This window comes from Panicum virgatum, chromosome 2K, assembly GCF_016808335.1.
Source record: "Panicum virgatum strain AP13 chromosome 2K, P.virgatum_v5, whole genome shotgun sequence".
NCBI lineage: Eukaryota > Viridiplantae > Streptophyta > Magnoliopsida > Poales > Poaceae > Panicum > Panicum virgatum.
This window is the reverse complement of record NC_053137.1, coordinates 52,786,646-52,854,699: the sequence shown is the minus strand read 5'-3', so window position 1 is coordinate 52,854,699 and position 68,054 is coordinate 52,786,646. Positions and strand designations below refer to the sequence as shown.

Genomic DNA, 68,054 nt, shown 5'->3' with positions numbered 1-68,054 from the left:
GAGAAACCAAATAGGACCCTTGTTGTGCACCTGTTGAATTTTCAGGCTTTGTTAACTCAGATCCAAAAAGAAATATAATGCATTATTGTAGGAGTACATGGCACAACCCAAAGGCGAAGGTGACGTGAGAATCCGCATGAGAGCAAGTATAATAGCCGGCTGGGAGTGAGCGACGTCCGACGTGGGAGGAGAAGAGAGAAAGCAGCCGGCAGCTTACAAAACGCCGGCCTCAGCGAGCGGAGACGCGCGGCACGGGCAGTGATTGGCTGAGCAGCCCTTGCAGCAGCAGGGCCCGCTACTGTGTCGATTCGCTACTCCAAACTTTCTAAACTTTTCATTACATTGAAATCACATCGAATCATTAAATATAGCAAATGACTCATGCATGAAGTATTAAATGTATGTAAATAAAAAAACTAATTGCATAGTTTTGATGTACGTTGCGAGACGAATTTTTTGAGCCTAATTAAATCATGGTAGAACAATATTTACCAAAAACAAACAGAAAACATGGGTGATCCTGTCCATACAGCCATCCTTCGTTGACAGTCAGTCAGAACAGAGGCCTGATGCTACCTGCATACAGTTTGCAATGTCACGTCAACAGTGGACCGTGGTACCTGCATATGCGGGTTTTCTTTTTTGTTCTGAAAAAAAGGAAATTCCAGCAGCTAAAACGGACGCCGCTTTGTTCTTTTCTCTAACAAAGGCTTCCTGAAACTGCCTGCTGTTCATTTTCCATGCGCCGTCGATGTCCAGTGTGACAGTAACACGGTGGTTTGCCCAAATTCACAGCATAACAGTCAGAGAGTCCATCGGCACAGCTGTAACCCCTCTAATCACAGCTTATGTTTCTGGCAATTGTTTTTGTCGCGTTCTAGGTAGGACACCGTTCTGATATGATGATCTCATTCTCAATCAGCAAACCCCTGTTTTTTTTATAAAAAAAATCGTCAGTCGCACCCACTGAAAGTTCAGTCGGTCATTCAAAGAACCCGGTAAGAAGAAACATTTTCTTTCGGAAAAGATGTACTCGTGCAGTTCGGCTGGGGTCTGCAGTTGGGCACCCGCAGATTAAGAAAACCGTGGGCGAGATTAGGGCCATGTTTAGTTGTAAAATTTAAAATTTCAAATCTATCACATCGAATGAGAATCTTACATACATAAAGTACTAAATCTAGACGAAACAAAAAACTAATTACATAGTTTGTTTGTAAATTTCGAGACGAATCTAATGAGCCTAATTATGCAATGATTAAACACTAAATTGCTACAGTACCATACTCTAATGACAAATTAATTATGCTCATTAGATTTGTCTTTTACAGACGAATTCTGTAATTAGTTTCGCGATTAGTCTATATTTAATACTTCATATGCGAAAAAAATTCATTTCAAAATTTTTAAAGCGGCAACTAAACAAGGCCTAGATTATTAAGTTTCTTCCAGCCGTCCAGGACTGCCGCAAGCTGGGCAGCAGCTGAGCTGGGACCGACCCGGAATTCCACCGTTTTCCGGTCAAGCCGATGCGGGAAGCGCGTGTGCGCGGCGCGGGCGGATAAGCTCAGCCCGCGCGCGTCGCCGCTGCTGCTGCGTGCGCAGCCGCAGCCTCCCCCGCGACGTCGCCGTCGCTGCGCCCTCGGAGTCGGGGCCGCGGCCTCCGGCCGCCCCAAGCGGCAACTGAACTAGTATAAAATAATCGGGCTACCCTTTTAACCACGAGCGGGGCCGAGGAAGCAACAGAGGGCACAGCTGGGTTCGGCTCGCCGCGGCATCTCCGGCCCGCCCGTGACGCCAGCGACGACGGCATCGCGAGAGCGAGCGAGCGAGCGAGCGATTTTTATTATTGGGGGTCGCCACCATGGTCGCGATGGCCGCAATCTCCCACAAGTCGGGCCGCAGGGGGGTATTCACTGTTCGTCGAGCGAGGCGGACGCGCAAAAAAGTGGCGGTTTGTCCGCTTGCCCGGGAACCCGGCCAGCCGCAGGAGCGGCGAGCCGGGGATCGGGACGGCGGCGACGCAGCCCCGCCGCACGCGGTTCAGGAGCGGGGGGAGCTTCCCGGCGGCTGATGCCAGTGCCAGCTTCGAGATACCGGCAACCGCGGTGACGGTGGATTGTGGGTGATCGCGGCTTCACGTCGCCGTCTGATTTTGATGGGTCGCGACTCGCGAGGCCACCACCACCAGTCGGTGGCCTCGGAGTTGGGGCGGGGTCAAGAAGAAAGACTTCTATCGTGAGTTTTTTGGAAATATTTTTGGTCGGGTTTAGTTACATGTCACATCAACTTTACACAAAAAGATGAATGTCAGCATGGAGTTCTAAATAAAGTCTATTTGTAAAATCTTTTCAGTGATGGTATAATTTTTCGAGACGAATCTAAGGGCGGTAATCAATTGATGATTTGCTACAGTAACTATTCTCTAATCGCGCGGTCAAAGGCCTCATTAGATTCGTCTCGCGATTTACACGGGAGTTGTGAAGATGATTTTATAATTAGACTTTATTTAATACTCTAAATTAACGGTCAAAGGTGAAAAAAAATTCTATAGAATCCTAACCAAACACGGCCTTTATAGAGTTTTAGACCAAACCTGACTTCGCATGGCTAGTTAAACTGCTCTGCAACCAATTTACACCGCAGTTAGCTGATTAAGCATCGTGAATCACAAGAACGACCATCTAAAAGCAGTACTTCTGAACAATTTACACCTAGAAGAGAATGCAACTAACAGCATAATTCCGATTCCTTGTTGAGAAATGTAGATTTTCCTTCAGAGTAAATTCAATCTTGACGGATTGAGGCCAAATATCCAAGCTTTTCTTACATGTACTTGCCACCGACAATCTAGAAGAGCCTCACATTGTGATGACACAGCGAATTTGTTTTCCTTCATCGGCAAACAAGTGTGGCATTATTTCTTCCTTGAAAAAAAAGAAAGAACAAGATGGGGAAGTAGAGTTGCAATTGACCAGTCCAGAAGTAGCCGCGTGACGAGAGACGGGAACCGTTAGCGGAAGCAAAAGTAGTCTTGTGGTCGTACGACAACCCCCCAATAAATAAATAAGAAATATCGAAAAATATCAGGTCGCTCTCGAAGCAACCCCACTGTTGGCTGCCACTGCAAGTTGCGGGCTCGGCCTTACCCTTTCCGAGCTTCCCTTCTCCAGCTGTGTGCTCGCCCACTGGGTTCCCCTTCCCGCGTTTTATCCCCTGCATCGGCGGCCGGCCGGCCACCACCTATAAATACGCGACCGCAAATCCGCCATTCCCATCGCAAAAACCACTCGAGCACAACCGGCAGAGGCACTCCAGAGCTAAGCGTTCGATCGACAGCCGATCCAGAACAAGATGTGTCAGATGAAGATGAAGATGAAGATGAAGATGGAGATGGGCGCCGAGCCGTCGGGCTCGCCCTCGACCTCGGAGCAGGAGCACCACCGGACGGTGTGGACGTCGCCGCCGAAGCGGCCGGCGGGGCGGACCAAGTTCCGGGAGACGCGGCACCCCGTGTTCCGCGGCGTGCGGCGCCGGGGCAACGCCGGGCGGTGGGTGTGCGAGGTGCGCGTGCCGGGCCGCCGCGGCTGCAGGCTCTGGCTCGGCACCTTCGACGCCGCCGATGCCGCGGCGCGCGCGCACGACGCCGCCATGCTCGCCATCGCGGGCCCGGGCGCCTGCCTCAACTTCGCGGACTCGGCGTGGTTGCTCGCGGTCCCGGCCTCGTACGCCAGCCTCCCCGAGGTGCGCCGCGCGGTCGCCGAGGCCGTGGAGGAGTTCCAGCGCCGGGAGGCGCTCCCGGAGGAGGAGGACGCGCGCTCGGCCACGTCGTTGACGCCGTCCTCCCCCGCCAGCGGCGAAGACGAAGCCTCCACCGACGAGGACGGGGAGGAGTCCTCGCCGGCCGCCGAGGACTCGCCGTTCGAACTGGACCTGTTCGGTGGCTTGAGCTCGGACTTGTACTACGCGAGCTTGGCACAGGCGATGCTCATGGAGCCACCGTCCACAGTCGCGGCGTTCTGCGACGAGGGCATGGCCGATGTGCCTCTCTGGAGCTATTAGGACAGAGGCCGCCGCTGGGCTTCAATTTTCCGCCTTTTCTTTCTCTTGGACTATCCGAAGCCAAATTTTGGTATTGTAACGGTTACTACTTCTGGTAATGAGACAGAGCAACTTGGGACAGTAGAATTTGCTAAAACTTGAGTTTAAACTTGCGGTTGACCTATCCGCAGTCTACACCTCGCAAAGCAAATCGTCACTTAGAAATGAAATCAAAATTGACCCAATGATGTTTCTACGAGCACCGGTGAGTTTCAGAACTCACGGGCGATTTTCCTCATGCACGCCATCCAGCTCCCCCTCCCCTTTCCCCCTTTTTTCCCTTCCCCCTTGTCCCTTGTCCCTTGTCCCTTTCCTCTTCTCCCTCCCCCTTTCCTCCTAGATCCCGGGGAGGCCTCCCGGGAAGGAGCAGTGCAGCGGCGGCGGTGGGCAGTCGCAGCGCCGGGGGCGGAGGGGATGCGGCGGCGGGGTGGCGCTGGGGAGGAGGTGGCGCGGCGCCGGAGAGGTGGTGGTGTGGCACCAGTAGTTCGCTTCCGTCCGGGTAACAGTAGAAACAGTATTGGGCTGTCCTGCCTCGCAAAGTTGCAACTTTCGCGATGCCGTGTGCCGCCGCAATGCTCGAAGGAAGGAATGAAGCCATGCATCGCGAGTGTGAGGTAGGCAAACGAGGAAACGTGATGCAGCTGCAAGGCGTGAGCGTGACGAATGCTCCCCGGTCACCCTCTGCGCGTCACCTTTGACATCTGCATTCGCTGGTGTGCACACGAGTCTGAACGAGAAAATTTGACTGCGGCTGTGGGAGGAGGCCGGACGGAGGCTGGTCAGCCGCTGATGCTTTGTTCTAGTTGCTGATTGAATTGCAGCGACGGAATCCTAGTCGGAGGAGTTTCTTTGGTCAGTTCATGAGCGAGATTCAAGTGAGACGCCGCAGTTTGTAAAAAGAAAAAAAAAAGAAAAAGAAAGTGAGAAGCCGACTGGCCTGTCTGCGCAATCGAAACATGGGGAGACCCCCGGTCTTGGTCTTGGCATGCTTCGGCGACAGCCAATCTGAGTATTATTACGTCCGCAATGATGCCGCACACCAACCCAAGGCGTTTGGACTAATTGTGCGTGTAAACGTGCGGTATCGATGCGCTTGGGTTCGTGAAGACCAGCAGATTCCACCGCTCTGGTCGCAGTTTAGAACTCTGGTCCAGCAGAGAAGACAGTGGCCCGATGTACTAATCATGTACTACCGTGCGGAGCGCAGAAAACAGCCTCGGCTTTAGGAGACAAGAAATATCTACTGATCCAGTACTTAGAAAAGTCGTCTCCCACCGAAAGAAACGTTCAAAGAAGGGAATAAAGAAACACACTTGTGCTCAAAGCAACACGGATTGGCGCTACCGCTGACATCCCTGCCCCACTGTGCCTTCCCACTTCTAGCTGGCGCACAACAAGAATGCAAGATCACCGTCCACCGATTAAAAATATCACTAGTGAACTGTGAAGAGATAAGTCCAGACTGCCGCCGGCGCGTGGCGGCTGTTACACGACGTCGCCGTCGCCGCGCGTCGCGGCCGCTCATCGGCGCACCCTCACGACCGCCCCCAAACGACAACCAAAAAGATCTAAAATATCCAGCGAAATCAAGAGGGCACAGCTGGGCTCGCCCCGGCGGCCGTCGCGCGTGCGGGTGTGCGCCCCGGAGATGCTCTTAGACTCTAGATTTTTGGACCATCAGCCTATGACCAGCCCATTTTTCTAAAGCTAAAGTTTTAAAAATTGATGTACGAAAACGTTGTCACCCTTGGCTAAAAGCTGTCAAAAAATGGCACGCTTTGACAAGTTAAGGATCAACTGATGTATTTTACATGCAAATTTGGTGATGATATATGCCTATGTCCCGGAAGGAAAAGTTCTTTTTTTTTCCCGAGATAGCAAATGGTGGTAGCACTAGCGCTGTTTCACTTTGACGATTATGATATTTTTTTCTTCAAAGCAGACTCAGTCTTAAATTCTTACATTTTTTGAAAATACACTTAAATCTTACTATATGAGGACAAACAACAGCTTCCATTGGTTGTGGTTATAACACACACGGGCCTTCTTGATGGTAATCAACAAGACACGAGTTCCATCATCTACCGTTCTCACCCAAAATCAGAATTGCAAACCACGACCACTTCTTTACCAGAGAGAGAGAGTGAGAGAGAGAGGCCAAACTGCCAAGAGTCGTGGGGTACTCTGGTCCAGCTTGCACCGGGTTAGCCGGGGCTAGAGCCTCTCCTATCTGTGACAGATGCATGGAGCCCCCTCCTAAGCTTTTTCTATAAATTTGTAGCCATTGAAGGTTGAAAAAACTAGTTATAGGTATAAGATGAAGTGAATAAACCCCTCCTAATATTTTTTTCAGATTCGCCACTGCAGGTCACTCTCAAGCCTCCCACTGTTGCCTTGCAAGTTGCATTCCCAGCCTTACCCAGATGCTTCCCCACTTCCTCTGCTTTCATTCTCCAGCTGGTGTGCTCGTCCCCAGGAGGACGGGCTCCCTTCCCGCGCTTTGTACTCTGCTCCATCTTCCCACCACCTATAAATATGCGCCAATCCACCATTCGCATCCCAAATCCACCGGAGACACCACTCACTCAGAATCAAGGCGACCGAAGATCTTCGAGCTAAGCAACCGAGAGATGATAAGACGAAGATGTGTCCGATGATCAAGAAGGAGATGAGCGCCGCCGAGTCGAGCCCGCCGTGCAGCTGGGCGTCGACCTCAACCTCGTCGCCGGAGCAGGGGCGCCACCAGACGGTGTGGACGTCGCCGCCCAAGAAGCCTGCGGGGCGGACCAAGTTCCGGGAGACGCGGCACCCCGTGTTCCGCGGCGTCCGTCGCCGCGGCAACGCCGGGCGGTGGGTGTGCGAGGTGCGCGTGCCGGGCCGCCGCGGCTGCAGGCTCTGGCTCGGCACCTTCGACGCCGCCGATGCCGCGGCGCGCGCGCACGACGCCGCCATGCTCGCCATCGCCGGCGCGGGCGCCTGCCTCAACTTCGCCGACTCGGCGTGGCTGCTCGCCGTGCCGGCCTCGTACGCCAGCCTCGCCGAGGTGCGCAGCGCGGTCGCCGAGGCTGTCGAGGTCTTCCAGCGCCGCGAGGCGCTCTCGGTCTCGGAGTCTGAGGACGACGCCGAGTCGTCGTCGGCGCCCTCCTCCCCCGCCAGCGTCGAGCTCGAAGGGGCTTCCACCGACGGGGAGGAGTCGTCGGCGTTCGAACTGGACGTGTTCAACGACATGAGCTGGGACCTGTACTACGCGAGCATGGCGCAGGCGATGCTCATGGAGCCGCCGTCCGCGGTTCCGGCGTTCGGAGAGGATGGCCTCGCCGGCGCCGGCGATGTGCCACTGTGGAGCTACTAGAAGCCGTTGCACTTGGAATTTCACAATTTTGTTTCTCTTGGCTGCCGATGCCAAATTTTGAGACCGTAGTAGTTAGTGGTTGCTAATTCTGGTAGTGAAACAGAGCAAGTTGGGAATAGAAAAACATAGCATTCCGCTGAATTAATCAATAATTGGCTACAATGGTGCTACAATAATCATCCTCAAATCACGTGGTTAAATGTCTCATTAGATTCCTTTCGTGAAATAGCACAGAGTTGTAGAGTTAGTTTTATAAACTGGTAATTAATGCTCAAAATTTCCTAGTACAACTAGTACTAGTACTAGTAATTTAGTTGCTGTCAGTTGGCAGTCTAACGGTTCGTACGAGACTTCTGTATATTTAGTTCTGCTGTCCAAACTTTTCTTTCACATTAAATCAGCACTAATCACCAACCACGGCCAGCCGAACAGAGTGTTGTATCCCCAAATGGTGGAAATGTCTGTGATGGCTTCTTTGGAAAGATGGAGACGGTGCCATGTTTCCGGGCTCAATCCTCTCATGTGGCATCCTAGAGTACTCAAAGTGACAACAAATTTGCCCTGATACGATCCATTTCAGTCTTTTATCTTTAGCTGCTGCTGTGTGGCTCGACCAACAGAGACCAAACCGACCGGCTTACGCTCCCAAGTCCCTGTGCTGTCTAAATTCAAACACGGCAAATGTCAAGTCTTACCTGAAACAAGAGGAGGGGTGAAAACGAATGGCCCTAACAAACAGCTTTCAACTTCCAATGCCTCTTGCTCTTGATCCTCCAAGGCTTTTCAGCACAGCGCCGGAACGCCGTGTCCACGCGCTCCAGAGTCCACGAACGGATCCTAGCCACCAATTTACTCCCTCCGTCCAGTAAAATTTGCAATTGTAGAGTTCAAATTTGTCCAAATTTTTTTTGCAACTATAGCAGTAATAGGTCCTACACAGGCTATCATAACAAGTGGGACCCACACAAGACCATGTGCCCTTCCTCACGCTGGCCACTGCTCTTCCTCACGGATGTCTCTCGAACAAGAAAAAAGAGAGAGACCGCAGACCATTTTTGTATTTTTCCAGAGTGTTCTAGCTAAAACATGTGCCAATGTAGGTACTGACACGTGTAATACCTCCCTCCGAAACCAGCTGCAATGCAAAGTTCTGTGCAATGATTATGAACATGTCAAATCAATTTATAGGAGTATTATGGTAATTTGTCATGTTTCAATGGTATCCTCTTCAGTCCTACAATTGCAAATTTTACTGGACGGAGGGAGTACACCGGAACAGGAATGTGTTTCTATTTTTTTTCCTTAGAGAGAAAAACATGTCACCATCGAGACGTCAAACTGTTAGAGCATCTCTAAGAGCTTTTGTATTTATCTCTATCTACGATTCTTGCACCAAAAGCGAGCTAATGGATAGGGCCTCTTGCACCAAAAGCGGGCTAATGGATAGGGCCACGTCGCCCAGTAGTCTTATAGCCATTAGATCGGATGATCAAACAATCTGGTCCGTCCGATGTGGATTGGTTCGGGTCTGCAACCCGGTATGTCATCTACCCGAGCTGTCACGAAGCTTCTCGGGCCGACGCTCATCCCCATCGCCTCGTCGCCTGCTCCGCCGCCTCCGATCTTTGTTCCCCACCCTCTGCTTGCCGCGCCACCGGAACGGGCTAGAATTGCCGTCACCGGTGAGCTTCCACGCCGCACCGGCATGACGACGAGCTCATGCTGGAGGCTAGCCCTCGGCGCGGCAAGCTCCCAAGCCACCACGTGAGGCGCTGTCATGACAGGTATCTGGCGGCGCGGCCTCGGTGCAGCGGCTCCCGACCAAGGCGTAGGAGCGACCGGCCACAGGTCCCCGCGCGAGCGGCGCTCGCAAGCCACCAGCTCAAGTCCCTTGGCGCAGTACGGCACTGGCGCGGGTCCCTGCCACCAGCAAGCTGGCGAGGCAGCAGAGTCCAGGTGCGGCGGGGTCGAGGCGCAGCGGCGGCTCCCTGGAAGAGGGCGCTCAGCTGCCGCCAGCAGTCTAGCCATAGCCATAAGGGAAGCACGAGATGAGGGCCGGTGGCGACGTCGAACCAGATTTCGGCTTTGAGCTCGAGATGGACGACGCATCGATGCAATGGTGGTAAGAGGAGAGATAGCCGCATAGTGCTGACAGCAAGGCAGCATGCCGCGGGTCCAACATACCGGCGATGTGGCAGGACAAGGCCTCTCCCTCGCCCTCCCGCGAGGGGAAACAGGCCGTCTGACCCCGGTGACGTCGCGTGAGGAGGTTTGTGGACTTTCTCGCTAGGCTCATGGACGTTGTCACGCGAGGAGGCCTGCCACCGAGAGCCCCATCAACACTGCACCGATGTCCGCTGCATAGAGCCCATCGATCACGCGCTCATGCAAGCGCTGCCCGACCGTCAGTTGCTCCAGCCAAGCGCCCCTAGGTTCGTTTCCTTTTTTCGCCATCTATGTTCTAGCAATCGCACCTAGGCACCTAGCTTCTTTCTGTACAATTAGTTGGACGAAAATGAATCATGAAACTGAACTCCAGCTAATTCGGTGACGCATAGGTATAAGATTGGTTACAAATCAGGAGCACTGAACTTTTTGATAGGCTTGCTTAGCTTTGTCAAACTCACTGATTCATAGTATGTGCTCTGATTTTAAATGTTTATCTGATTTGATATTTCCTAAATGTGTAGTAGACTGTAGGAGTTAATTTGTAAGGCCATTTGTGCTCCTCTGAATTAGTGAATTGTTTTACCTTACTGGGCTTATGATATCTTCATTGATCTATAAAAAAGCATTGAGTTCATAGAGCCATTGGAAGATGAAAAGTTGAAAACCCACTTATAGGTCCACAAAGGGAAATTTCCAATAAAGAATCATGTTTATTTACATAGAGATTTACAAGCTCAAAGATGTCCAAGGGTTGAGTTAACAGAAATATATTTTGTACAAGAAATAAGTGTTATTATACTATGTTTTTTTAATCTTTTTTAGTCACCGTTCTAGAGAATTTGGGATATAATTTATATTCATTTTATATAGATAGTATGTTTCTGTTCCTACATACATTACATTTCTTTCGGTTCCTACAGATTTAGGTGTGTGCTTCCCTACATCTCTAAAAATAACTCAGTTCTCGGCTCCCAGCAATCTCTCCTAATTTGCAAGGTTAACATAACAAACTGCACCATTGCTTGTGCTGGTTGATGTGCTACCTGTGTGACCAATTGGTGAAGAGTCACGATTCACACATATATACCGGCTATTAGCGATTGAGGATTCCTTCTGATTGGTCCATGCCCCTGTTGGGTCCAACTCGATTGTTTTCTGCATGTCTACAGTCATTTATTGGATTAGCCTCATTGTCATTGGAATCTTCATGCTTCAGTTATCCATCTACCCAAGATCAGTTTGAGAAATTTTCTAGTTGATTTCTAATTGGCTTATGAGACTCGATGCCCTCAGAGAGTGGCAGGGATCTGAGCCTTCTTCGGTGAAGTAACAATAGAAAGAACTTGCATTTTTGAGATGATAATAGCGTCGTGACAATAGAATGCTAAAATTATACCGTGCAACAGCGGGCTGCAGAACATGACATCTATGTGAAAATAATGAAACAGTTGATTTGACTTCACTAAAATCTACATCAACTACCATACTATAATGCGGGATATGGGCCCCACATGATGAATAACTAAAATTCTAATATAGCTATTATGTAAAACAAAATAGCTAGCGAAAAAGGGATGAAATCCAACAGGTTCTCCAAAATTCAAAAAAGAATGGCTAGTGCTCAGCGTTAGGCAAAGATGTCTAGTGGCACCCCCTATATAGGAAACGAGGATAGAAGACGAGATAAATAGAGTTTCTGTTGGATAGAAATTTTTTATGTTCTTTTTTAAAAAAAATTCACTCAAGATATAAGAGTTCTCCGAGATGCTCTACCATCCGTGTCTATCCTTGGCGGGGCAAGTTGATCCGGCGCCGCGGCGGTTAGCTGGAGGCCTGGAGCACGCTAGCTCCCGCGGCACAGCAACAGCGAGCGGCCAAAGCAGCCCACGCGCTGCTCCCCCCACCCCCCCAAAAGGGAAAAAAATCGGACCCCGGAAGCCGCGAGGGGCGGCGGAAGGCAACGCGAAAACGGCGGCCGCGAGCAATAAAAAACAAGCGCGGGTGGGGCAACCGGCGACGGGCGGCGGGAGGGGAAAAAAATCAGGCCGTACCGTCGCAGCCCAGGCTGATATTCCGCGGCTGGGGGGTGCCTGGGTTGTGGACCCAGCAACCTCACTCGGGGCGGCGGGGCGCCGTCCCCGCGTCGCCGTCACGCCCCCCGTCGGGATCCCGCCCGCACCCGCAGGCCCGGCCGAGGAGGAATCAATTGAAAATCACCGGCTCGGCCGTCGCGTGATGGCGTCGCGCGGAGCGGAGCAGAGCAGCTGGTCCCCCGGAGGCAGCAGCTGGGAGGGGAGGGGAGGGGAGGAAGGCGTGCGGAAATCGGAGACGGCGGCCGCTGGCGGGCTGGATACGGCTGGGGAGACGGCTGTCGCTGGGTTTTTCCCCCCCTTTCCTTTCGTTTTCCTACTAGCCGGGATTCCATTTCCGGGGGCGGGGACGGCTGCCCCGGTATGGACTACGGATTGAGATTCGGCATGTGCGGTTAGCTCTAGGCTCGCTGGATCCAGTATGCTTGGAACTGGTTCGATTATCAGCTTATTTTACTTTGAGAGGTCTTTACCGGACCTCACAATCAGACTTTGCATTGCATGCTCTCAAAGTCACGATGACGCAGAGCTGGTGCTGGAAGAGCGGTCGGTGATCGTCTCGACTTCAAATCCGATTATTATTATCTGAAAGGTTTGCGGATGTTGTCAGCTGTGAGTTGGCACATTCACATTTTCGTTTATTTGACACCGCATATTCTTACTGCAACAGTTTTGATTTTTTTTTCACACACTTGTTAGGCCAGTCTCAATAGTAATTTTTATGGGGATTTTATGATGTTAAATATCATCAATTTTGCTGACATGACAAGAAAAGAGAAGGAATGAGTTTCATGGAACGTGAGGAGAGTTCCGTCACCATGAAACTCATCTACCATAGATATCTAATTCTCAATATATGTAACTGTGCCCATAAAACTCCCACTGTAACTGGTCTTATATACTTGAAAATTCATATTACGTGATTTGTAAAGTGTGATATTTCGAATTCATGAAAAAAATATTTTCCAGAGAAAATGGACAGATGATCAGAATTGCTCCAACAATTTAGGCCTCATTTGATTTTTTAAGTTGCTGTCACATCGAATATTCGGATATCAATTTGAATGTTCAGATGTCAACTTAATATAAACTAATTGCATAAGTTGTAATTAGGGCTCTAGATGAATTTATTAAGTATAATTAATATATAATTAGCGGATGGTTATTGTAGTAATTAGTAGTCAAATTATGGATTAATTAGATTTAATAGATTATCTCGTGATTGAGTCACGATTTATGAAATTAGTTTTGTAATAAGTCTATGTTTAGTATTTTTAATTGATGTGTAAATATACAGTGCGACAAGATTTATGATTTAAACGGAAAAATTAAAGGAGCCCTTATTAAGCAGAAAGCAACTGAAAGATGAGAAAGAGAACCATGCCCATCCCATCAGCCCCTGTCCATCAGTGTCTCTGTGTCTGCTTCGAGAGTGCGCCCACAGTAGGTGCGGGCGGGCCATGCCCTCCACTGCAACACCACTGTCAAGCAGCGAGCCGAGCGGCTCTTTCCGCAGCGCCCCCACACGCCCCATCAGCTGAAACATATTTTTATTTCATATTAGTCCCCGGCCGGTATCTATTGGCACCAGCTGTTTCCTTTGCCGCGGCCAGCCGGGGTTCGCCACCATGGCTTCTCCGCGTGTGAACGCGCCCCGCGATACCTATAAATACAACCCTCACAAATCCACACGCTCCACAAACCACTCCGCTCAAGCAGTCAAGCTCAACGCGGGGCAAGCAAGCAGAAGCAGTCACTCCACTCTCCACAAACCCAGCTCAAGCATCCACCTGAAGAAAACAACAGCAGCAGCAAGGAGCCGCCATGGACATGGGCCGCCTCGAGCACTCGACCTCCTCCTCGTCCTCCACCACCTCGGCGTCCTCGTCCTCGTCGGGCCAGAACAAGGCGTCGCCGCCGTCCTCGCCCTCCCCGCCGGCGCCCAAGAAGCGCCCCGCGGGGCGCACCAAGTTCCGCGAGACGCGCCACCCGGTGTTCCGCGGCGTGCGCCGCCGGGGCGCTGCGGGCCGCTGGGTGTGCGAGGTGCGCGTCCCGGGGAACCGCGGCGTGCGCCTGTGGCTTGGCACCTACGCCGCCGCCGACGCCGCGGCGCGCGCGCACGACGCCGCGATGCTCGCCCTGGGACGCGGCGGGGCCGGCCTCAACTTCCCGGACTCCGCGTGGCGGCTCGCCGTGCCGCCGCCGTCCGCGCTCCCGAGCCTGGACGACGCCCGCCGCGCCGCCCTCGAGGCCGTCGCGGACTTCCAGCGCCGTTCCGGTGCCAATGACAGTGCCGCCGCGGTCGACGAGGCGACCTCGGGCATGTCGGCTCCGCCGCCGGTGCCGGACATTCCCGGGTCGCTGGCTACGTCGCTTGAGCACGTGCCCGCGAAGACTGATGAGACGGCGGCGTTGGACGGCGCCGCGTTCGAGCCCGACTGGTTCGGCGACATGGACCTGGACACGTACTACGCCAGCCTGGCGGAGGGGCTGCTCATGGAGCCGCCGCCGCCCCCGGCCGCCTGGGAACATGGCGACTTCGGCGACGGCGGAGCGGACGTCGCGCTCTGGAGCTACTAGGGAGTTTACAATAAGCTTGACGATCCCCCAACTGATTGTACTGTACTTCTGTAACCAAATTCAAACTTCAACGGTTCAAAGAATTTTGTCTCAAACTTTCCAGCCCTGTTCTTGCCTTCCGGGCACCCGACAACTCGAGGTACTTCCAAGCAGCAGTTTTTAGCCATTAACTGATCGAAAAAAAGGGAACAGGAAAGCAACACATGCCGCAAAAAGAGTCCTTGCTTGAAAGGGCATCCCATCGTCCCTTCATTTGCGAATTGCGACTGTATCTTGTGAATTTGTTTGTTTGTTTGTTTTTTGGAAAAGGAACTTGTGAGTTTGTGATGGTCCAAGAGACACGAGCAACTAGAAGAGGTAGCTTCCACGCGCTGGTGATCCGGGCCCAGGTGACTGATCCAGATTCCAGAAGATGTCTTCAGACCGAGTCCGGTCATGGTCCCTGCTGGCTGAAGCCACTTGCTGAATCTTCTTCTACTTTCTGGCTTCTGCCGTCAAATTCCTTCCAGTTACGCGAGCTGTCGCTTCACTGGTTCGGAAGGGAAGCAGCCGCGATGTTTTCTCGCAACGCGGTGAGGTGACACAAACGAGCACTTCCCTTCTCCCTTGCTGAATCCCTAGGCCAACACCCAAGACGCAAAGCTCTGATATGGGAGCTCACCTCATCACCCGCAAAAGAAAGAAATAAAAAAAGATGGAAGTTCGATCAGGCTCTTGAATCACTATGTTCGGCTGGTTGGTGCTGGTGGCTGGTGCTGATTTTTTGTGAAAGAAAAATATTGCTGTCTAGCTGGCTGGTGCTAGTGGCTGATGCTGATTTTGTATGAGAAAGAAATATTGTTGGCTGGATGCAGCGAAGATGAAGCGAACATAATATTTTCCACCTGATAGAGTTTTTATTTTAGTGTTTTGAATACAGGAAATATCAGGTGGAAAATTTTACTTCAACTGTCTGATCGCTGCATAGGCATACAGCTGACGTGCAGTGCTAGTAAGTGGTAACTGATATGCACGAGAACTAGACACAATCGAACAATCATCGGGTCTCATGCTCCAAGACCAGTGGTGGATCAGGAATGAATTAAAAAGAGTTGATTTTCTTCTCTCTCCTTTCTCTTCACAAATGGAGGCTCCATTGTTTGTGGGGGTTTAGGGGGCTCGAGCCCCCTGATCCACCGCTAGATCCGCTCCTGTTCGAAATCAAAATTGGTGCCCCCTAAAAATAAGTCGGTGATTCAATTTCCCCAAACACATATCGCGCATATCACCTGCAATTTTGTTATATCTTTTGCTCTGCCAACGTTGCTCATGGTGGCTGTGGCTTTGTGGATGGCGACTGAAAGACATTGCTGTTGTAAGGATGGAAACGGATTGGATACGCATAGAAACGGATTCGGATATCTCGGATATCCATCTTCATATAAGTTTCCATCCCTATGCTGATGAGGCCTTGCAGACGTATTCTTTTGCCAATCTAGAACACCGGCTTTGGGTGTTGGCTTCTAGATTGCCAACGCAGACCTTCAAGATCTTCTCTAGTCAAACTCAGCAGAGCTATTGAACCGGAACGTTGTCAACGGACCTTACCGCCCAAGCACGAGCCACCACGAGCAATTTACCCAGGAGATCAGCTTTGAACAGTAAACGCAGACCAGAGTACGCGCCGTGGAGCTGCTAGTGGCCAGTGAGAGAGTGACGCCCCGAGGCAAGAGCAAGAGGCCAGGGCAACCTTGCTGTCGCTGACCGTCAGACCCCACCACCGAGCCGCCGCAGTGGCTGACTTGGACCGCCACGCACGCCGCACCTCAGCGCCACGCTGTCCATTCCCATTTCCAGCTATTCGCTTCTCACTCCCCGCGTCACTGATGACCGCCGGCACCGAGTTGACCAGACCAGTTACCTATATATACTTTCCGGCCTCCTTCCGCTCCCTCCATCCAAGTCCAAGAAGCTCCACTGCTCCACTGATCCCAGCTCGACCAGAGACCACGCTACTGCCAAGCTGCTGATCCTCAGCGAGCCTGCAATGGACACGCCCTCGCCGCCGCCGCCGCCGTCCGCGGAGCACGAGGAGTACAGGACGGTGTGGTCGGCGCCGCCCAAGAAGCCGGCGGGGCGGACCAAGTTCCGGGAGACGCGGCACCCGGTGTTCCGCGGCGTGCGGCGCCGCGGCCAGGCGGGGCGGTGGGTCTGCGAGCTGCGCGTCCCGGGCCGGCGCGGCTCCAGGCTCTGGCTCGGCACCTTCGCCACGCCCGAGCTGGCGGCACGCGCGCACGACGCCGCCGCCATCGCGCTCTCCGGCCGCGCCGCCTGCCTCAACTTCGCCGACTCCGCGTGGCTGCTCCCGCCGCTGATGCCCGCGGCGCTGGCCAGCGCGCGGGAGGTCAGGGACGCGGTCGCTGAGGCCGTCGAGGCGTTCCGGCAGCGGCGGGGCTCGGCATCGGCGTCGGCATCGGCGCCGTCGTCGCCAGCGGTGGAAGCGGCCGACGAGGACGAGGATGGCAGCGGCTCGCCTGGCGCGGCGCCGTCGCCCGACGTCTTGTTCGAGCTCGACGACGTGTTCGGGTTGGGCGGCATGGTTGATGCTGGATCGTACTACGCGAGCTTGGCGCAGGGGCTGCTCCTGGACGCGCCGGCCGCAGCTGGAGCGGGAACGTGGTGGGAGGACGTCGAGCATGGCACCGCTGACATTGCACTGTGGAGCTACTAGCGTAATGCTACCTCCAATAAAAAAAGGGATGACCGTCACACAAGGAGAATTAGCACACAGAAAGCACTGTCCTGCTTGTCTGAAACGTCAAGAGTAGCAGCTTGCTTCTGACAAATTTCGGATGGTTCACAGTGTTGGATTTGTTAGTTTGATCTCGGTCAACCCTTAACCAACGCAATCAGATGGGATATCTATTCCCCAAATCTCGGACTCGGGAAATAAATCTCGAGTCCGGTTTTGCCGTGATCGGGAGGCAAAACTCTAAGCCCATTGGGCTCGGCCCCGGGCCTACAGTGTGACTATAAATAGAGGGTCAACCCTATAGGGTTTTATCCATCCCAAAAACTCTCGTGATTCACACGCAATCCACCCTAACCGATCGCTAAGCACGCTGGAAGGCTCGGAAGCACGAGCACCACGTCCGGGGCAGTGCCGCTGGCGCCCTGAAGGACGCTGCTTCCCCGAGAAATCCCTCAAGGAACAACTACGCTACGTCCCTGACTCCGCTCTCGTCGTCGACCACATCAACACTGCACCGACGACCATGGACGCCACGACCGCCGGTACAGGACTGAATACTCATGTTAATCCGCATTAGTGAAGTCAATGTGATCTACTGTATAGACTAGATGAGATCCTGTTAAGTTCTAAGTTAATGTTTAACTAACATTTGGTATCAGAGCCTAGATCTAGTCTACTTAGATCCATTTCATGGTTCGGTCAGTTAAGAAAAGGGTGATGCCTAGATCTAGTTTTCACGTTTTAGTCAAATTTCATTAAGTCAGTACGGTTAACCATACTAGATCCATAAGTTTTAGTTAGTCAGTAAGTTCCGCAAGCTTAGATCTGTAAGTTCTTTAAATTTTTCCAAGCATTTCATCATGTTTTAGATTAGATCTGCTAAGTTAGGGTTAAGATTAAGCTCAGAAAGGGGAAGTTTGCATGAAACACCGAATCACACACACACGCAAAATCCCGCAAAACCCCATCCCAAACCCTAACCCTAGATCAGTTTAAGCTCAGATTACGATAAGAGGCTTACCTCATGGTCGATGGTCGCGCGTGGCATCAGTTGCCGCCGCGCGTGGTCGCCGGTGAGCCTCCGGAACTGTAGCCCACTCACCGTCCGCCTCGCGCGCGGCGGTGCCAGTTTCGTGGTCACGCTCGCGCAGTCGACCGGCGTATCAGTCGCGCCGCCCTCGCGCATCAGTAGCGCCGCCTCCGTGCCATCAGCACGCCCCTCGCCGGCGCATCAGCAGCTCTGACCGCCGGCCTTGGAGCCCCGGCGGAGCCCCTCGGCGGCCCGCGCGCGAGACGCACACAGTGCCGCAGAGAGGCCCCGCGGAGCACCGGCCATTAGATTCCACAGAAGGAACGCGCGGGGAGGGAGCTGGATCCGAGCCGGATGGCGGACGGCGGCGCCGCTGGCGTCGCCCTAACCCTAGCGCGCGCGGGGGGAAAGGGGAGAAAGTGAGTTAGGGTTTTCCTCCTCCCCGATTTTTCGGCGTTATATACCCCGCCCAAAACATTCTCAGCCGTTAGATCAGAGCCAACAGCTCAGATCAATCTCAGGGGTGAAGGGGGAGGGCGCGCGCCGAACGGCCGAATCGGCGGCCCGTTCGTCCGCTACCGGGCCGCTTTGCAAATGGGCCGCTTAAGCTGTAGCACCTAAGCCATCCGCCCGAGCCGCCGCAATGAGCCGAGCCGAGGCTGCAGCGCTAAGCCGCTAAGCCGCCATTAGTCTGGGCCTCCCCGCTTGCTGGGCCGCGTCCGTGCGTGCGCGCGAATGGGTCGCACTGGGCACGATTGCGCTTTTAGGGTGCGCTGCGCGCTAGCGGGCCGCAGTAGGCCATTTTCTCCTTTGGGCCAAATTTAAGTTTTCTTTTATTCTCAGTTTTCAGTTCATTTTCAGTATTAGGCTCAATTTATTTCTGCATTAATTTCAGTTGAGCTATTGCATGAGTAATTTTAAGTAGTTGGTGTTTAATTCACGTTCATAAGTTTATTTCACCACTATACTTTGAGATGCCTCTAAATAAATGGAACCAACGAGAAGTTTGTTTAGAGTAAACTTGTGATTATTTCTGACCAACGTTGTTTTAATCATGAGTATTAAGATGAATTTCGATTGCTTTCCCCAACGGTGATGCATTTTGAAATTTTATTGCATGCTTTTAATCAGACCAACGTAGGGTTATTATCATGCTTTTATTTGCATTTCATTGTATATGCTTACTAAGTTAAGTTTAATTGATCTTATTTTCAGCTACTAATGTCAATGCTGTGGCCTCCTATCTGAACAACATTGAGCCGCTCAACGGTGCAAACTTTCATGAGTGGAAGGGCAAGGTCATCACATGCTTGGCTTGGAATGATCTTGATGTTGCTCTGAGAGAGGATAAGCCTGTTGCGCCTGCTGCTGGGGCTAGTACAGCTCCAAATGAGAAGTGGGACAGATCTGTTCGCATGGCTCTCATGGTTATGATGCAGACCATCAGTGCTTGCATCAAGGGCGCCATCCCCACTAAGAATGCTCAGGGCGTTGATCTGAATGCTAAGGAGTACCTGGCCAAGATTGAGGAGAATTTTAAGAGCTCATCTAAGACTTATGCTAGTACACTCATCATGAAGTTAGTGGGTTCTCAGTATAATGGACAGTCTGGCATAAGGGAGCACATCCTCAATATGTGCGACATGGCTAACAGGCTTAAGGAAATGCAAATGGAGATCTCTGAGGGTTTTCTTGTGCATTTCATCATGACATCACTGCCTCCACAATATGTTGCCTTTAAGATTAATTACAACACCAACAAGACTGTTTGGTCTATCAGTGAGTTGATCAGCTACTGTGTTGAAGAAGAAGAAAGGCTTAAGACTGAAAAGATGAAGGATGTTGTGAACATGGTTGGCAACCTCAGCATTTCAGGCACTCCTAAGAATCAACATGAGTCAGGTAGCAGCAAGCAAGGCCAAAGGAAGTATAAGAAGACTGGGAACAAGAACTTTGGGCCCAAGAACAACAACAACAAGTTCAAGCGCCATCAGACCAAGGGCGGCAAGATGTTGTGCTCTTTCTGTGACTCGCCCAAGCATCTTCAGAAAGCCTGTCCTGGTTTCAAGGAATGGCTGAAAGAACAAGGTAAGTGTGATGTTGTTTCGTTCATTGATGAGTTATTCTTAGCGGATTTTTCTCCTAATACTTGGTGGATTGACTCAGGTGCCACTGTGCACATCTCTAATTCATTACAGGTATTCCGTACAATCCGAACTATAAGAAAGGGGGAGCGAAGCCTAAGAGTGGCTGATGGGACTCCAGTTGAAGTTGAAGGCGTTGGAAGCTTCCACTTAGAGTTGTCGGACGGCTTCCAGCTTAATTTAGATGATGTCCTTTATGCTCCTAGTTTAAAGAGAAACTTAATTTCTGTTTCAGCATTAGATGATTCGGGTCATATTTGTGAGTTTGGAAACAATCAGTGTGTGATAAAGTTTAATTCAATAAATGTGGGTCTTGCTGTCAGGCAAGGCAAACTTTATATGCTCTCTCTTGATGATGATTCTGTAATGAATGTCAGTAATGTTTCGAATAAGCGTAAGCGATTTAATGAGACATCTTCGAAATTATGGCGTTGTCGTTTAGGCCACATTTCGAGGGGGGAATGGAACGTCTCATTAAAGATGAAATACTTGACAAGTTAGACTTCTCCGATTCAGACCGCTGCATTGACTGCATTAAGGGAAAATACGCTAAGACTATTAAGAAAGGCGCTACTAGAAGTTTGGGCGTGTTAGAATTAATTCACACAGATATCTGTGGTCCGTTCTCAGTGACATCAGTAGATGGCTATGATTCTTTTATAACGTTTACTGATGATTATTCTCGCTATGGACATATCTACCCCATTCGTAAGCGTTCAGATGTGCTAGAAATTTTTAAAGTCTATAAACAAGAAGTTGAGAAACAGCACAACACTTCCATTAAAATTGTAAGATCAGATAGGGGTGGAGAATATTATGGTAAACTTGGACAATATGATCAGATTAAGGGACCATTCGCCAAGTACTTAGAAGAAAACGGCATAAGAGCACAATACTCCATGCCGGGAGAACCACAGAAAAATGGAGTTGCTGAACATCGCAACCGTACGCTAATGGATATGGTACGGAGCATGCTCAGTTATTCTAGCTTGCCTGTGGAGCTGTGGATGGAAGCATTAAAAACAGCAGCTCATATACTTAACCGGGTTCCATCTAAGTTAGTTCCCAAGACGCCATTTGAATTATGGACTGGGAGGAAACCGTCTCTGAATTATTTAAAAGTATGGGGCTGTCCTGCTGAGGCTAAGCTATTTGATCCACATCATAAGAAATTAGATTCTAAGACTGTGAGCTGTCACTTTATTGGTTATCCTGATAAGTCTAAAGGGTATCGATTCTACTGTCCTGGTCGCTCCACTAAGTTCGTTGAGACCAGACAGGCTGAATTCTTAAAGGATTTGGGAATTAATGAAGAATTTCCAAAGAGGGATATTAGTCTCGAAGAACTACGGGTTGAGCTTCCCAATCCAATAGTTCCAGAGCCTATGATGGTATGTCAGTTTGTACCACCAGTTATTCCTCAAATGAGTAGCACAGTGACAGCAACGGGGGAGCAGGCGCCACCTCCTCCAGAGGCTCAGGTGCCACCTCCAGAGGCACAGGCGCCAGTCGCACCAGTAGTGCAGCCTCAACCTGTTCCTCAGCTAGTTGAACAACAACCATTAAGAAGGTCAACTCGGCCAAGGAAACCAGCTCTTCTTGACTATTATGAGACATATTTAAGTGAGGATCTGTATGATGTTGGGAAGATTAACGACCCTGCCACATTCAGAGAGGCAGTTGAAAGTGAGAATTCCACTAAATGGATTGAAGCCATGAAGAGGAACTAAAATCTATGAGTTCTAATCAGGTCTGGGATTTAATAGAAATTCCTGATGGAATCAAAACAGTAGGATGTAAGTGGGTCTACAAAACCAAATGTGATTCCAAAGGGAAGATCGAAAGATTCAAGGCAAGACTCGTAGCTAAAGGGTTTACACAGAAGGAAGGGATTGATTATAACGAAACCTTCTCTCCTGTGTCTACCAAAGATTCATTCAGAGTTGTCATGACACTCGTAGTCCATTTTGATATGGAGTTACATCAGATGGATGTTAAGACTGCGTTCCTAAATGGAGACTTAGATGAGACAATTTATATGGCGCAACCGGAAGGTTTTGTCATTAAAGGTAAAGAACACATGGGATGCAGATTAAAGAAATCCATTTATGGACTTAAGCAAGCGTCCAGACAGTGGAACCTCAAATTCGATGAAGTTATTAAGAAATTCGGATTTGTGGAAAATAATGCAGATAGATGCATCTACATTAAAGCCAAGGGTGGAAAACTAATAATTCTAGTACTGTATGTGGATGACATGCTGTTAGCCTGCAACGATAAGAACATGCTGCATGAGACTAAGAATTTCCTCTCATCTCATTTTGATATGAAGGATCTTGGTGAAGCCTCGTATGTACTTGGCATTGAGATACACCGAGACAGAGCCCAAGGCGTACTAGGGTTATCTCAGAAAGCTTATATTGAGAAAATGCTTAAAAGATATAATCTTGATAAGTGCAACACGTCACCTGTTCCATTGCAGAAGGGCGATAAGCTAAATGGAAGTCAGTGCCCTAAGAATGATTTTGAAAGAAATAAGATGAGTAATATTCCATATGCATCAGCTGCTGGAAGCTTGATGTATGCGCAAGTCTGTACGCGTCCAGACTTGGCTTTTACAGCCGGAGTACTAAGCAGATATCAGTCTAATCCAGGATGGGCTCACTGGGTAGGTGTTAAGAAGGCATTAAGATATTGCCAAGGCACAACACATTACATGTTAACATATAAGAGAACTGATAACCTTGAGGTTGAATGTTACACTGACGCTGACTTTGCTGGTGATGAAGATGACAGGAAGTCTACTTCCGGTTATATTTATACACTAGCAAGGGGAGCGATATCATGGAGAAGTGGTAAGCAAGGTGTAACGGCTGCATCTACAATGCAAGCTGAATTTGTATCATGTTATGATGCCACGGGACAGGCAGTGTGGCTTAAGAACTTTATACCGGCATTAAGACTTGTTGATAGCATCTCGAGACCTATCACAATGTACTGCGACAATCAGTCTGCAGTTTTCTTTTGCGCAAACGATAAACTAAGTGGTGCTTCTAAGCACATAGATCTTATGTATCGTGTCGTGAAAGATAGAAACCGGGACAATACACTTAAGATTCAGCATATAAGTACTAAAGAAAATATTGCGGATCCGCTCACAAAAGGTCTACCACCAATCCCTTTCAGAAGCATGTCCTAGGCATGGGTCTGGTGGGTAGCCTGGATCAAGTCCTGGTTCAGGGCCATTAAATTTCCCCAATTAAGAATAAGAGTTCTGACAAGGTTTCTCGGTGAGACTATGGGTAATGTTGTCCCAGTATGCCGTTGTGCTGCTGATGACGCATTGGTCTGGTACTTACTGACTTACTGAGGAGGAACGTTAGTTTAGTTTAAATTAAGTCAGCGACCGAATAGTCATTAGTTTAAGTTTAAGTTGTTGACCTTCGGTCAAGGGGGAGAATGTTGGATTTGTTAGTTTGACCTCGGTCAACCCTTAACCAACGCAATCAGAGGGGATATCTATTCTCCAAATCTCGGACTCGGGAAACAAATCCCGAGTCCGGTTTTGCCGTGATCGGGAGGCAAAACTCTAAGCCCATTGGGCTCGGCCCCGGGCCTACAGCGTGACTATAAATAGAGGGTCAACCCCATAGGGTTTTATCCATCCCAAAAACTCTCGTGATTCACACGCAATCCACCCTAACCGATCGCTAAGCACGCTGGAAGGCTCGGAAGCACGAGCACCACGTCCGGGGCAGTGCCGCTGGCGCCCTGAAGGACGCCGCTACCCCGAGAAATCCCTCAAGGAACGACTACGCTACGTCCCCGACTCCGCTCTCGTTGTCGACCACATCAACACTGCACCGACGACCATGGACGCCACGGCCGCCGGTACAGGACTGAATACTCATGTTAATCCGCATTAGTGAAGTCAATGTGATCTACTGTATAGACTAGATGAGATCCTGTTAAGTTCTAAGTTAATGTTTAACTAACACACAATTGAGAGAAACAGAGCAACGTCTAGTGAGGGAGCTCTCTGGGCGCATCAGCAGCACTATCCGTTGTAAATTTTTATCCATGCCCTAATCATAAGCAGTAATTTTCAAGTGATTAATCTCTAAGACGAACCGAATTACAGAAACTACAGCTAGAAAGTATCAGTTTCAGTGTAACGCGCCTTTCTCCATCAGTACCTTGACAGCTTCCATAGCGTGGTTGTATCCTCCCCGCTTTTTGCCGACGATCTTACTGAGGGGACCAACAGTAAGGCAGGGAGAGGTGACCCTATTTATACACACAGAGAGATGTATTATTTTGTCATTTTTGCTTCAAGTAAAATTCAGAAGTACAGCTTTCAAAATACAAAATCAAAGTGTAAAGGAAAAAAAGACAGAATCGCTAGGTGCCTCTTTACCGTTATCATAGTTTCCTTAGTGGGTGAAAAGCAGGAATGGCTCGGTGTTGCCCCTGCCATATTCAGCAGGCTTGCTGCCGTGCAGCCGACTCCAGGTGAGGTCCCAGCCCAGGCGAAGCTAGAGAAAATTGGATGTTCTAGGGGTGCATATGCACCCCCTAACATCAACATAGCTTCGCCATTGGTCCCAGCAATCACGACGACGTGTGGGCGCCATAATTCATCCCCTCTTCTTCGCCGGCTGCGGCTGGTGCATCATGAGACGCCCGTCTCTTTCTCTCTCCTCCACATAGATATGAGTTGGTTAGTCACCCATCACAATACTTGCTTTTAGCCACGCTCTCAGGCCTCCACCAAAGAATGGCGACATCGCTTGTACTTGATCTATGTGGAGGAGAGAGGAAGGTAAAAGGCAGCTCGCTAGCTGGAAGAGAAGCGGTAGTGGAGAACACAAACCATTAAAAGTTATAGTACCATCATCTCATATGCAAAACTCTAACAGCTGATTGTCTAAGGCTTGTTTCTATTTTTTTTATAATCATTATAAACTCCATGTCAGCTAGCGAAGTCGACAGCTCCTTTGGACGAGGCCTTAGAACAGGGCCTGATGCCGACGGTTTACAGCAGGTGAAATGCACATGATGACTCGTGGGAAAAGATGATCGCGACCAAACCAATACGATGCGCGTGGGGCACCGGAGGAATAGGGATATTCGCTCACAAGTACGTTCGTGCATGGGGCACCGGAAGAGAAGAGCAGAAACAAGAATCTATTTTTCCTAAAAAAAACTTGTGATGAAAGAGGTTTCTACTTCCTGCTATGTGATTTTGATATCATATTTTTGTCTTGTTTATCCTTAGATTTTTTTCTTGGAGCAGTCTTTAGATTAATGCCAGTTAATTTGATCACCATTTTTAATAAGAAATTATGCTTCTACATTTACAATGAAATATACATGTTGATGCTATGAGCTAATTGCTTGATCCTTTATCATGATGTTGCCCCTCTTTTCCATGAACCTACAAAGGATTGATTATTTATTTTTAATTTACCTTGCCATACCCACATTCTAATGGAAATTTCTACTGCACATTACTTTTCTGATCTTTTATTCATTTAAAGTGGAGATACCATTGAATTATACTTACGTAGTGCGAGAGTTCTTAAATATGATAGAGAATCAGTATTTCCACCATACAAAGAATATATACTGATAAACCAATATTACCAATAATTAATAACAAGTTCCTTACAAAAGGTCGAGGCCAGCTGGCACGGCAACGCCGTGCCCCAAGAGCCAAGATTTTCTAGTACACACTTATTTCGGGCTTCATCATGATTGGTGAGTACACGGCAGATGCAAAGTCATGTCCGATCTCCTCGTAGTTACTCGCAAGCTTTATGGTGTTTATGCAAACCCGCTTAACCTCGTCTCTCTCTCTCTCACGATAACAATCACGCTCTCACGGCTCACCCCAAGCATGCTGTGTTGCAAACACCATAAAAACTAAGCCAAAGACAAGGAGTTGAAGGGTTACTTTCGTAGCCATCATGTGCGAGTGTGGCGTTAGCTACCAGGCCCAAGGTTGTTCCAACTTTTATATATTTTTAGCTCGAAATTGTATAAGATAAAAGACTGTCTCTTCTAGGACTGGCCCTATATTATCTAGAATAAAATTTAAAGTTATTTACCACCCTACTTGCACGAGCGTCATCTGAGTAAGCACCTCATGATTTTCATGTTGCCAGGTCATATCGTAACGAAGGACAAAGGTTGATCGAACAGATTACGATAAGATGACAAAGTCTGTCAGCTGGCATCCTGAAGGCAAAGATCGAGTCTAGCTGCTGCAGGCAACCCTTGGAGGAACGGCAGGTGAATCCAGAAACACTAAAAATATGCAAAACAGCGGGAAAATCTTTATCTACAGGAGACTAGGTTCAAATGAACAAATCTAAACTAAGACCTGTTTCATTTCCTCGGACCAAGATCATGCTTGCTCCCTGTACAAAATGGGCCGCGAAATCTACAGCGGTCAATAGGTTACGGCATTCTCTGGGTCATCTAGAGGCTACAACAGTGGCAGCAAGATTACAATGCTGACCAGAGTCAGGCTAGTCGTCAGTCGAAGTGGAGGCGGCGTCGAGTAGACTTCAGTAGGCCGTTGTTGGGGTCTCTGTCCGAGGCTTTTCTTGATCCTTCCTTAGATGCTTCGCCTTCTCCAACAGGCTTCTTCCCGGATTCGATGCTCAGCCCTTTCTTCGAGTGCCGGTAGAACTCTGTGATGCTAAGCTGGACTCCGCTAGGCCTTGGACCTTTAGGTGTTTCAAACGTGCTACTTGTGCTTGATTTGGATTTTCGTGATCTTGATTTTGCTTCTTTCAGTCTCTGCACCAATTAAGCTCATGTGTTAGCTGCAGTAAGCAACATCATTGCATTTGATGTTTTCTTGAATAGTCAGAATAAATGTAAAATGCTCAGGTATAACCAAACTCAACTAAATACAAATATCACAATTGAGGGCCTAACTTGCAATCCATGTACATGCATTAACCTAAATTAATGTGTGCTTAAATATTACTGGCATCACTACTGACCTACCCAGATGCATCAGAGCTTCAGTAGTAGTGTTATGCCGCAACATAAATCTAAGAGATCCACATTGGTAGAATTTTGGGGGTAAAGCATAAACATCCATGAAATTAAATGCAAAAATGATTTAACTGAGATTTAGGTTTATGTTTTAGGATAAATTTCGACCTCTTCACAAGAAAATTAATGCTAGAACAATAACTCTTAAATTAAAATTATCTGCAAGTGTCATGCATATTTTAAAATTATCATAGCAAAGGAAGCAACCATTGCCCACCTGTTGTTCCTGAAACCTTGTCGTTTCTTTAGGAAATGCTGAACTGACAAGTTGAATATCTTCATCAGTCAATAGAAAGCAGCAGCCATCATCAGTAAGCACTTGTGGAACATCAGGCTCATCTAATAACTCAGAAGACTCACAAACCACTGCATCCTCCTCGTCTTCATCCAACAGCACTACCTCGCTACTCGTTTCCCCCTCTGCTACTGGCTTCTTGCTAGATATACTAGAATTCAAACCCTGAGTATCTCTCTTCCATTTCACCAAGTAATAAGGGTGACCATGCCTTATTTTAATCCGTTGAATTGAATCGAATTCATATTGATCATAAAGAAGCAATGGTGTAGATGGAGATGATGCCACCTCACGTAAATATATGGTTGACAACATAGGAAGCATCCTTTGTCGAATATAAGATGGCTCCCAATTTTGACTATAAGTTAAGAAGTCAACCAAAGCTTCAACATCAGGTTTATTCCAACTTAGCAAAGGAACACCATTTTCTGCAAACAGGACAAAATTTCAATTGAAGTATACCAACAAGGGCTACATGTCACGAACACTGTTAATAAATGAGTTTTGTTATCAATAAATGCTAAGTTCGGAACTTTACCAAAGAAAAAATTACAACACGACAAGCATGTAAACAAGCAGAACTTATTTTTTCAAATATTTTGTGCCATATTTATTTTTCTGTACCTTTATCCAAATTGTCATCGCTTAGATACAATTTAATGATCTCCTCATTCGGGAAATTTGTCTCAGCAGCTATTCTTCTGCAGACCTTGATTTGCCAATTTGCATGTTTTCTTTGTTCCTTTAGATCACGTGCCTAACAGTCATAACAAAGGTACAATTAACATAGTGATTATTTGTCACAAACCATTCAAGGCAAAAGAGCCAGCAAAACATATTAAGGCATCACAAGTAAGAATATTTGGATAATCAAATGAGTACAAAGCCTACCTTTTCACAACTAGGGCATTCACATTTGAATCCAGCTGGTTTTTCCACGCAATTCTCTAAGGCATCCACCAAGCAATAATTGCACCCAACTTTGCTATGTTTTTTCTTACTGCCCGGGTGACCACAATGTGAGCAGTGCGGCGATTTCACAAATGAGCCTTTTGTGGATGATGATGGGAGATCATGAATTTGTGGATTGTCCGATCCTTCTAAGAATGGATACACACCTCTACCAATTTCACGTAACCTGGAGAGGTATAAATGAGATGACTAGCTTGAGGAATGTAGAGATTACTCTGCCAGCAAATATACAAGAACAATGTATGACACATACTTATCCAAAATTTCATCTTCTTCAAATAACTGCACAAACCGAAGTGCAGTCTCAAGACCGAAACCAGGTACCCCATGCAAATCATGGTCGCTACCAATAAGAAGTGTCATGGCTACCATTTGTTTCCTCTTCAATCCAAGGCCAGCCTCAATGTCTGCTATGTTGTAGCACTCAAAAGGTTCCTGCACAAAAGCGGATTGTCATGATACCATGGTCCATGTAAAAGGAAACAAATCTCCTGCGATGGAGAAAAATCTAGAGTAGACTCCTTACCTTACAATTCGATTTGAGGACCTTAATGACAGTCTTAGCTCCAAAGAGGAATGCATCACTGTCTGCAGTGATGCAAGCATCTACATGGCCTTCACTATTCAACTGAGCGCAAAGGGCTTCAGCTTCACCTTTTGCCCATAGAACAGGCATTCCGAGGTATTCAAGCAGTTCCTAAAAATTAAAGAAAAATAACCAAAGTTACTGACAAGGTATATGCTGATGTGAGGCGGCGGCATCTCCATCTAAACCATAACCTATCAGCTTCACCAATACGAATTCCATTCAATCCAACAGATCAACATAAGCATGGTGACACTTATTACTGGTCAAATGTAAGAGTTTTTTTTTGGTAAGATTTCAGATGCAATCTAGCAAGAAGACACAAATGGGGTAACAGGTTGTGGTGTCAGATTAGGAGGCTACAGTCGTTGCTCAATCTCCTGGGCAGTTAAACGAGCCAGATGTACTGCAAGTGAATAGAATCGTAGATTGCACAAAGGAGTACAACAGTACCGAAATTCAGGAACTCACCACGCACTCCTCAACGCATCGCGTGAAGGTAGCATTCCTTTTGACAGGTGCGGCAGCCCCGCTGGACTCCGGCTCTGTGCTCGGCAATGCGGCCAGGTCCATCCCGGAGCCCCTGAAGAAGCGCGCAGCCCTGGCCTGCGACTTGAGCGGCGACGGCTGGCCGTCCACTACGAACACGGGGAATGCGCCCATCTGCAGCAGTTGTAGAGACAAACCCAAGGAAATGGTGAATCCGACTCGCAAGATCAACCCGGATAGTAAAAAAAAAAATCCTTCGTTTCACAAAAAAAAAATTCGGGGAACAAAGCACAGACCGTAATACCCCAGCAAGGTTAAATCTTGGAGGGCAACACGCAGCAACTACAGAATGCAGGATAGCACGAGCGAATAACAGGACGCTATACGCCGGGAGAGATCAAGCGACGGGGGGAAGGAAAAGGAGCCAGAAACAACTAGGGGGGAGCGGGGAACGAGCGAAGGAAGCGGAGGGGGAGGGGAGGGAACCGGCCGAAACGGACCTTTGCGAAGAGGGAGAGAGTGCGGAAGAAGGTGTTCCGGAGGTGCGGCTTCCTCGCCCCCGGCGAGCGCGCCCTGATGGCGGTGCTGTGGGAGACGACCCAGAAGGAGAGGTCGACGGCGACGCGGCGGCCGCGGAGGTACCCCGCGCCCTCGTGCCGCGCGTAGGGCTTCAGGAGGTCCCAGAAGCTGCCCCCCACGCCCATCCCTCTATCTCCCTCTCTCTCCCGCCGGCGTCGGGCTCGGCCGTGGCGGAGGTTGAATTCCCAGGGTGCGGGGAGTCGCGCCTGGCCGCCGGCGCTCGTGCGGGACTCGCAGGGCGGCTGCTACTGGGCCGCCTCGTGCCGTTGGGGTTCTCTGGGTCTCTCCCGTTGACGAGTGGGCCCGTCCTGCCGATGCAGGTGTGCCTCTGGCCGTTTTCTTCCCTCCTCCCTCCCTTCCTTTTTCTTTTTTGCCTTTTCTTTTCGGAGTCAGTATATGGAGCGTTCTTGTGTTCAGATGACGCTTGCAGGCGATAAGATGGAGCGTCGGGTCTGTTCGCTGAAGAACTGCCTTTTTAGTTGGCTAAAATTTTTGGATTTTAATAATGTAGCATTTTTGTTGTTATTTAGTAATTAATATCTAATTATAAACTAATTAAGTTTAACAGATTCATCTCGTCATTTACGGTTAAACTGTGTAATGAGTTATTTTTTTCAATTACATTTAGTGCTCCATGCATATGTCTGAAGATTTCATGCATTTAATGCTTCATGCATATGGCCCCGTTTGGGACCGCGAGCCAAAAAAGCGAGGCGCGCATAAGCGCAACACGGGTCGGAGCTCGCTTTTCGCGATTCTGGGGCCGCACGTTGTAACGGCCGCTTATTCAATGCACGGCGGCCTGGCAACGCGCGTCCGCCGCAGCCCGTTTGGCGGGTTTAATTTGCTTCTTTCGCTCAGAAGCGAAGCAAACGCAGTCCAAACAGAGCCTATGTCGGAACGAACACCCGGTTCCGGTACGTCCTCTTTTTTCCCCTCTAGAACCGGTCCCTTGCTTTCTTGTTCTGACTTCTGCAAATGGGAATAGATAGAGCTGCTGAAAATTGAAATGAATTTCTTGCCAGGTAATGGGCTAATGGCAGCTGCACGCGCGCTAGCTAAAATATTCAGTTCGTGCCAAATCGGATAATCTTGGGGAGCCAGCTGGTAAGCGTTGAATGGACAACCGATCTGGATTTCTCTGTTTTGTTACCTTGGCCAGCAGTCGCTGCATAGCTTGCATGACTTGCGATCCTTTTCCTTGGAGGGAATGGAAGGCTTAAGCTTGCTCCAAACTGAATATACAGACAGCACTGAATAAATAAGTTGCTGACTTTTGTTTTTTTCCTTTTAAAACGCTCTATTCTCTGAAGTCAACTCCAAAGGAATCTGGTGTGTGGATAAGAGACATGGCTATAGTCCTCCACATTCCTATACTATACTCAAATAAAAAAACTAAAGATGCATATATGCAATTCGTTTTACAGCTTCCTGATGGTTGAAATTGCAGGATAAGTTTTGGCAGGCACTATACTTTCACATGTAATGAACAGGCTCTGCTACTAATCCTTAAAGAGCTTGTGAAGTACTATGTTGCCAGTATGAACTTGTTCGGGTTCTACTGATGTTCTTGACGGAAATAAAGTTGAAAAAATGTGCTGCTGAGATCTGTAGACACATCTTGTTTTCTTTTGTTACCAGGAACATATACATCGAAGAATTCAAGACTAGTATGATCGTTCAAGTTTGAAGCGAATATCAATATATAGTATGATGTTTGCATCTGTTGCCCTGTTGGGCATTCCAAGTTCATATTTCTTACAGACCTCCATAAAACAATAGGACAAAAGTCAAACATGGATATGCAAAATATTCTTTTACTTTCTGGGAAATCTGTCATTTTTATGTCCAGCTGTGCATATCGAGATTAATTCCCCATCTTGTTTCAACAAAGAATATGTACAGTTTATTTTTATTTATGGAATAAAATATCTGTGATGTCCAGCTCTGTTTATCAAGATTATTTCTTCTTCTTATTCCAGCAGCGATAATTTCAACCCTGATAAACATCATGCTAATTCAACTTTATGAAGTTCAACGCCCAAAGCAAAGCTATATAAGGCTGTTAGATGTTAGCAGAAGGCCCATCCATTTGACAACCATCCTGGTCTCCAACATTCACCAAGTTTCCAGGTGCTTCTTTCAATGTTATTTTTCGCAAGATATTCTTCTTTCTGTGCCTCATATTGAAAATCATGTAGTTCCGTTCGTGGATGATATTTGATTGGCTGATTCGTTAATATAAGCCGATGGCTCTCACTTTTCATCCTGATGCTTTTTTTGTTGAGGAATTCGATCCTGTCATCCTGATGCTTCATGTGCTTTTCTTTTTTCACGTAGGTCATGCACTAGGAAGAAAAATGGTCAACTTCTCCAAGAAACTGACAACAGATCAAATTCCAGGATGGGAGGAGTATGGACACTTGCCTCATATGTTTTGCCTTTTCCATTTTTTTAAACGTATTTATCACATTAGACCTTACATTGCACTTCACAAAAACTGATTTGCTTTTGTCAGGAGGATGTTCTTCTGTCTGTGCTGTGGTCTAGTTATTTCATGATCCTAAGTGTAAACTGCTTAACTGTCAGCTCTTTATTCTGATGACAATGATGCACTTCATTTCCTATTTGTTAGGCACTACTTCAACTACAAGCTCTTGAAGGATAGAGTAAAAGAATACACAGAGCAGACAAAAGAAGGAAACCACGATCGCAGGCGTGTTTTGAAGGACTTCTCAAAGTTACTTGATGATGAGGTATATCAAAGTCTGTCCAGTAATTGTAAATAGTCATTTCAGTTAATGTATGGAATAAATTGCATGTCCATTTAGGATGATCTGATGGAGTACTTTCCCTTGGCAGATTGAAAAGGTTGTGCTGTTCATGATAGAACAGCAAGGATTGATTGCAGCACGGCTTGAAGATTTAGGGAAGAAAAAGGCAAGACTTCAAGATTTACCACTTCTACAGGAGATATCTGAACTAAGGGAAGACTACAGGGAAGTTGGCCTGGATCTTGTAAAGCTCCTAAGATTCGTCGATATTAATGCCAATGCAGTCCGCAAGATACTGAAGAAATTCGATGAGCGCTTGGGGTATAAATTTACAGATTATTATGTCAGCAGCAGATCAAACCACCCTTATTCTCAGCTTCAGCAGGTTTTCAAGCATGTGGTGAGTAACTTGCCAATATCTGTCTTGTTGATTGCAATGTTATGCAGGTTGAAGTGTTGAACAAATGTTGCATTGCATTCTGAATTACTAGGGTATTGGAGCTGTTGTTGGAGCATTGTCTCGCAACCTTGGCGATCTTGAGGAGCGCGAAGGAAGCTATCTGAATATCTATGACCAGCATCCACTGGCCATTCCAAAGGTATTGGTGCTCCTATTGTCAGCACTCATTGCAACGAGTACTGGTGCAGTTCTTTTTCATCTGGTGTTATCTGCAGGACCCTATTATCGATCTGATAAAGGCCACAGCTGACAAGCTGACGAACTCGACGAACTTCCTGCGGTTCTTGGGGCAGCACGCGCTTATCGCGCAAGGGGACAGCACAGGTTCAGAGGTAGAACACATCGAGGAAGACAAGTACCATTTCATCTCCCTGGTGCTGAACCTGGTGAACACCTTCCTGTACATGGTCAACACCTACATCATCGTCCCGACCGCCGACGACTACGCCACCAGCCTCGGCGCCGCCGCGACGGTGTGCGGCGTCATCATCGGGTCCATGGCGGTGGCGCAGATCTTCTCCTCGGTCTACTTCAGCGCGTGGTCCAACAGGTCGTACTTCAGGCCGCTGCTGTTCAGCAGCGTCGTGCTGCTTCTCGGCAATGTGTTGTACGCGCTGGCCTACGATCTTAACTCCCTGGTAATCCTCCTCGTCGGCAGGCTTCTGTGCGGGTACGTAGATTCAGTGCAAATATTTCTAATCCTTGTTCTGAACTCAGCGTGCCCAGAGACAAACAAGTGACTGGTTTTCATACATTTTAACTGATTTTTTTTTTCAGATTTGGATCTGCGAGAGCTGTGAACAGGAGGTACATCAGCGACTGTGTTCCTCCTAGGATCCGAATGCAGGCTTCTGCGGCATTCGTCAGTGCTAGCGCTCTTGGAATGGCATGCGGTCCTGCGCTTGCCGGCCTGCTTCAGACAAACTTGAAGGTGTCTGTTTTCACCATCAACCAAGCCACCTTGCCTGGCTGGGTGATGGCGTTTGGGTGGTTCGTGTACCTGATCTGGCTGTGGATTTCGTTCAGAGAGCCAGCTCTTGATCCTGGCGTGAAAGATTTCCGTGAGGGTTCCTCTAGCAGCTCCAGTACAGGTAAAGCTCTCACAGAATGAACAATTGAGTGCGTGCTGAATTTTCCTAATCTCTCTGCATTTCTTGGCCATCATTTACTTAAGCACTACCCTTTTTCCACAGGATATTTGGATCAAGAAGAAATGGAGCAGGGCCTTGCGGAGCAACTGATGCCCCCATACGAAGATGACCAGACCAGTCAGGGTGGAAGATTGTCTGCACCGTCCACTCTTAGGCCGGCTTCTTCAGTGGTTTCAGCTTACAGGTTGCTCACGCCGTCAGTGAAGGTTCGGCGCGTGACCATATGCTTGCTTGACATTGCTCTGATTGATCACCAAACATTGTATCATTAATTCGTTTCTCTGCTTGCCTCCTGTTATTCCTGAAGGTCCAGCTGCTGATCTACTTCATGCTGAAATACGCGATGGAGATCCTGCTGTCGGAGTCGAGCGTGGTGACCAGCTAGCACCGTCGCCGTGTTCCTCGCCGCCCTTGGGCTCACCGTCCTGCCCGTCAACGCCATCATCGGCACCTACATCAGCAACATGTTCGAGGACAGGCAGATCCTGGTGGCGTCGGAGGTGGTGCTGCTGGCGGGCGTGCTGCTGAGCTTCCGCGTGGCGGGTACGGCGTACACGGCGGCGCAGTACGTGTGCTCGGCGGCGCTGACGTTCGTGGCGGCGGAGGTGCTGGAGGGCGTGAACCTGTCGCTGCTGTCGCGGGTGATGTCGTCGCGGCTGTCGCGCGGGACGTTCAACGGCGGCCTGCTGTCGACGGAGGCCGGCACGCTGGCGCGGGTGGCGGCGGACGGCACCATCACGCTCGCCGGCGGGCTCCTCGGGCGGGCGGCGCTGCTCAACGCCACGCTGCTGCCGTCCCTGCTCGTCTGCCTGGCCTCCATCGCCGCCACCCTGTCCACCTACAACTCGCTCTTCTACTAGCTATAGCCGGTCGGCTTGGCTTGCCTGGCGTGAGGCCGCGTCGGAACGTGCTTCCAGTGGCGGACTGGTCACGGTTCACGGCCACGGGTGTGTTTGCTAGCGCGTGCGCGCTAGTGTTGTGCATTGAGACTTTGAGTGAGAGAGAGAGAGAGGCGTGACACGTTTGTGAATCAGCTCCGGTGATTTTGTTCGGTTGATCCTTGATGAAACAGCTGTTCCAGCTGCGTTGGTGCACGGTGCACCAAGCCATCTGTTAAGATGTAGGTGTCGTTGCGAATCTTCCGATCCGCGTTCCCTTCCCGACAGCAGATGAGACGTGGAGAAGATGTAGAAGACCCGTCTCCCTTCCCAATCCCGAGCACACAAAGAACACAGAAGAGACAAATGTGGGTGGAACTGATCTCTTATTCCATAATGATAGGTACATGTTCCATTATATAGAGTCAACCCTTTAGGGGCATATTCGGTATAAGCCCATTATTATTCCCAATCCTAGGAATATCTTAACACTCCTCCTTAGGCGAATACCGGGACTAGCATATGCCTCGTTAAAAACTCCTTCCAAAAACCCAATGGAAAAAAATGGAATGGAGAAAAGAGTACATCGTAGCCGCTTAATGTATTACACTTGTTGCCTCATTAAAAACCTCACATGAGAAATTTTTGGAAAACTCATAAAGGAAAAGAATGCAATTAACATCTTCAGGATGTATTATAATCTTCTGGATTATATCTAATAGGATCTTCAGGACCCAAAAGCAATAGCAAATATTCAGGGGCGGACTTCCCCTGAACACTGCAGGTCTTTCAAAAATCTCATTCCAATTCCTCGAACAAATTTTCTAAATGTGGTAGCAGGAAGAGATTTAGTAAACAAATCTGCCATATTGTCACATGACCTAGCTTGCAATATTTTTACCTCACTCTGCTTCTGGAGATCATGAGGATAGAAATATTTAGGACCTATATGCTTTGTTAAGTTATTCTTTACATAACCTGTTTGTATTTGTGTAACACATGCTGCATTATCTTCGTAGATAATAGTGGGAGTATCGGCAATATTAATGCCACACGACTTCTGGATGTGCTTGATCATACGCCGTAGCCAAACACACTCACGTGTGGCTTCATATAGAGCTATAATCTCTGAATGATTTGATGATGTTGCTACCAAGGTCTGTTTAGATGATCACCATGAGATAGCTGTACCACCACAGAGAAACATGAAACCAGTTTGAGATCTGGCATTATGGGGATCTGACAGATATCCAGCATCTGCATAGCCCACCATGGTCAAATCATTTTTCTTCGGAAAAAATAGACCAAGATCAAGAGTACCCTTGAGGTACCTCAATATAGTTTTGACGCCAACCCAATGCCGTCTAGTAGGCGCTGCACTATATCTTGCTAGCAAATTTACCGCAAATGCGATATCAGGTCGTGTGCTGTTCGCAAGGTACATCAATGGCCCAATAGCACTCAAATAGGGAACTTCAGGTCCCAACACATCCTCATTTTCACTCTTTGGTCTAAATGGGTCTTTGTCTATGTTGAGTGATCTCACGACCATGGGAGTGGTCACAGGATGTGCTTTCATCATATTAAATCTCTCAAGAACCTTTTTTGTATAGGTCGACTGGTGTATTAAAATTCCTTCAGGGAGATGCTCGATTTGCAGGCCTAAACAAAATTGAGTTTTACCCATATCTTTCATCTCAAACTCCGTCTTGAGATAGGCACTCGCCTCCTCAATGTCCTCTGTGTGGCCAATGATATTCAGTTCATCGACATAGTCTGAGATGATACAAAATCCATTCTGGGATTTTCTAATGAATACACAGGGACAATCCTTGTTATTTACGTAACCTCTCTTCAGGAGAAATTCACTTAGCCGGTTGTACCACATCCGACCAGACTGTTTCAGCCCATACAGCGCCCTCTGCAACTTAACGCTATACATGTTGCGATTTTTCTTAGGATCCGGAATTTTTAGTCCATCTGGGACTTTCATATATATATATATATATATATATATATATATATATATATATATATATATATATATATATATATATATATATATATATCCGAGTCCAGCGACCCGTATAAATACGCGGTCACAACATCCATCAACTGCATATTTAGATTTAATCCTGCTATCATTGAGATTAAATATCGGAACATTATGCCACTCATTACAGGAGAGTATGTTTCATCATAATCGAAGCCGGGTCTCTGCGTGAACCCTTGTGCTACAAGCCTCGCTTTATATCTCACCACAACATTATTCTCGTCCCTTTTACGAACGAATACCCATTTGTATCCAACAGGGAATACTTGGGGGGGCGTCGGGGCGACAGGCCCGAATACTTGCCTCTTTTTAAGCGAGCGCAATTCTGTCTCTATCGCTTCTTTCCATTTGACCCAATCTGAGCGCTTCCAGCACTCTGCCATGGACTTTGGTTTAGGATCCTCATCAATAACAGCAGCGATTTTAGAGACAAAATTTATGTTGACAACTGTAGTCTTTCTATTATATAAATCTCTCGACTCAACATAGTCTGTGGTAATTTCTTCATTTGCATCATTTTGATTTCCCGTATTATTCGAGTCTGGTTGTTCCGATGCCCTTTGTGCTATCTGTTATATTTGTGCGCACTAGTGCACTAGGCCCTTCGCCTTCAGGGCATGTCACTTCTGGGACTACTGATTGGGAGTGCAATGCTTGTACTCTGGTGTTCTGCTTTTGCGGACGTCTCCGCGGCGCATCAACCGAGTCATCCGGGTTTCTCCCCCTTTTCCTAGGATTGGGGACTCGAGTAGAATCCATGCCCTCCATGGGTATCTCTACTCTCTCCGGTGCATTAGCCGCAGGAATATGCAATTTTGACACTCCTCTTATATCAGTAAAAGCATCTGATAAGTTATTTGCCAATTGTTGCAGGTTTATTATTCTCTGAACTTCAAGTTCAGTATCTTTAGTGCGTGGATCGATGTAATGAAAACCCATGTCATTCCATTCTATTTCTCGGCATTTTTTAGATTTAAGGTACAATCCTCCCCCTAATGCCGGAAAATAATCTTCATCGAAGATACTATCAGCGTACCGAGCCGTAAATAGGACCCCAGTTTCCGGCTCCAAATATTTAATTATGGATAGAGTTTCATAACCAACATAAACTCCCAACTTCCAGTGAGGTCCCATAGATGTACGCTAGGGTGGTGATATCGGCACATATACAGCACAGCCGAATTTTCGCAGATGGAAAATCATTGGTTGCTGTCCACGCGCTAATTGGTGAGGGGAAGCAGAGTGATATGCAAAGGGTCTATATTGGATTAAGGCAGTAGCATGCAGCACTGCATGGTCCCAACAACTGGTGGGGAGGCTGCTATTCAGCAAAAGTGGCCTGGCAATTAATTTAATTGTTTTGATTAGGGACTCGGCAAGCCCATTCTGAATGCTCTACATCAATGCCCAATGCTAAACAATAGTCATTAAATGCTTTTGAGGTGAACTCGCCAGCATTGTCCATCCGAATTGACTTAATGCGATTCTCCGGGAAATTAGCATGCAAACGGATGATTTGAGCAATGAATTTAGGAAAAGCGTGGTTCCGCGTAGACAACAGGCATACGTGGTTCCACTTTGTAGAAGCATCTATAAGAACCATGAAATATCTAAAGGGTCCCGACAAAGGATTTATTGGACCACAGATATCACCTTGAATTCTCTCCAGGAAACCCAATGACTCAGATTTTACTTTTAGGTAAGAAGGTTTTGTGATCAGTTTTCCTTGTGCACAGGCAGTGCACAAAAAAACTTCTGGCTTAGGAAACTGACTCGTTTTAATGCCATGGCCAATAGAGCTATTTATAATTTTTCGCATCATGCCTAATCCAGGGTGACCAAGCCTTTCATGCCAGATCCTAAAGGATTCTGGATTTTTAAATATAGTTGACATCGCAACATATTCTAGAGGGGGATTAATTTTTGTGTAGTACAGTCTAGAGGAGGTGCCAAGTGCTTGCTCTACCACTTTTATTTGGGTGTTTTCAGACTGCATTATATTGAGGTATTCAGTACCTCTTCCACATGCAGTGGTAATATGATAGCCACTACGACGGATGTCTTCAAATATAAGGAGATTACGCTCAGCTCCCGGATATAGGAAAGCTTCATCTATAAAAATCCTAGTATCATTTGGGAGGACCACAACAGCTCGACCGGAGCCAATGATGCGGCCATTGCTTTTGGCAATCGTGAGAACATTTTCAGTTCGTTTCTGTAATGTCTGAAAATATTTCGTATCTCTCAATATTGAGTTTGTGGCAGCGCTATCGACTAGGCAATAATCCTCTTCTTCAGGCTCCATAGGACCAGTACGTCACCTCTCTTGTTCTATTAAAATAATTGATTTAATTCACCCATGCCGTAATGATCAGAGCACTTGGGAATGCATATGTACAGGGGGGGAAATGCATAGAAATAAACAAATCAATGCATATATCGAACAAGATAAGGCCACAAATTTAACCACAACGAACTAAGATATAATATTTAAATGCTAATGTTGGACCAAAGCAAATAATCCAGTTTGCTCAACTGGAGCATTATTACATCACGTCAAAATTCTTCAGGGAATAAATCAAACTGACTAATGAGACCAAATTAAAATAATCTAAGCAAATGACTCATGAGGCAGGGACTACTCCATGTCCCCAAGTCATCGTCGAGGGTGTCCTCTTCATCGAGGTTGTAATCATCGTCGCCGTCCTGGGTAGCTGGAGTGGCATCAGTTGGATCAACATCCATAGCAGCAGAAGTATCATCTATCTTCTGGATAGATTGGGGTAGCACCGCAACGTGCTCTCCAGTCACGGCGTCAACAGGTGCCTGAACAAAATGAGCCTCTGCATTTTGACGCTTCTTCCAATCCTGATACATCTGGATCGGGTGTGGTTCAGTCCTACATTGGCGAGACCAATGGTTCATTGATCCACAACGGAAGCAACCCTTGTTCGGATGCTCACTCATATTTCCATCACCTTTCTGGCCAGCGGCGGATGCACAGGGGGGCTGGGGGGCTCCAGCCCCCCTAAAGCAAATAATCACACTTAAAATACTGTAGCAAAAACATTAAATCACCATTAAATCTTCATATAAATTAACAACTCCATTGATTCAGCCCCCCTTGTCTCCCATCCTACCTCCGCCATTGTTTCTGGCCATTATGGGCCTTACCTTTTCCTTGGCCGCGAGGCTTCTGGCCTCTATTAAATTGCTTCTTAAACTTCCCCTCATTATGTCCTTGCTTCTTGCTGTGCATGCCTTTCTTGTAAAAGGTCTTACTCTTCTTGTGAAAACTTGCATGTGCTTCAGGCAATGCATTTGAGCCAACAGGGCGCATATTAAAATTTTTCATCAAGAGCTCATTTTGAGTCTCGGCAGCAAGGACATTAATAAGTTCAGAATACTTTCTGTACCTATTATTACGGTACTGCTGCTGGAGCACCATGTTTGAAGGGTGGAAGGTCTCGAGAGTCTTCTCAATCATCTCGGCATCTGTGACTCCACAGTTGTAGGCCTCCACAGTCTTGAAGTCGAGGAAGCGCAATTGTGACCAATCACGCCTGGCCTGAGGGAGGACCACTGTCTTTTGCTTGCCAAAACGCTCCTCGAGCGCTAGCCACAGCGTAAGCGAGTCACGCACCTCAAGATACTCCTGCTTGAGGTCTTTGTGGATATGGTGCCTCAGAAAAATAGAAGCCTTGGCAATCTCATGCGCTGGGACTGCAGGTGCACCATCCGCACGTGGAGTGATTGTATGAGTCAACTGCATAGCTGCCAAGTGGAACTGACAGTCCACAACCCAGGTCTGGTAGTTCTTGCCATTCAACATGAGGCAATCAAACTGCCTTGCCGCGACGTCACCCATTGCCTATAAGATCATGTAACATACTTCGGGTAAGTACACATGAATATAGCTTAGATAAATCAGTTTGATATGGTCGGATGTAATTTCCTAGTTTTTACATGCATTCAACGATCATAGCAAGATATATATATACATAAAACAAAGAGACAACCAGCCACAAACATTATGAGTCACTTAAACGCGCTCATCGGGGCACAGATCACATAGGCGCACGAAGTAGATAAACCTTATCGGCAAGCTAGCAATGAGTGCAGGTGTCGGCATACGGTGACACATCTGTGCATGCAAGTAATGTGGTGGCAAGCGCATACGACTTCGGGTAGAACTGTGCTAGGATAAAAAAAATACACCGGCGTATGCATAGGTTCCAATCTATGCAATGGGTTAGCCAGTGCCGCAAACCAGTTTACCAGGAAAAAAAAACTGAGTAACACTAGTCATGGAATCAATCCATGGATTGAAGATCTATACTAGTTTGCTGATCACAAAAGCTAATTAGACATGCTAGCTTGCTAGATACAGGATCATACTAGCAAGGTCGTCGGTGTTCACGCAGGGGCCCAAGAGGCATGCATGTTGGGATGGCCGGCGGCGCCGTGATTATTCATGCCGCCAGCATACGCATGTCATGCGGTGGGTTAGCCGGCGGCTGCCGCATACACGGCTCGTTCCTTGGCATGCAGAAAAAAAAAATGCCGCCAGGAAACAAATACATCTACTGATAGAACAAAGCCATACTAGATTGAATCTAGATTGAAGCAAAAACTGCTTACGAGAACCAGCAGGGTTCTAAACCGTGCTGGATGAAACAAATCTAGGATTAAAGCAAAACGGATCTACACCGAACTATATAGATCAGCAACGAAAACAACCTAGAACTTATGCAGTTCAATGTCTTGCGGTAAACATGAACGCATCTATTAAACATGTAAAAGGCCTACTGGCCACCAGAATTCATTCTACCGAGGAGAATTCGGTGGGGATCATGAACGACATACCTTGAGTGGTAGAGCTGCTCATAACGTGTTAAGATGTAGGTGTCGTTGCGAATCCCCCGATCTGCGTTCCCTTCTCGGCAGCAGATGAGACGTGGAGAAGGTATAGAAGACCTGTCTCCCTTATCAATCCCGAGCACACAAAGAACACAAGAGAGACAAATGTGGGTGGAACTGATCTCTTATTCCATAATGATAGGTACATGTTCCATTATATAGAGTCAACCCTTCAGGAGCATATTCGGTATAAACTCATTATTATCCCCAATCCTAGAGATATCTTAACACCATCAACTGTCTGCACAGATCAGGGGCGCCCAGGTTGCCTGGCTCACGCCGGCGGGGACGAAGGCACGACGCGGCTGGGGCCTGGGGCTGGCTGGCCCGGCGTCGGCATTGGTGCAGTCATGCAATCTACCGTGAATTATTGCGTTTGTACCCCTACTTTGAATCTCAATTGCGATTTTACCCTCCTTTTTCTTTACTTTGCATTTTTGCCCCTACTGTTCCACTGCGAAGCTTCCGTTTACCCCTGTTGTTGACTCCGTTAGTTGCATTGAGAGTTTAAGAGTTTTAAAAAAATAAGAAAACTCTTCGTAATACAGTAAAAAGACCAACATACCCCTTATTTCTTGAATCCCTTGTCTTTCACCGTGTTGTCTATCTATTCATCTGAGCCACCCACGAACCCTAGATCGAGGAGCGGCGGGGCGGCGCCGAGCGCACGCGCAGGAGGCCGCGCCGCGCAGGAGGCCGGGGCGGCGCCGAGCGCACGCGCAGGAGGCCGCGCCGCGCAGGAGGAGGGGCCCGTGGGGGCCACGCGGAGGCCGGCGCCTCGCCTCGCCTCGCCTCGAGCGGACGGCGCGAGCCACGCCGGGGCCTGCGGAGGGCGCGCGCTGCCCAGGAGGCGAGGCCCGCGGGGGCCACGCGGGAGGCCGGCGCCTCGCCTCGCGCAGGACAGGAGGCGAGGCCCGCGGGGGCCACGCGGGAGGCCGGCGGCTCGCCTCGCGCGGAGGGCGCGAGCGGGAGACCCGCGGGGGGCGGCGCTGAGCAGGAGGCGGGGGGCGCGCGGGTGCCACGCGCGAGGGGGCGAAGCACGCGCTGCGGCCATGGATCCAGAGGCCAGGGATGGGGAGTTGGTGCTCAGGTACTATTTTCGATTTTTGACTATCCATCGTACAAATGTGGGATGAAATAATCTTGGGATTTAGACAATTGCGCTAATTTTATTTCAATTGCTCTGATTTGTAGGCCAAATCAGATGAGTTTGAATCTTGTTATTAGGGTTCGATCATTCTTCAGTTTGCCTGATGGGGGACCAAAAACATAGATGCAGGGTAGAACTTTGCCAACTCAAACGATTGACATCCATAACTATAGTTTGCTACACTTGGTTGATTTCATAGCTGAACACTATATGTGGGGTTCGAAACAGCACATTACTTTGTCGCGTGAGTCAGAATGTATGAGACACTTGTGGAAGAACATGAAGAAGAATGGGTATGGTAGTGAGCTTTATGGTAAGAATATGTGGTGTGCTGCCAAGAGCTTCACAATTGATAAGTTCAACTACTTCATGGGCAAGATAGAGGAGAAAGATCCTAGTGCACTTGAGTGGTTGGATGAGCATCATCCATTTGTTTGGAGTAGAAGCAAATTCTATGAAGATTGCAAGATAGATTACATCAACAATAATCTTTCTGAAAGTTTCAATAGTTGGGTGTCAAAAACCAAGGATTTTCAGATTGTTGAGATGCATGACAAGATAAGACAGATGATCATCAAGAAAATGGTTTTGAGGGCCAAAATTGGTAGAAAAATGTCAGGATACATCATCCCAGATATCATCAATGCTCTGAATGCTAAAACCAAGACTATTAAGGACCATGAGGTGTTGATATGTGGGGCTGGAACAGCAGAAGTAACAGTGAACAGATTCAGACATGCAGTTAATTTGGAACAAAGGACATGTACTTGTAGAGCTTGGCAAGTGACTGGAAAGCCCTGCACTCATGCTCTAGCTTTTATTGCTAGGCTTAGCAGGCATGCAAAGATGGATGAATTTATTGATGACTACTTCTCTGTTGATAGGTTTAGGAAGGCATATGCAGGTACTTTCAATCCTATGACATCTAAGGATAGTTGGCCACGTGTTGATTTAGGCTACAAAGTCAAGAAACCTAAATTGAGAAGGAAACCAGGCAGACCAAGAATATCTAGAATGAAGTCATATGATGAGGCTGGCACTAGCAAAAAGAGGAAGCCATGTTCTGAATGTAATGAACTAGGCCACATAGCCAAGCATTGCCAAGGAGGTCTCACTGCAAGTCAAAAGAGGAAGATTTCAGCTTCACAAAATGGATCATCTTCACAAACCTTAGGGTGAGTGGTTGATTTCTAGCTATTTCTATTTTTTCCTACTTTATGTTGTCAAACTGTTAATTGAACATCTTTCTATACTTGTGTGAAGTGCAAGTGCAACAGAAAAAGGGAGAGGGAGTGGAAGAGGAAGGAGAAATCCAAGTTAAACTCAAGTTGAAACAGAAATTGCTGGAGAAGGGAGGGGAAGAGGAAGAGGAAGAGCAAGAGGAAGAGGAAGAGGAAGAGGAAATCCAAGTGAAAATGAAACTGGAACCGAAAATGCTAGAGGAGGAAGGGGAAGAGGAAGAAGGGGAGGAAGAAGGGGAGGATCAGGAGGGCGATTGGCTCAATTGTTAGGAATAGATGAATGATTGTGATGCAGCCACCTCTCATCATGTAATATACCAGTCGCTTTTGTTGGACACCTATGTTGGGATGTGATCTCATGGTGCTTCTCTTTTGGATATGTATGATGGGGGGTTCTGATTTGGTGCTACATCTCTTTTGGATATGTATATATGATGGGATGTTATCTATCTATTATCAACATATATGTATGTGGTTTCAACTTAATTTTGTATGTCATGTTGCTGTCCAAATTTCTGTCAAATACTTGTTCATATTCTTATTGAAATTCTGCTGAAATATAATGAAAACAGGGGTATATTCACAAAGTTCTAAAAAAATAGGGGTATATTTGCAAGGGTAAAATTGTCTTCTTTAACACCGTTAACTGCTGTTCACGAGTAGGGGTAGAATGAGTGTTCATTTGCGAACAGTAAGGGTAAAAATGCAAAGTCAAAAAAATAGGGGTAAAATCGCAATTGGAGTTCAAAACAGGGGTAAAAACACAATTGCCCCCTTTTAACCTTTCCTTCACAATCCATTTAAGGTTAAAAAGGATCCTAGTTCAAAATTGCACTTCAATTTAAATGTGACAAATAATGAATGTTCTCTCGAAACAAAATTAGTAAATGAGAATCTACCGAGGTGAAAAGTGAAAGATGAAAACGTCCAGGAGAGGAAAGGTATTTTCCACCTAGACAATTCCCGTACCACCTCTGCCTCCACGCGCCACCGCCGTCTGCTTCCTCCCCCACTCCTCTCCTCCAGATCTCATCCCCCTCCTCTCGCCCACCTCGATCACCCCCGCGGGTATCGGAGCATGGCGTCAGCGGCGGTGGTGGACGCCGGCGACGCGCCGGAGCCCACGGTGCAGAACCTCCTCGACCAGGACACCCTCAAGTGGGTCTTCGTCGGGGGCAAGGGCGGCGTCGGCAAGACCACCTGCAGCTCCATCCTCTCCGTCCTCCTCGCCTCCGTCCGCCAGTCCGTGCTCGTCATCTCCACCGACCCCGCGCACAACCTCAGCGACGCCTTCCAGCAGCGCTTCACCAAATTCCCCACCCTCGTCCGCGGATTCACCAACCTCTACGCCATGGTAAGCGCCAAAAACAGGAGGAAATTCTTCCGCCTTCTCCCCCCTCCTTACGTTGCCAATCCACACTATTCTCGGTTCTCGCGCGGTCTTCGTGACTTGACTCGATTCCACCCAATTCTGTGGTGTTTGTGAGGATTGGATATGAGCTGGCTGCGTGTCCTGGTGATTGGCTGGGAAAGTTGCTTCACAGAATTTCCGAAGGGGGAGGTTAGTAAGGTTGTATGGAAGAGGACAAGAACTATGCAGATAGAAAAGTCTCATTGAGAAGAGCTAGACATTTATATAGACCAGGCTATACGGACAGGAAAGTTACCAATTCGGGGTTGTGGCATGTGGTTCACAGGTTTGCTGCTCAGCATGGGACCGTGTTTCATTAACCTTCCCAAATGGCCATTAGGCTTCTGCTCGAGAATATGGCCGTCACCATTATTTGTTGCATTGATGATGGAAGTTGAAGATTAGTGGGCTGACTTGTAGAAATGTACTACTTGTAATTTTCTTTTGTATATGCTAAGCAGAGGCTAATAAGAAATTAGGTGATTGGCTTTGGAGAAAAAAAAGAATGCCTATTCTATTTAAATTTGATTTAAAACATGTCCCATTTGGGTAGTAAAAAAATACATGTATGACTAGGCACCAGATTTTAGAACTCCTTTTCTTATTCTTCGTCCATCATGAGCATGATACTGATACTATACCTTTCAATAAGGCGCCTAATCATTTATTTTTAGTGTTTCCACTAATTATAAATAAGTTAAAGCAGTTTTAATTGTTATCATATGTTTTTTAGAAAAAAATTGATATGCTATTTTCATTATTTGACTCTTTATTTGAAAAGATAGCTTGGCTCATTTTTGTAGAACCGGTATGCACGTTCAACAACCTCATTTTAAAAATTTATTTGCAGGAAATTGATCCAAAGGTAGAAAATGATGATTTATCCAATGAAGGAATGGAGGGATTCCTTTCAGAACTGACAAATGCGATTCCAGGAGTAGATGAAGCTATGAGTTTTGCTGAAATGCTAAAGTAAGGTTTTGCTCAATTCCTGTGTTTGTTATTCTTACCAGTTACCATTATGACCAATTCCTTTCATTACAATCAATTTAGTAGTTCAGTTACTACCATTTTTTAATTTCACCTTTTCAATGTCTCTCTGATATATCTAGGGAATTAGATTAATTCATATTCAGAAAAGTGCTTTTAAGTAGTTCAGTTGTTACCTTTTTGTAATTTCACCTTTTCAATGTCCCTCTGATATATCTTGGGAATTAGATTAATTGTTATTCAGGCTTTTAACACTCTATGGGTGCTTTTGTATTTTTTAGATCCTAGCAGCTATTTGAATATGATATTTTCCTACTTACTGCAGATTAGTCCAAACAATGGATTACTCTGTTGTAGTTTTTGATACTGCTCCTACAGGGCATACTTTACGGCTGCTGCAGTTCCCAGCAACCCTAGAAAAGGGTCTTGAGAAAATGATGGAGTTGAAAAACAGATTTGGCGGTCTGTTGAATCAGGTATTCTTCATACATTTCAAGTTACTGGGAAAAATATAATTGAAGGTAACTTGTAGGGCATGTATTTAGATGTCCAGTTTTTGGGTTAATGCTGCTGTAATTTTCTAGGATATCTGTTAATTTATCAATAATTTAACCATTGTTCTACTGACTACAAATTAGAACAAAGAAACAAATTGAGGAAACCTGTGTTCTGATCAATAGAATCCGAAGCACCAAGCTTTCGATGAACTTTGACATCCCAAACTGAATGTTTGTGTTTCATTTTGCAAAAAATTACACCCCCCCCCCCAAAAAAGACACAAAAAAGAGTGACTTGATGACATAGTATTTCTATTCATTGGAGCTGAATGGTAATATGTTTATGATGTAAACCCTCACATGTGCAAAATTTTCTTTGAAGCTACCTAGACGCCAACCGGCTAATATAATCATGGATGCATTTGGCAGGCCAGTCGATTGTTTGGTCTTGGTGATGAAATAAACGAGGATGCAATGCTTGGGAGACTTGAGGGTATGAAGGATGTGATCGAGCAAGTGAACAGGCAATTTAAAGATCCGGTAAGGCTGTGAAGCTTTTGGAGAAGCATATATGTTCCTTTATGAGCTAACCAAAAGGCTATTTAATCTGGGATGTCAAACATTAGTTATGAGTAAAATATAGTGGGAACATGCATGCCAAGTGCCAACACATGGCAGAAGTCATGGAATTCATAATAATGCCCTGGTGCTCTTAAGCTTTGGTCAAATTGTTAATGAAGGGCATGAGTTTGAAACTGGTTCACGATACATGTCCAGAACTCACAGTCAGTATGGTTACTATAGAGATTAGTTTGAAACAGCACACTAGTTTCTTGCTTAAGCCACTCTAGGTTGACTTATTTACTTGATCAATTGAAGTGCACAAGAGCACTAGTGGTTAAAGTCACAAAATTCGCGGCCGATGCCTCGTCCCACGACCTGGGGACGCCGTCCCGATTCGAAGGTCGGGGTCGAACAGGGTCAAGCGCCCCATTCAAGGTTGGGTTGTGTCCCAATTTGAGAGGTGTCACAGCCCCATTGTTGGTGGAGTTCAATTTGGACGAGGAGGTGTCAGTGAATTGGTGTGCCTTTTGTTAGGTTATATGCTGTATGTGTACCATTGCCTAAATGTACTCTTATATATATATTTTACTCTAATATGTTTGTACATATTAACTTCTTCGTTAGTAGCATGTGTATATAGTTTTTGTCTTTACAAAGACGCATCGACCTGGATGAATCAGGGTCATGTTCGACATAATAATTTATTGTTCTATAGAGGTATACCCGCTTCGTACCACTATTTTATGAAGTATCGACCCTCGACCGGGGAACTTTGTGACTCTAGTCATTTGTTTTGATCATTTTTGATTGTCTCCTCAATAAATCTCTACATTATTTAAACATTTGAAGATGATATAACCCCTTCTGACTCCTTTTTTTTCTCAGGACTTGACAACTTTCGTGTGTGTCTGTATCCCTGAATTTCTTTCATTATATGAAACAGAGAGATTGGTGCAAGAATTAGCGAAGTTTGAGATTGATTCACACAATATTATTATCAACCAAGTTATCTTTGATGAAGAACGTAAGTACAAACAATCACCTTATTTGTCAAATTTACTGGCATATGAAGCTTTTTTGGAAATTTAAATATGCCACTGCTAATTTAAATATTCTTCAAGCAAAGATGGCAGTCTGTCTGAAAGACCTAGAGAATTTGTATTTCAAAAAGAAACCTCCTGAACACTGAACTAGACATTTTCAGTCTTTTTGTTGGTTTAATGTACTCACTTTTATTGGTGGCAGCTGTTGAGTCAAAATTGCTAAAAGCACGGATAAAAATGCAACAGAAATATATTGATCAGTTCCATATGTTATATGACGACTTCAACATCACCAAGCTGCCCTTACTTTCAGAAGAGGTAAGTAATCCGGTAGACCACAGTGTCGCTTGTTCTAGTTTACAATGTGTGTAAGTGCTTGAAGATGTGTTTTCCAGGTTTGTGGTGTTCAAGCTTTGCAAAACTTTTCCCGGCACTTCCTTACACCATACAAGTCTGCTCTGAAAAGGGGCACTGTCGAGGAGCTGGAACAGAGAGTATCTATACTGAAATCTGCACTGCAAGAGGCTGAGTCAGAATTAGATAGGGTTAAGAAAGGGAAGCAGGCAGCGTGATCCTTTCTCTTTCACGGGTGAGGTGTGTAAAACCTGACAGAAGCTATGAAGAAAACAGAGTTGGAGAGAGACATCTCAAAATTTTCGTGTCATTACACACTCTTGCTGATTTCACTTCATGTTTCCTCAATCGACATGTTTAGATTTGTAATAGCTTATTTAAAAAAATAGATTTGTAATAGCAATCGGCAGAGAAAGTGTATGATTAGCACGAGATATAGATACATTCTTTTTGCTGGTTATTCAGGCATCTGAGGATCGGTTCCAGAATTCATTCTCCTGGTACTGTTTGATCAAAGGATGTTATTTTCCAAGAAACTCTGGATTTGGCTAGCGCTAGTTTTTCTCAATGCATAATACTGAATTTGCGTTGTGGAGTTTTGGACAAATACTATGGTTTTGGAAAACTAGGAGGTTGGGTACGACAAAACATGTACTTTTAGCAAAAAATTGTAGCTTCGTTCAACTTCAGTATTGCTTAATGCTGTAACCTTGAGTTATGAAAACATCACCGAGACCCCTTTCAGTATTATGGTACAGCCCAACTTTGGCTCCATTTAAACTACAGTTTCTCGATACCATGATTTTTGAAAATTACAACTTCAATAAGTTGTGTATTAGTTACATTTGGCACGCTGGTTTGTCATATCTGGCTGTTTGATTTTGGTGAGTGAAACCTGCTAAGAGTTGAGCTACCTTGTTAGCCGCGGCACAACCACGTCCGCATCACTTGGCCTTGTGCCGGAGCACCAAAGTGTCAGGCGCTCGATACAGAATAATTTCGCAGCCTAACTTACAAGAAGACAAGAACGCTGACCACTTGACCAGTGAAGCAGTGAACCAACAAACTACAGAAACAAGAATATCAAGACTGATTTCACCGGTCAGATAAAAATATTACAAAAACTAGCTGATCTAGGAGAACAGCTGCAGACAACAAATTATTTCAGAAACACACTAGGCTGGAAATTCTAACCATAAGCATATCAGAGTACAGAGCACGATGAGTCTATGAGCAACAAGGCAGGCGAGGCGACCTTAGAGTCCACGGCACGCCACTAGTGGCCATTTGCAAAGCCGTTGCAGCACTTGGCTTTGCCACCCTCTACAGGCTTCTGGTCATAGAACCTCCGGTACATGGAGTCCACATGGGTCAGGTAAAATGTGCCAGGCGGCAGCAGGCTCGTGTCCCTGCTGGTCTCGAAATCCTTTGCACCGTACCGGTGCTCCATCAGCTTCAATGTGTCAATGAACTTCTCGGGCAAGGTCTGTTTGCAGGAAGTAGAAGTACGCCAGCATAGTGTCAAAATAAATACTTAAGGCGCATTGATCTATAAGCAGTGAACAACAAGCATGAATGGAAGGACTTACCTCATGCCTTGACTGAAGCTTCTCTGTGACACCAAGCACTGAAGCAATGTTTGATAAACTGAAGGGATGCTGGCCATTGTTTAGCCTCAACGAAAACATAGTGGATGTCAAGCCACTGCCGTAAGAGAACATCACGATTCTTTGTCCATCCTATAATAAAAGATGTAGCTGATTCTCAGCATCTAAGAATGATGATTACAAAACTATAGATAAAGAATTAAACATACAGGGCTCACCAGACTATCATGCTTGTTATATAGTACAGATGCCAATGCAGCATAAAGGGATGCAGTATACATGTTGCCAATTTGTTTGGGAAGCAGAGTCGATGGCTGAACTTTGATGTCATACAAGTGCTTCGCGACTTGTTGCGAGGCCTGGAAATTTGGCAAAAAAAACTTCATTACATTTTAAATTTATCACATGACAACAATTCTGCATATAATGATAAAAGACCTTTTCCAAGTCGCGACTCTGGTAGCTCTCTTCACCAGTCAGATTAGAAAATGGCTGAAGCTTCTCTTTAGCATCATCATCAATAGAGCTGATAAAAAAGTATAAAAAACAGTCTAGTTCAGGAAAATATCTTGGACTTAAAGTGTCAGATAACAAGAGTAGCCTGTATGTAAAATTTGAAAGTTCTCCAGAATTGATTCCTATGTTTGGCCTAAGAAAAGCTTAAATTGGAACTCTACTGTTCTCAGAAAGGTGGCAAAACCCAAGAAAGAATGCAAACCTGCAGTTGCGCATGAAGTCATTGTAGTAAAGTCGAGCAAAACTCTTCTGCACGAGCTGTAACAAATACAGAAGAGATTAGGAAATCTTCCAAGGCCATGAGACTAGAAACAGCAAAAAAAAAGAACTTTTGGAGCAGTTATTATCTTCATTAAAGCCCTCAGTTAATAAATAAGACCTTGTTGTATGGAGAATGGAACACAAAATATTCTGCATCAGAAATCGAGAATTGTTTCCCCACAATCTTCTCGTATCTAGTTTCAGAAATTATAGTGGGTCAGCAGAAATCTTATACATTGAAAGAAAAATCAGGTTCACATTAAAAATGAAAGGAATAAAGTAGCAGCAGCTCACTTGTTGCAAAATTGTCTGTAGCATGAGTCTAGGGCCATCAAGTAGCATGTTTGGGATAGTTTACCATCAACAACCTGCAATGAATCTGCTGTTATAAGGAAATGCTGAACATGCCATTCGATAGCAGAAAAGAATTCGAATTATGAAGGACATGTGCATGTATATGAAAGTAGATGGTTTAGGGATTGAAAAACTAACCGGATATTCACTTGCGAGATCAGGCTTGTAGAAATCATAGACATGAGCCATGTGAGAAGCTCTATATTTGCTCTCAAATGAAATAGGAGCATTAGGGCCAATGAGCATTGCAATTGCAGCAGCACCCCCAGTTGGACGAGCTGGCCCTTCAGCATAAACCTGAAATTGCAGTAGCACAAGATGACAATTTGTGATTGCATGTTCCAGCAGAAACTAAAAGGAGCAACCAATCACGGTAGGCATGCTTAAAGGGAAGGTTGGATGACGAACCGCGCTGTCTGTGCAAACGACAAGACCATAGCGTCCATCCCAGGAGTTACTTTCAACCCAATTCACGCAATTCAGCAGGGCAGCAGTTCCACCATAACAAGCATTGCTGGAGTCAACTCCTTCAATGTCAGTATTGCCACTTTTCTGCATTTTGTGAACAGAAGCCGACAAAAATTAACTTCTTGGGAAAACAAATTAGCAAGAGACTTTAGGACATTCTTACTAAAAGGTGTGGTTGAGCATATGAATACAGTATTTCTAGATATATGTGGATGCAACTTAGATGATTTTACTGAGTTGGGTGAACAAACCTCAAAAATTTGCATCAGCCAAGTTTTGATGGATTTACTTTTGTCTATAACCGTCTCACTTCCAACCTCCAAGCGACCAATAAGCTTTGGATCAATGTTGTACTTTTTTAGGAGGGAATTGACAACGGTCAAACTGCAAGCGAATAGTCTTTTACTCATTATTCAAACCACAACCGGTAACATATATCTAAAATAGAAGTTGCATACGACAAAGACTACTGATGATCGAGCAACTATATAGAAAACCGTCTCCGTTACAACACAACAAAGACATCAGAGAAGGAATATCTGTGGCAAAGAAATTTGTGACACCAGACCAATAGTCTTGTTCGAGGCTAATAACATAAAAAAAAAAGAATACCTCATTGAGATGACATCCTCCACCTCGCTGCAAAAGGCCATGCAATCTTGCCCAAGGCCGATGGTGTACTTCCCTTTGCTCACGCCGTCATGGGCCTCAAGCGCCTCCTGCATTCAAGGCACCATCTATGAGACTGCTGGATCAAAACATGATGCCCAATTCCTCCTAAACATGCAACTACCCGGATCTTCTCCTGTGCTACTTAAATTTTACATCCCTTCCCCGTTTTCTGCATGGATCTTCCGGGAGCAGACTCTCCAGGTTGTCCGGAGTTGCACAGATGCGAAACAATCCCAACAACCGCATTTCTAACCACTGATTTGACCCGTCACCTGACCGAATCGAGCAGCAGCACTGCACTGAACCCACGAGAGGTTTAAGCTTTCGAGTTCCGACAGCAATCGGCGAGAATTCGACCACCCTCCAGCTAAACACCCCCCGTCGATTCCTATGAAACCCGAAATCCTTCGTCACAAAACCCCCCACACCGCAATGCGGGAAGGCGTCGGCGCCGCGGATCGGAGGCACCACCGCATCGGCTCGTCTCGACCCGCCCGTAGCGACGGAAACGGTAACGCGCGCAGCCGGGGGGAGAAGAATTTCACCTGCTGCACGCAGGTGGGCGGGAAGTAGATGTCCATGGCGAGGATCCCGACATCGTTGCGGCCCGCCATCCCGCGCAGCAGTGAAGCCGAGAGCCGCCGCCCCGATCCCCCCTCGCTCCCTGGACCCGCGCTCGTGCGCTCCGCCCGGACGGAGCGCGCGCCGGCGCGTGGGCTCCTCTGTTCTGCTGCGGCCGGCGGCGGCGGCGGCGGAGGAGGAGTGGAGGACGACGCTGTCCTCGTGGACTCCGGACGGCTCTGGCTTGGCTGCGCGGTGGGGGGGGGGGGGGGGGGGGACGGGATGGGTGGATCTACGGCCTACGGGTATATATTTCTGGATGGTTTTCCTCCCTCGGCGTCAGCGTCAGCGTGGATCGCGTGGCGTGGTGGTGAGTGGTGAGCTCGCGAGCTCGCTCGCCCAGTGCGGCACGTGATGTTGGATCGCGGGGAGATTCCGGCACGGCACGTGAGGGGGGCCGGACACGACAAGCGTCTCGAGGCGTGGCCGCGGGGCCCGCCGGCTCCGGGGCAAGCTGGACTGGAGGGGGCGGGCGGGGATCTGGGGGATCGGACGGCGGGCCGGGATGCCGCGTGGCTGCCGGGCTCTTGACCGGTTTTTTTTTTTTTGAACCAAAGGGCTCTTGACCGGCTGGGCTGGCTCCTCTGGCCCGGTCAGCGCACCGGCCCCCGCGATCGGGAGAGCCCGGTAACGCTAGCGCTCTCTCGCGCGGGCCGGTCGCGTGGGGGTGGGGGGCGCTCTGGTCCCTGCCTGGATGTGCACCACGTGGACATTGTAAGAATCCGATGCCCGCACTCTTCTGATGACGCTCAGCTCCAAATAGCAGCTTGGCTCGGTCGCTCGGATGCACGAGACAAGCAAGCACTGCACGGAGGGCAGTTTACAGCCCTCCTGCACGCATTTTTTCCCCCGGGGGACGCAGGAGGCAAGGTCTCCTCATGAATAAAATTGTATTAATTAAATCAGACACTCAAGCGGATGGATGATTCTAACTAAGATATTTTTGCAACAAGTACAAAAGTATAAAACTTGGCGTTTATGCCGGAGGTATATGTGAATTTCAAGGGACAATGCCACATTGATTAAACGGTTTCAAAATAGCGGAGGTGCAACACAATCAACCTGCCCGACCCCTCCTGGTGGCCTCGTCTCAACAAATACTCGAGGCAGACACAATTGCAGCATAGTATTTATTTCTCATGGTCATGAACTCATGGCGTAAGGTCACAGGGATGGAATTCTACATAACACAGATGACAAACCACACCAAGAGATTATAGTTTTAGTGGCACCGGCGAGGGAGGGGGACGAGAGGTTAAGAGCAGTAGGGGATAGCAGATCAGTAGCAGTAGTCTAGTAGTTTTACTGATTGAGATCGAAACTGCGGTTGTAAGTTGAGGATCATCAGCATCGCCTCCAGCGCGGGGAAGGAACTCTTGGTCCTTCTCCATCTGCTGTTGCATGCGCTCTGTCAGTTTCCTCATCCTCCTCTTGTGTTCCTTCGCGGCCCCGCACGGTTCACAGAGTTCACCCTCGACAGCTTCGTAGTTCACAGAGAGGAGTTTCCACGGCTTGCAGTTCGAGGACTTCCTCTTCATTAGCCTCAGGGAACAGGATGAGTAGTAGATTAGTCTCTGTGGATGACCACGGCCCCAGCAACAAGGGGGGCCTCCCTCCGGCTGGGCGGTCAGCGGGTCCTCGCCATCGGCGGCCACCGCATGTGAAACCCCTGCGATGTCCTCGCTGTCTGCGTCGACTGGAACACACAACTAGGGATGGCAATGGGTACCCGAAACCCGAGTACCCGACGGGTTTTACCCGATAAGAAGGCGGGTATGGAATGATTTTTCTACCCGTGGGTATATTATTGGACAAAATCCTATACCCATTGGGTATGGCGGGTACGGGTGTGGGTTTATACTACCCATACCCGCCTACCCGTGGGTAAGAAATACCCGCAGGAAAAACAAATGAGCCTAAGTATCTAACTCATTTTAGCCCATATGACCTATGAATTTAGCTCAAATCCAATTAAACCCTCCTAGTATATATATTGTTGAACCCTCTCTAACTCATGTTAACCCATATGAGCCATTAACTTGTTGAAATGAAGCTTGTAATGATTTATTTTTCATGTGAATGTCTAATATTTATATGTAATACTCGGGTATGATTTCGGGTGTGGGTTACCCGACGGGTAAAAATTACCCGACGGGTACGGGTATGGAATCATTTTCTTACCCGTATGCGGGTACGGGTAACCCGACGGGTAAAATTTAATCCTAACGGGTACGGGTATGGGTGGCCACTACCCGACGGGTATATACCCGTTGCCATCCCTACACACAACTCGGCGAACTCGTAGGCCTTGCCGTCTATCCACAGCGTTCTTCGTTTGCAGATGTCGATTGTGCGTTACAGGGTGGTCCCACCTATCTAGATATGCCTGTTCTTCAAATCATCCAATCTCTTGTTCTTATTTTAGCAAACGAAAATAAAAACCGAACGTGTCTAGAAGGGTTAATTGGATTCATAATATTACAATTACATGGTTTGTAAAACCTACTACTATTCGCGTTATTCATAATCATATCGTGCATGAGCGGGAGAGAAGATGAGAAAGGAAGAAGACGTGGATATTTATAAAAAAGTCAAATTGACTCAAAAGTGTCTCCACTAATGAAATGGATTGCCATGTGGAAATATAGTTAAATGAATGAGATACAGACTCACTAACTTCATGCCACGACTTCGGTTTGAGGTGGTCCAGCGAGCACGTAGCAGCGATTCAACATATCACTCGTTATGTTGACCACTGCACTATTTTCCCCCATTGATGATGATCACACTGCCGCACCGGATAAAATCTCGTGTATCACATAATAATACTCCTCCCACCGGATAAGATACTCCTCAAACACTTGTTGGGCACAGTGGTGAATCTACAGAAGGGCTACCCCCCCCCCCCCCCCCACACCCACCCAGATCAATGGGTACCCTTCAAAGTTCCTCCTACATTTTTGGGAAGAAAGAACATGTGAGGAAGAAGAAGAGGAAGGACATGAGCCCCTCTTCGTATGTTAGTTGAATTCTCTTCTAGTTGGACAAGTATGAAATACTTTATTAATATTTAAATATATAAAATAATCTGGATACTTTGTTGAAAATTCAACCGATTATGGGAATGTTTTCCTAATAAGAAGAATACAACTAAATGTTTTAAAAAAATATGGCCATGTGAAAATCCTGCGTATTGATCGATTATGGTTTAGAACAGTAATTTGCTCCTCACTGCAAAACACTAACCAAAAGATTTAAAGTTACACACAGGATGATTAGTTTGGTCAAGGTTCCTAGCAGACCAAAGTAGTAGGGAGCACAATTTTGCTATATCATCGCTAGATCTAAGATCCTGTAAATTAGATGTCATGTCCATAAGGAGTGCAACTTATTTGTTTTGGACGTGTCAACAATACTTTCACCAAGATACTTGAAAATTGTAAACCATCGTGGGTAACAGTTTCTCTGTGAGACTAAGAAAGACACACATGGTACTTAGAACCTAGATCAAATCAGCTAGGTAAATTTGACATTCATTTATTGCTAAGCAGTCAACGTGTAAATGTTTATTACTACATGATCATGAGTCAAGCTGCTAATGGTGTAAAATTCAAACCAAGATCGCACCAAACCAATTAGTAGTATGCTCATCGATTAAACCACACCACACCAATCCAGCTGCTTCAAAAACCAAACCAAAACCAGACTGCATTGCGTTTTCAAACCAATTGAACCGCTTACGCCCATGCGTTGCTTAACGAGCGCGAGCGAGCGGCAGCCATGGGCTCTGCGGCCCACCTCGAGGTCTTGAGTCAAGAGTCCCGACCTCCGGTTGTTGCCGCCGCTGAAGCGCGGCCGGCGCCGCAACTCCCGTCCCCGCTCGCAAGCCGTCGATGCGGCAGCGAGTGGCCGACACATGCTGCGCGCTCGCAGGGCGCTCCTCTCCTGTCCGGCGAGTGGGTGGGCAAAGGCGCGGTGCGCAGCGCGAGAAGGCAGCTATATGACAACCGCATGGAGGCTGCACCCATGGAATTTTTTTTTTGAAGGGTGAACGGGGGAGAGGATCCCCACCTGAATTTCATTTATAATGGCCCCAACCGGGCCGGGTAATGTGAAAACATTTTACAGCATTTCGTTTCATCGTGGTTTACATTGAAATGGAAAAAACTTCACACCATCGAGTACCAATGCCCCGGCACCCTTTCGGAGCTCTTGCGCCCCAAAGCGTCGCTTCTGTCTTGCAGGCTTGCAAGGTTCGCAAGGTTCGCTGCAGCGAGATAGGTTCCTGGCGGAAGACATGTCCGTTACGTTATTTCCAAAGCTGCTAGCAGCAAAGGAGGATGAAGGCCCCGAACTGTGCACCCATGGATTGGAGCTAGCATGATTCGGTGCCGCGTGCCGCCGCTGCCTGTGCGCCATGGCTCTGGTCAGGAGGATCAGGAGGTTGAAGATGAAGAATGACCGTAGGATCTTCATCAAATGGCTGAAAATTCGAGTGATGGGTGTGTACATGGATAACTCATTTAAACTCCAATCCGAATGGAACCGATCCCTTATACTAGCTAAACCAAACCAAACCACGCTGCTAAATATATTACCCCATTTGCCACCAAACCAAATAAGACCAAATAGTAAACCCTAAAACCATTAAAACTGGACTGAGCCCAAACCATTAGCAGCTTGATTCATGAGGAAAACAAATTGGGGGCAACAGCTTCCTTCAAACTCAGAGAAACTTGCAGAAGGTATTGAGATACAAGTCAATGTTTATAATCATATTGAGATACATGTCAATGTTTGTAGTCATAAGAACTGCCAGCTGAGCCAATATCTATATTGTTACATAAAACTGCAAGTTCTTGTCAAAGAATCCATATAATAGAAAATTTCTCGTTCACAACAGCATAAATGCCTAATCACCATTATTAACTTGGCACATCAAATCAAATAATGTGATCAAATCCTATAATAAATTACAATTAATGAATCCATGTCTGTCAAATTAGTTCAAATTTTACCAAATTTATATTAAACGGTATTAGCGTTTATATCTTCAAATAAGTTTATTATATAAATAAAAATATATTCTATAACTAATTTAATTTTATTATTTTATACTATAAGTGTTATTACTTTTTTTTACATAATTCTAGTTAAAATTCAAATTATTTAATTTATTTAAAAGTGAGATTTGTCATGGGCCGAATGTGCCCCCTCCCCTGCAAGCTGTGGCCCGTTCCATGGTGGCCCTGTAACCCTATTTGCGGGACCTAAAACGCCTCTCTCCGGAAAGACGGCGCCGCCAAATCCACCCGAAGAATCGCCGGCGAAGAAGGGGAGCCGAAACGGTGCGCGGCTCGACAATCCGATCTCTCATGGAGCCCCGTGCGCCGGGCAGGGGCGAGGAGGACGCGGAGCCTCTCTACCTCGCGGCCGAGGCCGGCGGCAACGGGACGGCGGCGGCCTTCACGGTGGCGGTTGACGCGATGGGGTCGGTCGAGGCGGGCGGGTCCGGCCTGCCGAAGCCGGAGCCCCCCGTGCCTGTGGAGTTCCTGGGCGGCGGGCTCCAACTCGCCAACCCGCACCCCGCGCCGCGGTACCGCGACCGGCACACCAAGGTCGAGGGCCGCGGGCGGCGCATCCGCCTGGCGGCGCCGTGCGCGGCGAGGGTCGCCCGCCTCACGCGCGAACTGCAGCACAAATCCGACGGCGAGACCGTCCGCTGGCTGCTGCAGCAGTCGGAGCCACCATCATCGCCGCCACTGGCACGGGCACGGTCCCCGCGATCGCCATCACGGGCCCCGACGGCGTGCCCCGCCTCCCCGCCGAGCCGGCCTCCGCGGCCGCCGACGTCGAGCAGCAGGAGCCGGACCCCAAGCGCCGTCGCAAGCTCCAGCCGACGCGCGCCGCGGCGGGGCCCTCGGCACCGGCCCCCGCGGCTTACTACCCCGTCGTCGCCGACCCCCTGCTCCAAGCCAACGGCGGCGGTGCGATCTCGATGTCCAGCGGCCTCGCCCCGGCTTCCGCCCCCGCGGTGCCCGCAGGCGCCATCCCTTTCCTCGCCCTGCCGGCGACCGGCCCCGGCGCGATTGGCGACGGCAAGCAGATCATCCCACCGGCGGCCGTGTGGATGGTTCCGCAGCAGGCCGGCGCCGCGGGTGCGGCCAACCAGCCGACTCACTATTGGGCGTTCCCAACCAATCCCGAACTCTTCAACGTCGCCAACTTCCCGCAGCAGGCGGTGTACGGTGCGGAGCAGCTTGCCGGCAACGGGGAGTCACGGGACCAGCAGCCCGGCGGCCACCAACTCGGTGAGGGGGAGGACGAGGAAGAAATAGCCGTGACTGATTCCAGTTCAGAAGAGTAGGAGCCCAACATTTTGGCAAGAGTAAAATGCACAGGGGTCATTAAACTAGTGAGGGTGTGTCAAGTAGATCCACGAACTCCGAAAATGCAGATTCGGCCCCTAATCTATTTAAGTGTGTTACTGGAGGTCCAAAACGCCTTTGACCGGGTCTGACCGCCTACGTGGCCTGCCACGTCGGTTCTCCTCACTCCCAGCCTCCTCTCTCTCCCCCACCCGCCCCCTCCCCTGTTCCGGCCCCTGCTCGCCTCCTCCGCCCCTGCTCCGTCGCGCGTGGGGATGGCTGCCGGGGAGGAGGATGGCCGGCGCGGGGAGGCGCCGAGGCTGCCGTCAAGCATTGCCCCTGCCACCGCCGTCCAGGGCCGCCCCGAGCGCCATTGCCGCTGTCCCAAGCTACCGGCGAGCGCGGCCCCCACCCTCGCCGTCCCGAGCCGCCGTCGAGCACCGCCCCCACCCCGCCACCGCCGTCCCTGGCCGTCCCCGAGCACCGCCCCCGCTGTCTTGGGCCACCAGCGAGCGCCGCCCCGCCCTGTCCCGCCTCCTCCCACGCCCGGATGCCGCTGGACTGCCGCCCCGCCGTCCTCATCCGCGCGCGAGCTCCGTGCCCGGCATAGAGCTGTGGCCATAGCGTCAGCGTCCGCCGCCGCCGACGCACACCGCGCGCACGGCGCCGCCCGCGCGTGAGCACGAGCTCCGCGCGCCCGACGTCGACACCGCTGGAGCAGGGGAAGGGTGAGCCGCCGTCGCCTCCGCACCGCCCGCGGCGCTCCGGCCGCCCGCCCGTGCGCGCACCTCTGTGGCCTGCCTCGCCGCCGCTTGGCCTGCCGCGCGCTCCGCCTGCCGTCGCGCTTGGGCATCGCGTGCTCCGCCCGTCATCGCGCTTGGCCCGCCGAGGCCGCTCCTCTCCGCCGCGCCGCACCGCGGTCGGCCAGCCGCGGCCGCTCCTCTCCGCCGCGCCGCACGGCCGGCGCGGTAGGGAGGCCGGATCTCGCGCGGCCTCCACCGCTGCGCCATGGTCTCCACCGTCGTAGTCGAGCTTGCCGGCATGGAGAAGAGGGAGGGAGGCGATGGGGAGGGAGGAGGGTAGCCGGCCGCCATGGCGCGTTCGCCTCGCGATCGCCGGTCGCCATGGCGCGCGCGCAGGCCGCCGAGCCACAAGGAGGGTCCGCCGTCCGTGCTGGCCGCCCGCTCGCCCGTCGCCGCGTTGCCTCGCTGCCCTGCGCCGGGAGGGGAGCGGAGCCGCCGGGGGGCAGCGGCGGCGCCGCTGGAGGACGGCCGCAGGCCGGAACAGGGGAGGGGCGTGTGGGAGAGAGAGGAGGCTGGGAGTGAGGAGAACCGACGTGGCAGGCCACGTAGGCGGTCAGACCCGGTCAAAGGGGTTTTGGACCTCCAGTGACACACTTAAATAGATTAGGGGGCCGAATCTGTATTTTCGGAGTTCGTGGACCTACTTGACACACCCTCACTAGTTTAAGGACCCCAGTGCATTTTACTCTTTTGGCAAAGTCAACCCTCCAAATTCCAATCCAAAGACTAGTCAAGACTGTCAGAGTCTAACTTTCTTCGCTTTTGTGGTAGAAACTAGTACTAGAAACAAGTATAAGTAGTAGTAAGGGTTTAGTAGGGTTATTGTGATGCAACTTTTGAATTTGCTAATTGCGGGCGCACATTGGAACCTCGTTGCGAGTTGCAAGAACAGAGGAGATGGGAGAATTCCATGGTTGCCATTAGATAAATCCTATGTTACCACCACTTCGTGATTGGAAACCACATGATCTCCTCGATATATTTGGAACAGTTACATACTTGTGTCGTACCTAATTGTAATTTCATAAAACAATATACTTGTCGAGGTGACACCTAAGTTACCACCTCAACTCTAACTAAAATAAGGAGTTTCTTATTCAGAATTTCACCTCTTTGAAAAGTGCACTGGTAGGACAATTTGGGATTTACGTACAGTGGAAGTTACCACGTCTCAATCCTATGTTAGGAGCTTTTGGTTGTGATAACATAAAACTGCCTAATTTCATCTTGACATAAAAATGAGGCTTTTATGAGTTAGATAATCAAATTAGTTCACCGTAAGGTTTCAATAGAGCAGATAATAGTATTTCCTTCCTTCGACGATACGATTAGCACATATGGTATTCATATGAGCATTTTGACCAAGAACTTTGAGATAGTTCTCATAAGCCATTTATAGAGCATCTCCAAGAGATTATGAAAATCACTATGGATAGGTAAAAAAACAAAAAAAAACAGTAAAACTCGTTTCCAACGGATGACCTAAAGTCCTAGCCTCGCTTTCCCATTCTGCATTCCAGAAAAACCGGTCGGCATCTTTGCCGCTGCTCCGCGTTCGCTATCTCTCCTCCCGCGTGGTCCCGCCACCTCTCCTGCGCCACCCGCTGAGTGCGCCGCTACCGCCGCGCCCCCCTGCTCGGTGTCGCCGCAGAGCGCCGCCGCGCTCCCCTGGCTCGCCGACTGTCGTGCCCCCTGCTTGTAGACCGCATGCTCCGGTTCCGAGCTTCACCGGCCGCCGCGCCTCCCTGCTCCCTAGCCCAAGCTTCGTTGGCTGCGAGCTTCGGCGGCCGGCCGCCACGCCTCCCTGCGCGCCAGTTCCAAGCTTTGCCATGTGCCGCGCCTCCCTGCTCGCCGGCCGCGAGCCGGAGTCCGTGGGCGGTGCCACCGCCACTCCGAGTTCCCTCCTCCTCGGGGAGACATAACCTGTGCAATCAAGCTTATGGTGCAATCACCGTGCAATCCAACTAAAAAAAATCTCAAAAAATTCTAAAAAAAATCTTGAATGTGCATCTCAACCTACTTCATCTATATATACAATTTCAGGGTCAAATTCGTCCTCCTCTGGAAGTTACAAAAAAGACAAATTTAGGTTGCATTTGAACTATTACTTTTGTCAGAAAATTTGTCTTTTTTGTAACTTCCAGAGGAGGACGAATTTGACCCTGAAATTGTATATATAGATGAAGTAGGTTGAGATGCACATTCAAGATTTTTTTCAGAATTTTTTGAGATTTTTTTAGTTGGATTGCACGGTGATTGCACCATAAGCTTGATTGCACAGGATATGTCTCCCCTCCTCGGTGCCGCCGCTCCGACCTCCTCCCCGATGCTGCACTGGAGAGGCTCATCGACTGTACTGTCTGCGCGCCCTCTCGTTCGTGCCTGCTCGAGCCCTCTCCCCTCCGTCGCAGCTCGAAGCTCCCTCCCCGCCGTCGCTGCTCTGAGCTCCCTCCCCGCCGCCACTCGGAGCTCCCTCCCCGGCACGCTGCTGGAGAGGCTCGCTGGCTCTCCCGTCTGCGCGCCCTCTCGCCCGTGCCTGCTCATGCCCCGCTGCCACCGGAGCTGCTCGGTAGCCCGCCGGCGTCGAGGAAGTGGGTGGAGAGGAGATGGAGTCACCAATTTTTTGCTAGGCTATTGGATCTCCAGCCCTTTGACTAGCTTTTTTTTAGTTTATCTAATCTTATACTTAGGTTGTGTTTAGTTCTGTTTTCCAAAAGTTTTGGAAACAGAATCTTGGCATTTAGAAGTACTAAATGAAATCTATTTATAAAATTTTTTACATGGATGGGTTCTAAATCGCGAGACGAATCTAACGAGCCTAATTAATTTATCATTAGAGATTATTTACTGTAGCACGACGTTTTCCAATCATGATCTAATTAGGCTTAAAAGATTCGTCTCAAAATTACACCCAGGGGTTATGGAATGGGGTTTGTCAGTTATCCACACTTAAGACTTCTAATTAGTTGTCAAACGTTCGAAATTACTGTAGCGCCGGAAATTTTTTAGAACTTTAAGATGAAATAAATACACCCTAATCATTTAGCTACAAATTTTATCTAATTTTTTGGAGTTGCTCCACCGCATCTAATAAGAGCCCCGCAATGTCGTTTATTAGTTGCCTCGCCCTGTGCATCGTGCGGTATCCTAAATATGGTCGCACCATCCCGGTACGGAGTCGTTTGTTAACACAGCATTAACAAGCGTACTTTATTGCCAAGTAACGGCGGCGCATTAGCGTACTCCCTCCGTTCACTTTTGATAGCTATATTTCATCTTGACACAATGACCAAGGAAAACAACTTTACTTATCATATAATAAATACAACACGGACTTTTTTGTTGGTCCTCCAATACTTTAACTGGAAACTCCTCGTTACCAGTGCTATTTATTGCCACAGCCCATGCCATTAGCAAATATAGCTATCATTTGTGAACATTTGAGTTTTTAAAATATATCTATCAAAAGTGAATGGAGGGAGTACTATGCACACGCATGGTCCGACGGGCTATAAAATCCGTATGGAGATATTATTTTATAGTACAGTTATTAAGATTGAAAATTAGATAATCAAGCCGGCTGAATTTTATGGATACGAGACTCTCTCATCATATGAAAGTCTCTCATTTTCTCTGTTTGTCATATCAACAAAATTAACGATGGACAAATAATTTGATGTTACGAACTCTTCGTAAAACCTCTGTTGAACTGGCCTAAGAAATTGCAGGTCCCATCAGTTTATTGCTGACTTTTTTTGCCTTTATACGCATATCAGTGTTGGATGGAGGGAGCAGGTACGCTGAGAATAGTAGCAGCCTAAGCTTGTTTCGTCCTTTTATCGGTTGTCTATGACACATCCTCTCCGTTTCTCTTATCTATTTCTAGATTTCTACTATCTCCATTTTAAATTGTAGTTTGTTTGATTTTTTTGCCTTAAATTTGGCCACTCATTTTATTTAAAAAATTTGTACACATATTGCTAAATTTAAGTCATTTTTAAAGATCTTGTATTGATAAAGCAACCCACAACAAAAAAAAGTGATATTTTGTATAAATTTTTGAATAAAATAAATGATCAAATTTGGAGTAAAAAAAATCAAATGATCTATAATTTGAAATGGAGGGAGTAGTACCGAGACACTTTATATTTTAGGGATTGTACAAATGACTTCTCTGTGTTTGGTTGTCGCTTAAAATTTTTTCATAAAAAGACGAATGCTTGCATGGAATACTAAACGAAATTTATTTGTAAAATTTATTCACAAATAGTTGCAATTTTGCGAGCTGAATCTAATAAACCTAATTAATCTATGATTTACAACAGTAGTGCTACAGTAGCCTTCCTCTAATCATTCTTTAATCGTACGGTCTAATATTTCATTAACTACAGCAACAGTACCATGGTTGTGGACGTAGTTTTGTAATTAGACTTCATTTAGTACCTTTAATAATTAGATGTCAAAGGGCGAAATTTTTTTTCACGGACAACCAAACACATTGCCACAGCGCCCATGATTTTGTACTTTTGTATGGGCAGCAGGCTGAGTCAGAGCGGCCTCGTTGACCGCGTGAGGACGGAGGCGACTGGCAGCTCCGGCCTTTGGGCCATCGCGCCCTGAGAAACACGCGGCCGTTCGGGCGGTGGCCTGCTGCTGGTCGCGCTGGCCGAGTGGCAGAGAAGATGGGGATTGAAACGGCGCTGCGTGAACGAACGCCGGCTGACGGTCACGCGCTCCCGCCCGCACCTGAACACCTGATGGCGCGCGCGGTCGCGGCGACGTCGTCTCGCATCGGCGCATCGCCGTGGCGCGTCACCGGCGACGGCGAGGGAACAGAAGCGCCGGTCCCGGGCCGCGGGGCGTGCGACGATCGACGACGAAGGGCCGGGGCGCATCTCAGGTGACCGAGGGGCGAGGATCACCATGGGCAAAAAAATGGAGAACTGAGAACCGAACCGAAAAAACCGAGAGCCGGAGCCGAACCGAACCGAAACTGAGAATTTCGGTTCCTAGTTCTCAAGAACCAAAGTGCTCGGTTCGGTTTCGATTTTTTTGCCGGTTAACCGAAGAACCAGACATTCAGCCCATGAAGGTTAACCTGGCCCAAGGCCCATCCAACCAAATGTCCAAATTCCAAAACCCTAAGACCACCAGACCCTTACCCCAAACCAGCCGCCGCCCCCAGTCGGACTGGACGGCGACGCCCACCCGCCCAGCACCGACCCCTCCCCCCAGAGACCCTCCCCGCCCTCCTCGGCCGCCGCCTTGTCCTCCTCGCCGGCGCCGAGGCCCCTCCCCGGCCCCCGCCGCGGCCCCTCCGCGGCTTCAGCCTGTTTTTCACCCACCCCGGCCGGCGGCCGCCGTCGCTGCCCCTCCCGGTCCCCGGCAGGCGGCAATCGCTGCGGCCGCTCCGACGCTCCCCGACCCCTGCCGGCTGCGGGCTCGCGGCCCCGCCCTCCCCGGCGGCCTCCAGCGGCGGTGGTCCTCGATAGTCGAGCGGCAGCGGCGCGGCCGTCCCCGCGACCGCAGGCACGCCACCGCCAGCGGTGCGACCGTCCTCACACCCGCAGGCAAGCCGCCGGCGGCGCGGGGCAGCACCGGTCCCTGGCAAGCCAGAGATTTTTTTCCCTTCTCAATGAAGTTCGGTTCCATCGGTTATAACCGGAACCGAACCAAAAGAACCGAATCCGAAATTTCTTAGTTCTTTGTTCTAAAAAACCCGAACGGTTTCTGTTTTTAAGGAACCGGACTTCTTCAAGAACCGAAGAACCGAACCGATAACCGAACGCCCAGCCTGAGCGAGGACACGGGCTGCCGCGCGCATGTCCCGTCCTGGCGGAGTTGAGGCTCCAGAGACACATGGCGCGTCCGGGGAAGGAGCGCGTCGGTTTTCCTTGGCCGGGGAAGGTTGGGGCTTGTGGGTCTGCTCGGGGTAGGTGTAGGTCTGGATGGGTTTGGAGGTCGGCTCGTGCCGCACTGGAGGTCTGGAGCAGCCAGTACGGTGAGTCGGCACAGGAACTTTAGTCCCACACTAATTATAAAAACGGTGAGGGGCCGAATCAGCTTAAATAGCCGGTCTCTGGGAAGCTAGTAACTCCGGTTCAAATTTTTTGCGCGAAACGAGGACGAAAGTGGAAGAGAGTTATTTAGCAGGTGTGGCTTACTCAACGTGTAGAGTAGATCTTAGTCGTTATCCCGGACCGGGTCGTTACAGGGTATCAGAGCCAAACTCTCGCGGTTTCACGCCACGTACGGGCAGAAGTGTGCGTACATGAGCACGTTGTGTGTGTGGGAACACGGATGTCACCGACATGTGTGGACGGACACACACATGGGCTGCTGGCAGTGGACCCACGGACGTGGCACATGGGATCGTTAGCACTAGACATATGGGACGTGACCGAGAGATGAGATCCTACTCCTTTGTCTCGTATGGGTAAGCTGGTTCGACGAGGACGACGAATCCTAACGGGGGAGATTGTCAGTGGACGCGCGGGTTACTGTAGCGCATGGCTACTGTAGCGCCGCGGCACAGGACCTTTGGTCCCACACTGAAAACGGCGAGGAAGTCGAATCAGCTTAAATAGCCGGTCCCTGAGACGTTACTAACTTCGGTTCGAACCTTTTGCGCGAAGCGAGGATGAAATCGCAAGAGAGTTATTTAGCAGGTGTGGTTTACTCAACGTGTAGAGTAGATCTTAGCCGTTATCCC

General features: G+C 48.2%; 10 protein-coding genes and 2 pseudogenes across 10 annotated transcripts; 9 read left to right on the top strand and 3 right to left on the bottom strand.

Annotated features, from left to right (window-relative positions):
• The first annotated feature begins 3,183 nt into the window (after positions 1–3,183).
• On the top strand, positions 3,184–4,197 carry LOC120684718 (dehydration-responsive element-binding protein 1A-like). Its single transcript, XM_039966611.1, has one exon. It carries the CDS (start codon positions 3,352–3,354, stop codon positions 4,057–4,059), a length of 708 nt encoding a protein of 235 aa, XP_039822545.1. The 5' UTR covers positions 3,184–3,351; the 3' UTR covers positions 4,060–4,197.
• A 2,293-nt stretch (positions 4,198–6,490) lies between these two features.
• On the top strand, positions 6,491–7,791 carry LOC120684708 (dehydration-responsive element-binding protein 1A-like). Its single transcript, XM_039966606.1, has one exon. The coding sequence runs from the start codon at positions 6,743–6,745 to the stop codon at positions 7,448–7,450; it is 708 nt and encodes a 235-aa protein (XP_039822540.1). The 5' UTR covers positions 6,491–6,742; the 3' UTR covers positions 7,451–7,791.
• A 5,606-nt stretch (positions 7,792–13,397) lies between these two features.
• On the top strand, positions 13,398–14,391 carry LOC120684697 (dehydration-responsive element-binding protein 1H-like). Its single transcript, XM_039966597.1, has one exon. It carries the CDS (start codon positions 13,534–13,536, stop codon positions 14,287–14,289), a length of 756 nt encoding a protein of 251 aa, XP_039822531.1. The 5' UTR covers positions 13,398–13,533; the 3' UTR covers positions 14,290–14,391.
• A 1,847-nt stretch (positions 14,392–16,238) lies between these two features.
• LOC120684691 (dehydration-responsive element-binding protein 1B-like) lies at positions 16,239–17,685 on the top strand. Its single transcript, XM_039966590.1, has one exon. It carries the CDS (start codon positions 16,316–16,318, stop codon positions 16,997–16,999), a length of 684 nt encoding a protein of 227 aa, XP_039822524.1. The 5' UTR covers positions 16,239–16,315; the 3' UTR covers positions 17,000–17,685.
• Positions 17,686–19,019: 1,334 nt separating this feature from the next.
• Positions 19,020–20,534, top strand: LOC120684688. Its single transcript, XM_039966576.1, has 2 exons — positions 19,020–20,138; positions 20,249–20,534. Exons 1-2 carry the CDS (start codon positions 19,466–19,468, stop codon positions 20,302–20,304), a joined length of 729 nt encoding a protein of 242 aa, XP_039822510.1. The 5' UTR covers positions 19,020–19,465; the 3' UTR covers positions 20,305–20,534.
• A 5,955-nt stretch (positions 20,535–26,489) lies between these two features.
• On the bottom strand, positions 26,490–30,483 carry LOC120684679 (flap endonuclease GEN-like 1). The gene is made up of 8 exons (XM_039966564.1): positions 30,108–30,483; positions 29,590–29,781; positions 29,059–29,229; positions 28,786–28,967; positions 28,452–28,698; positions 28,185–28,317; positions 27,483–27,988; positions 26,490–27,001 (listed from the first exon to the last, which is right to left on the bottom strand). The coding sequence occupies exons 1-8, from the start codon at positions 30,309–30,311 to the stop codon at positions 26,735–26,737; spliced, it is 1,902 nt and encodes a 633-aa protein (XP_039822498.1). The 5' UTR covers positions 30,312–30,483; the 3' UTR covers positions 26,490–26,734.
• Positions 30,484–32,435: 1,952 nt separating this feature from the next.
• LOC120695445 lies at positions 32,436–35,900 on the top strand (annotated as a pseudogene).
• A 7,129-nt stretch (positions 35,901–43,029) lies between these two features.
• Positions 43,030–43,476, bottom strand: LOC120695443 (atherin-like). Its single transcript, XM_039978691.1, has one exon. It carries the CDS (start codon positions 43,474–43,476, stop codon positions 43,030–43,032), a length of 447 nt encoding a protein of 148 aa, XP_039834625.1.
• Positions 43,477–43,851: 375 nt separating this feature from the next.
• LOC120695442 lies at positions 43,852–44,751 on the top strand. Its single transcript, XM_039978690.1, has one exon. The coding sequence runs from the start codon at positions 43,852–43,854 to the stop codon at positions 44,749–44,751; it is 900 nt and encodes a 299-aa protein (XP_039834624.1).
• A 1,034-nt stretch (positions 44,752–45,785) lies between these two features.
• LOC120684671 (ATPase GET3A-like) lies at positions 45,786–50,208 on the top strand. The gene is made up of 7 exons (XM_039966551.1): positions 45,786–46,167; positions 47,075–47,196; positions 47,540–47,690; positions 48,141–48,251; positions 49,161–49,299; positions 49,521–49,636; positions 49,714–50,208. The coding sequence occupies exons 1-7, from the start codon at positions 45,892–45,894 to the stop codon at positions 49,888–49,890; spliced, it is 1,092 nt and encodes a 363-aa protein (XP_039822485.1). The 5' UTR covers positions 45,786–45,891; the 3' UTR covers positions 49,891–50,208.
• Positions 50,209–50,732: 524 nt separating this feature from the next.
• On the bottom strand, positions 50,733–54,467 carry LOC120684661 (hydroxymethylglutaryl-CoA synthase-like). The gene is made up of 12 exons (XM_039966542.1): positions 54,096–54,467; positions 53,491–53,597; positions 53,130–53,262; positions 52,819–52,962; positions 52,549–52,707; positions 52,351–52,424; positions 52,175–52,250; positions 51,998–52,053; positions 51,718–51,805; positions 51,498–51,638; positions 51,262–51,411; positions 50,733–51,158 (listed from the first exon to the last, which is right to left on the bottom strand). Exons 1-12 carry the CDS (start codon positions 54,162–54,164, stop codon positions 50,949–50,951), a joined length of 1,407 nt encoding a protein of 468 aa, XP_039822476.1. The 5' UTR covers positions 54,165–54,467; the 3' UTR covers positions 50,733–50,948.
• Positions 54,468–59,398: 4,931 nt separating this feature from the next.
• On the top strand, positions 59,399–60,558 carry LOC120696129 (annotated as a pseudogene).
• Positions 60,559–68,054: the final 7,496 nt, after the last annotated feature.

What these genes read in the sequence shown, in the direction of transcription:
- LOC120684661 (XM_039966542.1), bottom strand. Translation starts at nt 54,164, where the DNA reads ATGGCGGGCCGCAACGATGTCGGGATCCTCGCCATGGACATCTACTTC. An exon ending in GAGGATGTCATCTCAATGAG is followed by an intron (nt 53,263 to 53,490) that starts GTATTCTTTTTT and finishes ATTCGCTTGCAG; the next exon opens with TTTGACCGTTGTCAATTCCC. An exon ending in TCGTTTGCACAGACAGCGCG is followed by an intron (nt 52,708 to 52,818) that starts GTTCGTCATCCA and finishes CTGCAATTTCAG; the next exon opens with GTTTATGCTGAAGGGCCAGC.
- LOC120684671 (XM_039966551.1), top strand. Translation starts at nt 45,892, where the DNA reads ATGGCGTCAGCGGCGGTGGTGGACGCCGGCGACGCGCCGGAGCCCACG. An exon ending in TCACCAACCTCTACGCCATG is followed by an intron (nt 46,168 to 47,074) that starts GTAAGCGCCAAA and finishes ATTTATTTGCAG; the next exon opens with GAAATTGATCCAAAGGTAGA. An exon ending in AGTTATCTTTGATGAAGAAC is followed by an intron (nt 49,300 to 49,520) that starts GTAAGTACAAAC and finishes TATTGGTGGCAG; the next exon opens with CTGTTGAGTCAAAATTGCTA.
- LOC120684708 (XM_039966606.1), top strand. Translation starts at nt 6,743, where the DNA reads ATGTGTCCGATGATCAAGAAGGAGATGAGCGCCGCCGAGTCGAGCCCG.
- LOC120695442 (XM_039978690.1), top strand. Translation starts at nt 43,852, where the DNA reads ATGAAGAAGAATGGGTATGGTAGTGAGCTTTATGGTAAGAATATGTGG.
- LOC120695443 (XM_039978691.1), bottom strand. Translation starts at nt 43,476, where the DNA reads ATGGCCGCAGCGCGTGCTTCGCCCCCTCGCGCGTGGCACCCGCGCGCC.
- LOC120684691 (XM_039966590.1), top strand. Translation starts at nt 16,316, where the DNA reads ATGGACACGCCCTCGCCGCCGCCGCCGCCGTCCGCGGAGCACGAGGAG.
- LOC120684679 (XM_039966564.1), bottom strand. Translation starts at nt 30,311, where the DNA reads ATGGGCGTGGGGGGCAGCTTCTGGGACCTCCTGAAGCCCTACGCGCGG. An exon ending in TCCTCAAATCGAATTGTAAG is followed by an intron (nt 28,968 to 29,058) that starts GTAAGGAGTCTA and finishes GCTTTTGTGCAG; the next exon opens with GAACCTTTTGAGTGCTACAA. An exon ending in AATGCCCTAGTTGTGAAAAG is followed by an intron (nt 28,318 to 28,451) that starts GTAGGCTTTGTA and finishes TATGACTGTTAG; the next exon opens with GCACGTGATCTAAAGGAACA.
- LOC120684688 (XM_039966576.1), top strand. Translation starts at nt 19,466, where the DNA reads ATGGCTCTCATGGTTATGATGCAGACCATCAGTGCTTGCATCAAGGGC. An exon ending in GGAATGGCTGAAAGAACAAG is followed by an intron (nt 20,139 to 20,248) that starts GTAAGTGTGATG and finishes AATTCATTACAG; the next exon opens with GTATTCCGTACAATCCGAAC.
- LOC120684697 (XM_039966597.1), top strand. Translation starts at nt 13,534, where the DNA reads ATGGACATGGGCCGCCTCGAGCACTCGACCTCCTCCTCGTCCTCCACC.
- LOC120684718 (XM_039966611.1), top strand. Translation starts at nt 3,352, where the DNA reads ATGTGTCAGATGAAGATGAAGATGAAGATGAAGATGGAGATGGGCGCC.